General features: G+C 46.0%; 2 protein-coding genes across 4 annotated transcripts; one reads left to right on the forward strand and one right to left on the reverse strand.

Moving 5' to 3' along the window:
- Window positions 1–9207: 9207 nt before the first annotated feature.
- On the forward strand, window positions 9208–20141 carry PRKAG3 (protein kinase AMP-activated non-catalytic subunit gamma 3). Of its 3 annotated transcripts, none has more exons than XM_029933790.1 (14): window positions 9208–9267; window positions 9636–9675; window positions 10171–10326; window positions 10679–11082; window positions 12193–12274; window positions 12759–12817; window positions 12937–12982; window positions 13200–13254; window positions 13444–13570; window positions 13704–13869; window positions 15556–15593; window positions 15767–15913; window positions 16245–16477; window positions 17050–20141. In XM_029933790.1, exons 1-13 carry the CDS (start codon window positions 9247–9249, stop codon window positions 16359–16361), a joined length of 1458 nt encoding a protein of 485 aa, XP_029789650.1. In that variant the 5' UTR covers window positions 9208–9246; the 3' UTR covers window positions 16362–16477; window positions 17050–20141. The 3 variants fall into 3 exon arrangements, with proteins under 3 accessions (XP_029789650.1, XP_029789651.1, XP_029789652.1); XM_029933791.1 differs by having other exon boundaries at window positions 17097–20141; XM_029933792.1 differs by having other exon boundaries at window positions 9237–9267; window positions 10152–10326.
- A 1998-nt stretch (window positions 20142–22139) lies between these two features.
- On the reverse strand, window positions 22140–55511 carry LOC115287411 (sterol 26-hydroxylase, mitochondrial). The gene is made up of 9 exons (XM_029933793.1): window positions 54789–55511; window positions 28655–28845; window positions 24926–25125; window positions 24602–24799; window positions 24262–24434; window positions 23258–23424; window positions 23013–23094; window positions 22720–22932; window positions 22140–22566 (listed from the first exon to the last, which is right to left on the reverse strand). Exons 1-9 carry the CDS (start codon window positions 55050–55052, stop codon window positions 22450–22452), a joined length of 1605 nt encoding a protein of 534 aa, XP_029789653.1. The 5' UTR covers window positions 55053–55511; the 3' UTR covers window positions 22140–22449.
- Window positions 55512–70904: the final 15393 nt, after the last annotated feature.

The following is a 70904-nucleotide window of genomic DNA, read 5'->3' on the forward strand; positions in this document are numbered from 1 at the left end:
CAATTCCGGACTCTATCTCCTCTTGGGGGCAGGGAAGCTCTTATTTACATTTATTCTCCTAAATGTTCTGTGCTTTCTGTTTTGCTTTCTGTTTGTCCTGCTTGTTCTGTTGTTCCCCCCTCAATCTCTCAGTTTCTACTTCTTTTATTTATTAACATGGTTTGTATTTTTTTCCTAGACATTACAGCATTCATGATTAATATATCAAAATCTAAAGCTAATCAAAACCCAGACTTTTCTTCTTCCCAGATAATATAAGGATTTTCAAATGCTTTGAGTACCCCATTTTTCACAACCTTTGATTTATATGTTATGGTTGCCAGTATTTTAATTCTAACCCCACAAGACATTAAAATCCTTATCTCTCTCTCTCCTTTTTCTTTTGCAGTTATGATTAATTTACATTTATCTACATTTTTATCACTTTCCTTGATGTTTATACCTTCTTAAGTCTGAGATCTACTATGTAGGGTCATTTTCTTTCTGAGACATATTCTCTAGAAATTTCCTTTACTGAGTTGATGAGCCCCCTGTTTTTGTTTGTCATACAATTCGTTTTTCATTTTCTTTGTGAAATTTCTGCATGTGTTAATATTGTAAGTTGGAAGTTACTTTCTTTCAGCACACTGAAGATATTCTGCCTTCCTCTGAGTTTCCATTTTCTACTGAGAAGTTAGCTATTAGATTTTCATTTCTTTGAAAGTATAGTTGACCCTTGAAAAACATAGGTTTGACTGTGTGGGTTTGATTATTTGTGAATTTTTTTCAATAGATATATTGGAAAAATATGTGGAGATTTATGACAATTAAAAAATTGACAAACCATGTAGGCTAGAAATATTGAAAAACTTAAGAACATTTGGATATTATTGGGACACCTGAGTGGCTCAGTTGGTTGAGCATCTGACTTCGGCTCAATTGGTAGAGCATCTCGTGGTTCATGGGTTCGAGCCTCATGTCGGGTTCTGCACTGACAGCTCAGAGCCTGAAGCCTGCTTCCAATTCTGTGTCTCCCTCTCTCTCTGCCCCTCCCTCATTCATGCTCTTTCTTTCTCAAAAATAAATAAATAACATTAAAAAAACCTGTATAATAAAAATGGCATACAAAACATGTGTTGACTGTTTATGTTATTGGTAAGGCCTCCAGTCGACAGGAGGGTATTAGTAAAGTTTTGGAAGAATCAAAAGTCACACTAGGATTTTCAACTGCACAGGAAGTCAGTGCCCCTAACGCCATGTGTTAAGGCTCAACTGTAATCTTTATTTTTCCTCAGTTGCTTTCATTTCTTTTTCTCTTTGTCTTTGGTTTTCTGTGATTCTCACTATGATGTTTCTATGTGTGAGTTTCTTTCATGTATTTTCCTGGGGATACATAGGCTTCTTGAATCTGGGGATTGTTATGATTTATCAGTTCCAGAACATATCAAGTGATCTCTTCAATGGCCCTTGTACCTCATTCTCTCTCTGCCCTCCTTCTGAGACTCTATTTAAATGTGCCTTAGACTTCTCTGCTTTAATCTCTATGTTTCTTACTCTCTTTCAGGTGTATTTTACAGATTTTTTTTAACTTTCTGTATTATACTCCTGGTAACATTTTCTGATCTTACATTCATTTTTCTCTTTAGCTGCACTTAGTCTGTTGTTAAGTCCATTTATTTTTTACTTTCACTTGTGTTTTTTTTTTCATCTCCAGAAGTTCTGTTTGCTTTAAAAAAAAAAAAAAATCTGGGGGCACCTGGCTGGCTCAGATGACAGAGCATGTGACTCTTGATCTCAGGGTTGTGAGTTCAAGCCCCAGGTTGGGTACAGAGATTACTTAAAAATAAAATCTTTTAAAAAAATGAGGGATGCCTGGGTGGCTTGGTGGGTTGGTCGTCTGGCTCTTGATTTCAGCTCAGGTCATGATCTCACAGTTCTCATGAGTTTGAGCCCCTCATGGGGCTCTGTGCTAATGGTGTTGAACATTCTGGGGATTCTCTCTCTCCCTCTTTCTCTAACTCTCTCTGTGTGTCTCTCTCTCTCTCCCACACACACACAAACAAAATAAATAACTACATATTTTTAAAATGCAAAAATAAATGAAAGAATCCATTACGCTGTTTTTCTTAGTTTTATATTTGCTCTGCACCTTTTCAAACTGCCTCATATTTCATTAAGCATAATAAGCATATTGTTATATGCAAAGTGTCTGATAATTCCAGTTTCTGAAGCTTTTATGGGTTTATTCCTGCTCTCTGTCTTTTCTACTGGTTCTTTCTCACAATTCTTAGAGTATCTCGTTATTTTCAACTATGTGCTGGATATTGTTGGGGTAATTTGTCATTTTGAAAAAGTTTTGTCCAGAGAGCATTTGTGTTTGCCTCTGCCAGGCACCTGGGGTTATGACTCATTTAGTACCACCTTAAACCAAGTTCAAGGTTTGACACTCTCTGTACCACTCAGATGAGGAAACCCTTGTCTGTAAATCTATGTAAGAGCTAGTTTGCTTCTGGATTGCACTTACTCTGAGGTGTGGTCCTTTGAGATCCCAGTGTTTTATAGATTGGACCTGCTCTCATTCTCCCAGCTTGTGTGGGTTCCGGGCCTCCATCATCTTACTTGGCTCTTGCTAGAATTGTCAGATGCCTTAGAGCAGAGCCCCGTCTCTTTCCTCTAAGGTCATCAGTGCCCATTTTCCTTTCAGTTGGGCCTTGGAAGTTCTTTACTATCTTGTCTTTTCAGGGCTTTTAGGACGATGCCCTTTATATTTTATCCAGCATTTTAAGTTGCTTTTAGTGGGATATAGTTTCTAAATAACCTAGCCTGCCAAAATTCCCAAATCTTTTGTTTAACCCAAAGATATTCCCTTTCCTCCCAGGAGACTTCATTTTTGAAACTTAAAAGCCAGAAGATGCTTTTCTTTACACTGTATCATTTACTCGCTGAAGCAATAAACAAATAAACAAGGAAGCTCCAAGGTTGAGGGAGAAAAGGGCTATAAAGTAGAAGAAAGTACCCCTCAATTGGGTTACTATTAAATATATTATTCTGCCACATATGTAAACTGCTTAGCCTGGTGTCAAGCACATAGTTAAGGCTCAGTAAGTAGTTGCTGTTGTCATCATTATTATTTCTGTATCCAAACTCACCTTCTTTAGGAAATCTTCTTTCATTAACCTTGTCCCATTCCAATTCTTCCTTTACTGTATTTTCTCCAAGTACCTTTTCACCCTATTGATTTACTCTAATAGCTTTTTCAAATGTACACTTTTTCTTGGGAAAGTGCAGTGACTGAACATCATACCCAGAAGCCTTTGAAAGTATGGAGACCTTGTTTCTTTGTTAGCTCTGCTATCAGAAATCTTTCAGCTATGGGTAACAGAAGACTCAATTTAAACAACCTTAAAAAAAGATTCTATTGGTAAATGTAACTGAAAAATCCGGTGGTAGGTCTTCAGGTACAGTTTGATCCAGGGGTTCAGTAATTATCAGGAGGACTTGGTCTTTCTCATCGTGTCATGGTTCTTTTGCCCTTGATTTTTCCTTCATTCTCAGGCAGTTCTACTCTGCACGGCAGCAAAATCTTCACACATTTGCACAGCTCCAAATCCAGTGGGAAAGTGCTCCTGTTCACTCTAACAAAAGTCCCAAGATTCATCCCTATTGGACTAGTTCGGTCAATGCCTCTTTCGCTGCAGCTAGGGGAAAATAATGTGCTGATTAGCTAAGTTGAATCAGAGGTGTACTTCCTGGAGCTCACAGTTAAGCTCCTCAGAAAACCGTGTGTTTTGAGATTGGAGAAACTGTGGTTCCCTGAAGGAAAACTTGAGGGGTTGCCAAAAGAGGGGTAGGTGGACAAAAGCACCATCTGTCCACTTCAGTCTCCAACAGCTCACAGAAAGAAAGCTCAGTAATGAGGCCTTTGAGGCAGAATAAATTGCATTAACAAGGTGCTGGTTCTTATCGGGTCTCTGCGACGTTGATAGAGATTTCAGCCACATACAGACAGGACGAGAGCTGGAATGTTCGGGTGACTGACGTGAGGGCTGCTCTCACAGCCTCCCAGCCTCTCTGGCACAGCAGACCCCATTTGCAATTTATCAGGCTACTTCCCTTGGCCTCCTCAAGCTGTTTTTCTCTGTCTGATATAAAAATAACACTTACACAGGATCTTGACTCCATGTCCGAGGCAAATCAACTATCCAGATACAGCAGCCAAATTCACCCTGGGTCAGGGTGCAAGTCCTTATTACATCCAGTTTTGAGAGCGAGCCAAGAAATAGGGTTTCAAGAAATATGATACCAGGATCAGAGACTAAAAGCAAACGCCCAAGGAGTATTTATTTCCCAGCCAAAGCCAGTATCTTCTGCTGATTCGTCCTGCCAGTGATAATGAGTAGGGCTCGCCTGGCCACAGGAGCAGGTGTGGGAGCTCTGAGAGGCAAAGGGCAGGGCAGAGCTCGCTCTCTCTCTCTCTCTCTCTCTCTCTCTCTCTCTCTCTCTCTCTGTTTTCTACAACTGGAAGATCACTATGATTGTAGTGTTGAGCAGTGGGGGGGTCTGCCCCAGCTGAAGCCCTCCTCCATGCCATCTTTGATGGTACCATCTCATGGTGACGTCATAGCGTCCTGTGCCTGCCTGCCTTCAGAGCTTTGTAGCCAGAGGTCTAGGGAAACTGAACGCAGGTGGCGAGGCGATAATGATAGTAACCACTTACTGAGCATCTATTACGTGACAGGCCTATGTTTTATTTACAGTAAGCTTGGTGCTTAGGAGCGTGGCACCAGAGTCCAGAAGCACTGATTTGGACTCTCACCTCCATCTCACTTGAACTTGATCAAGTTCATCTCTTCATGTCTCAATTTTCCCATCTGTAAAAATTTTTTAACTTTTCTTTCTTTTAATGTTTATTTATTTTTGAAATAGAGAGAGTGCGAGAGAGAGACAGAGCATAGGCAGGGGAGGAACGGACAGAGAAAGAGACAGAAGATCTGAATCAGGCTCCGTGTTGACAGTGGAGAGCCTGACACGGGGCTCGAACCCACGAACCATGAGATCACGACCTGAGCCAAATTCGGATACTCAACCCACTGAGCCACCCCGGTGCCCCTCTCATCTGTAAAAATGTAATAATAAGTATATAATAAAATTAATAGATATTACATATTTAATGATAAAGTAAAAATACATAATAATATTTACCACACAGGGTGGTGAGCAATTATAAGAGATACTGTGCACAACGTGGTTTGCAGTGTCTGGTGGATATTATGGGTTGTGTAACTGTGAAGGATCATTATATACACTAGTAATTTCTATCCCTACCCCGATCCTGCAGTGTAATGCATTAGCTAGAGAGAGGTTTGGCTGCTGTAGCCTTTGCTATGTCGGTGGTTTAAGCAAGATGGAAATTACTTTCTCTTTATCACATAACAGTCCAGAGGAAGGTAGCATGGGAGTAGAAGTTCTATCATTTCCAACCTGCATCTCCCACCACTGGGTTCAAATGTCTGCTCCAGCTCTCACCATCTTATCAGAATTCCAGTGAATAAGAAGGAGAGTCTGTCCCTTCCTTCTAAGGTCATTCTGAAAGTTTGCATATAACGCTGATGTTCAGATCTCACAGCCAAGCGTAGTAACATGGCTGTTCTATCTGCAAAGGAAGCTGGGAAATATAATCTCCCCCTTACCTAATGTTGTGGGGATTTCTTATAGAGGAAAAAGGAAAGAGTAGATACTGCTCCGCCAAAGCCCACCATCTGGCCACCCTAAGCAAAGAACACATTCAGCAGCCTTCGAAGGGAGGCATCCGGGCACCGCACGGAAAAATGAGGTGTGGACGGGATCCTATGGTCCAGTGACTTGGAAACTGAAAGGCAAGTAATCCGCCCCTCCCACTCCCCATAGACAACAGTGGAGGAGGAACAGGATAAACTCAATCAAAACATCCCCCCAGAGCAGGAAAGAAAAGCAAACATCCAGCAGAATCACTGGATCTCATCAATGACCAAATCTAGTTGGGCAGGAATTGCAAAGCAGCTTCCTCACAGAGGAGGAAGTTCTTGGGCAATGCACCTGGCTGCCACTGGGTCTGCTCTCTGACAGGACCTCCCTTGTCTCTTGTCCTGTGGCCTCTGGTGTTGCATCCTGGGACATTCTCCCTTGCACGGTACCCTCTTTGGCTGCATTGGACATGTCCCTGCAGACCTCCTCCTGCTGGCACAGGTGTGGGGGTGGCAGGGGTCACTGGGGGGAGTCAAACCAGCTTTTGGTGACTGAGTTGATAGTTTCTTGGCCAATGCAAAACCTTCAAAATCTTAAAAGTCTTCTGATTGGCTCCATATTTGAGTAGCTACAGCCAATGGTCTCATAGAGGCACAATTTCTGTGCTTGATACTCTGGATGTGGTATACTTGGTATTCCCTCTCAAACTGCTGGGGGCTATCATGAGGCCAGCTGAAAAACGAGGCTTGGCTATAAAGACAGCCCCCCTTGTTCTGCCCACGGGGCCAGCTCTCACCGTTTGCTGAACAGAGTGCTGGAGAAAGGTTTGGAATTACCAGCACAACCTTTGCTAAGTCTGCCTTCTGAACCACCTCTTACAACTCATCTCTCTTGTAGGCCTTTGCTAGCAACAGCCAGCAGCCGCCAACACTCCCCAACTGTCGGTTTCCATCCAGGTTCTGTGATGTTTAGGCTCCATTAGCACACGGTTTACTTCTCAAAGCATTATAAATGACTGCCACACCACAGTTTTTGCTGTCACATAACAACTGTCACCACCTTACCAGAGGACAACACTATCTTCTTCCCAATCTTTGAACCAATGTCAGTCCTTTTAGACTTTTAGAGCAGTGCCACTTACAGATAGCAAATTCCGCATTCCTTAGGATGCACGTTTGGTTGCTGTACCAAAGACGCAATTTAAGAATGACTCATAGAAAAATGTATTTCTCTCTCATATAATAGTCTTTAGACTGTCTAAAGCTGGTAGGGTAACTTTGAAACTCTTAACAAGCATCTTCCATCTTGGGTACAAGATAGCTGCTCTAGCTCCTGCCATCACATGAGCATTCCAGCTAGCAGAAGGAGAAAAGGAAAGGAGAACCCGTGCCTCTTTCATTTAAAGCCTGACCTGGAAGTTGTCCACATCCCACTCACATCCCTGTGGTCAGATTTAATCACAAGGCCTTATTTGGCTTCGAGAAAGATTGGGAATCTGAGTATTTAATATAGGCGGCCAATCCCACTGAAATTCAAGTGATTCTACTACTTAAATAAGAAGAGAAAAACAGATATTGGGAGGCGACTGGCATTTTGCCACAGAATGTTTTCATCTTCATTTTACATCAGGAAAATCAGGCTCAGAGAAAAAAACAAAGCTTTTTAAGGTCATGTAGCAATCTAACAGCAGAGTGTGAATTTTAATCAGGTCCATCTGGCCATAAAACTTGCCTTCCATCACATCCAGCCAACGTATTTTGGTCATTAAAGTGCCACTGTTTACTTGCAGATAAAGGATATTCACACGTGGATAGTTATGTAAATGTCCGCTCTGTGTACACTGAGGTACGTACACAGATCCTGAGCTATAAGGATACCAGTGCGGGGACAAAGACACCATCAGGGAAAACTTTTTTTTTTTTTAACCATTTTTAAGCTTATTTATTTATTTTGAGGCAGGGGCAGGGAGGGGAAGGAGAAAGGGAGAATTCCAAGCAGGCTCCTCACTGTCAGCCAGGAGCCCAATGCAGGGCTTGAACTCACGAACCATGAGATCACGACCTGATCGGAAATCAAGAGTCAGGTACTTAATCAACTGAGCTGCCCAGGCGCCCCAGGGAAGACTTTCTTAAAGAAGAGGCCCTTCTACTGGCCCTGTAGGGTGGAACAGGCCTGACAGAGGGGAGAATGGAGCGTGGCAAGAGAAGGCAATGGTGTGCGCTGCACCTGTTCTGTATCTGGCCTGGTTGTGAAGGTGGCCCAGAGCTTAAGGGTGGGGAGAGGTAGATGCCTCACGTATCAACAAAGAGGGTCTACCTGATCTTTCTACCACTTGAGGTGTCCCATTAGCTGGGACAAGAACAAGCCCCAGGGATCCTCCAGAAGGAGAGCTGCACTCACCCCGGCACTACCCACACACACACACACACACACACACACACACACGCACACACACACATGGAAAGGCAGAGTCTCTTCCATGCTCTCTCCTCCACCCTCCCTGTAGGCAGTATAGGAGCTTTGAGGGCTGATGAGAAATATGTTCAATACATTCAGCAAAAAAATCCAGTAACCCACTACTGAGTGTCCACTCCAGGGCCAGAGACTGGGTTGGAAGAGACTAGAAGGAGAAGAGGAAGGGGGGCGGGGGCAGAGAGAGGGGAGCTAGAGCAGCTGGGTCAGCATTCCCAATTTGGACACTGACTCAGGCCCCAGGAATGCCAAGGAAGGGGGGTGGGCAGCCACCAGAGCCCGGCTGGGATCCTGTTGGCACCAGGAGATGTAGGGACAGCACACACTGAGGGATTTGGGGATGGGGCTGCGGGGGGGGGGGGGGAAGGGGGGTGGCTCCCACACACTGGGACCCACCTCGAAACCATTGGTAGAAACAGATGTCTCTCACTCTGGGCCCTCCCGCCCACCGCACACCTTGCTGGTGATTCTCCTAACTTTCCACCTGCCGGGCCCATCGCACTCCAACTCCCCCAGTAGAGAGAGGGACAGGCTCCTGGGACGCAAATGAGGACATCTGGACTTACAATGCCCTCTCTCCCACGACCGCCCACAAACCCCTTGTCCCCGTCCCCAGCCTCCCAGCTGTCTCCAGCTTGCCCTTTCTAACTCCAGCACCTCCCATGACTGAGCTTTGTACAAGGAAGACAGTCAAGCGCAATCGGCCTCCATTTTCCCTGACAAGGATGAGAAGGACCCCAGGACTCCGGGAGCCCACCTCCTCCCTCCTGGCGCCCTCATAGTGCTCCAAGCCACTCCCCTCCATAGCAAAGTCCTTCAGGCTTGTCCTTGGAGACCCAGGAGGGGGCCCAGGACCAAGCCTCCGGATGCCAGGTGCGCCCCTTCCCTCCGCACCCTGCGCCAGGCGGCTGGGCTGGAGCCGCTGAGCCCGACGAGCCCTCCCTCCCGCTGCCGGACACCCAATCAGAGAGAAACCGATCCGGGGAGGGCAGGGCGCCAGGGGCCGGGCCCAGAATAGTGCTGCCCAGCCTGTGTTGCGCACTTGCTCTCCGCGGGTCCGGGGTTGGCCGCATGGAGCACGCACTGCGCCGGGTACAGGGGTCCCGGGGGACCGGAGCTGGGGCAGCCGAGGCCAGGGGATTGCGAGCACAGCACACCGTGTGACTGTGTGTGAATGAGCGTGCGCCCGCGCGCGCGTGGGAGCCTGTGGGTCCCTGTGAGGACGTGTGTGTGCGCGCGCGCGTGTTCTTTGTGTAAGTGACTGATGTGGTTCTGTGCACATCTGAGCATGGTCGGATGTGTTTTCCTGAGTGTGTGTAAGTGTGTATGGGTGTGTTTGCGGGGGTGCGCGTGTGCGGGCATGCGTCTGCGTGCGTGTATACACACAAGTGGTGGGAAGGGAAGCTACCTGCGGGATGTAGGGCGATTTCCCACCGCTTCAGGCATCCTTCTCCTCACAGAACCCATCCTGGAGCAGCCTTGGGGCACCTGAGCATCAAGGTAGGTGGGGCTGCCTTCTAATGGGCTAGCCTCTCCTCTTACTTCCTTGTCTCCCACCTCTCTGGGCCCCCAGTCTCCACTCTGCTAGCCTAGCTTCTCCACCCCTCCCCCCGCCCCCCCGTCTATCTCTCTCTCTCCTTTTCCTTCTTTGTTCCTCTGTTTCTTCTCTTTCCCCTGGTCTCCTCGATCCTCTTTCAGAGGAAGTGGTGGGAATCCAGAGTCCGAAGGCTCTGACCATAGTTCTGACCTGAGCATTTCATAGCTGTGTGAGTTGTGGTCAATTGCCTCACCTCTCTGATCTCAGGTCTCACTTTAGTAAAATAAGGAGAATAATAATACGCCCCTTATAAGATTGCTATGAGATTTGAGTGAGAAATATATTGGAGGAGAACCCTTGGGAAGCTTGCAACTGTAAACTATTATGATTAATAATATTTTAATTGATTTTGTTGTGTTACTCCCTATTAACCAAACAGGCCCCATTCCCCCTTCCAGAGATGAGCTTTCTAGAACAAGGAGAGAACACCTCGTGGCCCTCGCCGGCCATGACCACTGGCTCAGAAAGAAGCCAGGAGAAACTGGGGGCCAAGGCCTCGAGATGGACAAGGAAGGAGGCTGTGAAGGAAGGGGAGCTGCCAGATCTGGGGGAAGGTGAGGCCAAGGCCAGTTCTGGGGACATGGGAGTGGGGGCATTGGGGCATCCCGGAGCCTGGGGCTGGGGCTCTGCTCTGGATCCCTCCAGAGCGCAGAGTTGGCTCCAGCCCTCATCTTGTAGTCTTGGTCTCTCCACCTGGGAAAATTCACCTGCACAGCAGAGTCAGGGGCCGGGTGCCGCCAACCCAGGACAGAGCCACCGTCTTGGGTGACTCTGAGACTCAGCTCTCTCCCCTGCAAAATGGGGCCACAGCATTCAGGCTTCCCAAGGCTACTGTGAGGATGCACAGAGCCAGAGGATGAGAGAGTGCTTTAGAAGATGGGCTTACTGTCCTCTCCCCACCTACAGATCCCCAAGCCAAGCCACCTGCTGAGTTCACCGGGCTGGAGGCCACATTCCCCAAGGCCACACACTTGTCCCAAGCTGCTCCCTTGGCCAAAGCGGGCACCCCACCAACAGAGTGGGACATCCTCCCTCCTAACTGCGCAGCCGCAGCCGCTGGCCCGAGCGCAGATGACCTGGAGCTGGACATGGAGTTCCCGGACCCAGCATCCTGGGGGTATGAGCTGGGCCTGGTGGAAGAGAGGCCTGCCCTGTGCCCATCCCCACGGGCCCTGCTACCCAGGCCGGGCTGGGACGATGAACTGCAGAAGCCGGGGGCCCAGGTCTACATGCACTTCATGCAGGAGCACACCTGCTACGATGCCATGGCAACCAGTTCCAAGCTGGTCATCTTTGACACCACACTGGAGGTGAGGCCATGGCCCCGCCCCACCTCCGTTCTCACGGGGCTGCGGCCACTACTCACCTCCCTCCAGGGCCTCCTGCAAGTCCCCTTCCAGAACTCCTCCTTAGCACCATGGAGACCCGTGCTGGGGAGCTGTCATCCCAGCTCTGCCATTTAGTAAGGGTAGGAATCAGAGTCTGTCACTTTACTTCTCTCATCCCTAAATAGGGAATGGAGGCACCTGGCTGGTTCAGTCAGAAGAGCGTACAACTAACTCTTGACCTTGGGGTCATGAGTTTGAGCCCCATGTTGGGTGTAAAGATTGCTAAAAGTAATAACAATGAAATAAAATGGGGACAGGAGTGCCTGCTTTGACCTCTGAGTGTAGGAGGACTCCTGGAATGACCCGGGTTAAGTGGGAGCACTTTGTGAATCCCTAAGTATATGGAAGACCTTGCAGGCTGGCTTAGGACAAAAAGCAGAGAACTCTCAGTAAGAGAAAAATAGGACGAGTTCTAGCCCCTGCTCTTCCCTTAGGCTAAGCTATAGAACGCCCGATTCCATTTTTACCGTCATGTATAGTGGAGCAGTGTTTCCTGAACCACAGGTATGAACCACCCACGGTGCACTGTTACAGACTATTGGATTCCAGTGGTGTAAGAACAATTCTGTTTGTTGCAGTAGCTTTGCATTTATTTTAATTCGCGTTAGAAAAATACAACCAGAACAGATACAACCCGTATTGATAGTATTACTTAGGATCAAGCCAAATGAGTCAACGTCAAACTGATTTAGAGAAATGTATTTTGTAAATGTTATGTAAACAAGTGTACCTCTAGCACTTAGATTAGCAAAGACTACACTGTGTGCGACTGTACACATAGACCTTCCAAGTAGAAACCCGGAGTTAGTTTCTCACACCCTGATGTGCCAGGTGAAGGGACCACCAGCAGCCTTATCTCTACAGGAAGTGTGACTGAAAAAGGTCGTGCCAGCGTGTGCCGTGACCTAGGACGGTGGTCAAGCTGACGCGGGGGATCTCGGGAGAAGGCCCCATGGAAGGAGGCTGGTTGGGACAGGGTACCACTTGGGAGCAGTGAGAGACTGACCCCTCAATGTTCTCTCTGGCCCTCAGATCAAGAAGGCCTTCTTTGCCTTAGTGGCCAACGGCATCCGGGCAGCACCGCTGTGGGACAGCAGGAAGCAGAGCTTCGTGGGTGAGGAGGGGCTGGGAGGCAGAGGGAGCGGAGAGCTCTTCTGAGGATTTTGGGGCTGAGTGCTGACACACCACGGGTTTGGGCAGACCCTTGGTGTGAGCCACACCAGGGGCTGGCGCGAGGGAACATCTGATCCCAGCCTCGTGGAGGCCAGCTAGGGGACCCCATGAGCAGAGCAGGTGTGACTTGACCACTCCAGCTCTACTCACCCATGATCCCATGTCGTAGGTGCTAGATAGGAAAAGAGGAAAGGAAGAGGAAGGAATTAGGAGACTAGTGAAGGGTGGGGGAGGAGAGAAATTACAGGGGAAGCATAAAAGGTGTGGGAGGGGCTGCCCCTTTCCCCTCTGTCCACAGTTCCCCCCACAGTTCCTGTGTCAGACCCAAGACTGCGGCAGAGCAGGGAAGGGGGTCTGACCCCTCAACCTGCCTCCCACCACAAGGCCCCAGGCTGAACCCCTGTCCTTCCCTCCTAACCCCGCAGGGATGCTGACCATCACAGACTTCATCTTGGTGCTACATCGATATTACAGGTCCCCACTGGTGAGGAGTGGGCTGGGGACCCCAGGGGTTCCCATCTGGGCTGGGGTGGAGGATTGCTCAGGGAGCCTAGTGCCCGAGGAGCCTGTGTCTGACTTCTGGGGTCCTGTCAATGTCTCAAGGTCCAGATCTATGAGATTGAAGAACATAAGATTGAGACCTGGAGAGGTGAGTTGGCAGAGGGGACCTGGACGGGGCTGAGGGTGCGTGGGTGAGCGTGGGGCCGAGGACCCGAGGTAGAGGATGGGCAGTGGGGATTTGCTGGAGGGTTCAGGGGAAGGGTGAGAGGGAGCCCAGAGGGCCTTCGGGAGGGAGGAAGACAGTGGGGCTGCCAGGTGAGGCGGGGTGGCCAGCTCTCCAGGCCTGACTTTGGCTTTTCCTACAGAGATCTACCTTCAAGGCTGCTTCAAGCCTCTGGTCTCCATTTCTCCCAACAGCAGGTAAGTGTCCCTAGCCACCCACCTGAGCCTCCTTGCCCGGAGCGGTCCCCTCCCAGGTCAGTCCCTCCGTTCTTAACTCAGGGACTATTCAAAAGGCAGACAAGGCAGCCTGGACACCCTGTCCTCCTTTTTGCAGGGGCTGGGGTGGAGGGTGTCTCTCCCCCAGACCCACTGCTCCCACCTCTGCAGCCTCTTTGAAGCTGTCTACACCCTCATCAAGAACCGGATCCACCGTCTGCCGGTCCTGGACCCAGTCTCCGGCGCCGTGCTCCATATCCTCACGCACAAGCGGCTGCTCAAGTTCCTACACATCTTTGTGAGCCTGGGCCCAGCCTCAGGGTGCCCCGTGGGGCTGAGAAGTCCTTGGCCCCACAGACTGGGGAGGGAGCCACTGGGAGCGCCCTGGGGGCTGCTGCCCCCTGACTCCCACCTGTCCCCAATCCACCCAGGGCTTCCTGCTGCCCCAGCCCTCCTTCCTCTCCCGCACCATCCAAGATCTGGGCATCGGCACATTCCGCGACTTGGCCGTGGTGCTGGACACGGCGCCCATCCTGACGGCACTGGACATCTTTGTGGACCGGCGCGTGTCTGCGCTGCCTGTGGTCAATGAAGCTGGTACCTGGACCAGAAGTGGGGCTGGCTGGGGTGGGGCCATGGCAGGCAGGGGCCTGTGGGCATCAGCTCAGGACCCAGAGTGAGGTTAGAAGTCTACCTGCTTTGAGTCTTGGACCTGTTACTTAGCCTCTCTGTGCCTCGGTTTCCTCCTTTGTGAAATGGGAATCTCAGTAACACCCATCCTCTGACTTCCTGGGATGATTTGAAAGAATCATATGCAAACCAGGATCCAGCCAGACCTCACTTTCTTGCCCTAAAGAGGGATTAGAGGGACTGTGTGATCATTTCTTTGGTTGAACCGTGGCTGTCAACCATTTCAAAGTCAAAATTGCTGTGCTGAAGCTAGATATCAAGAAATGGTTTTTATTTGTTTTTTGCTTTCTGAATTTTTACTCAATTTTTGAGAGAGAGACAGAGCACAAGTGGGGAAGGGGCAGAGAGAGAGACACACACACAGAATCTGAAGCAGGCCCCAGGCTCTGAGCTGTCAGCACAGAACCCAACGCGGGGCTTCAACCCACAAACGGCGAGATCATGACCTGAGCCGAAGTCGGACACTTAGCTGACTGAGCCATCCAGGCACCCCAAGAAATATTTTGATTTATTTTTGATTATGAAAAATTGCAAAGGTATGAAAATGGTAGAACAAACTGTATAATGAAAGCCACTTATCCATTACCTGGATTAACTACTGTTAACACATTGCCATGACCAGGCTTTTTTTTCCTCCTATTTTTTGCTAAAGTAATTTAAATTACAGAGATCATGTTATTTTACCTCTAACCCTTCAGTCTGCATCTCTTAAAATCAGTATATTTCCTATTTCACCTTACAAAACTAGAATAACTTATTAATATCATCTAATATCTGAACCTAATTCTCATTTTCTCACCTTCCCCGAGAATATCTTTTTTTACAGTTGATTTGTACACACCAGGATTCAGTTAAGGCCCTTGCTTTACATTGCTTCTTTGGTCTTTAGTTTCTTTTAATCTAGAACAGTTCCTTTCTCACTTAATTTTCGTGGCACTATAATGACAAGCCTGGGTTGGTTGTCTTAGAGAATGTCTCCCCCTCCAGATTTGTCTCTTTGCTTTCTACAGACGGCCTCCGTGTTCCTCTATTCCTGGGTTTCCTGTAAACTGGAAATTAGATCTAAAGGCTTGACCAGATTCAGGCTATCCATTTGAGCCCAGGATATTTCAGAGGTGACACCCTGTACTCGAATTGGGTCACGTCAGGAGGCATGATTTCAGGGCATCTCCTCTCTAGCTGTGATTCTTTGTGATCTGTGGGTCCAGGTAGTGGCAGCCTGATGCCTCATTTTAAGCCAGTAGCCTGGGGGTGCCTGGGGAGCACCTGGGGAGCGCCAGGGGGTCTCATTTGGTTAAGTTTCTGACTTCGGTTCAAGGTCATGATCTTGCAGTTCCTGGGTTTGAGCCCTGCATCGGGCTCTCTGCTGTCAGTGCAGCGCTTGCTTCAGTTCCTCTGTCCCCCCTTCTCTCTCTATCCCTCCCCTGCTTGACTCTCTCTCTGTCTCTCTCAAAAGAAATAAACTTAAAAAAAAAAAAAGCCAGTAGCCTGGGGAGGCATGGAACCCTGCCTCCAGCCCTTGCACAGCATGCTGGTTCTGATGTGAACCTCTTCCTTTTCTCCCCCCATCGGGCCCTCCCCCCACCCCTGCAGGAGAAGTCGTGGGCCTCTACTCGAGATTTGATGTGATTGTAAGTGTCTACGGGAATAGGGACCTGGGGGCACCGCCGGGAGGCTGTGGGTGTGAGAATTGATGGAGGGGTATCTGTAGACCGGAGGGACCTTAACAGGTGTCTAGGGAGCAAGTGGATGGGTCTGGAGCTCAGCTAACGGGACTGACATGGCCCTCGCCTCCCTGCCGCAGCACCTGGCCGCCCAGCAAACCTACAACCATCTAGACATGAGTGTGGGCGAAGCCCTGAAGCAGAGGACACTGTGTCTGGAAGGAGTCCTTTCCTGCCAGCCCCATGAGAGCTTGGGGACAGTCATCGACCGGATTGCCCGGGAGCAGGTACCTCATGCCCCTTCACAGGCGCCCCCAGCATGTATGGCCCAGTCCTTACGAGCAGCCCCAGCTGTCCCTAGACACGGGATACCTGCCCTGTCCTCCCATTTTATGGCTATTTCAGGTTCTCAGTGTCCACACTGGTCTGCAACTGGTCCTGTCCATGGGGCCCTCCTGCAAAGGGCCACAGACAGCTGATCATCCCTAACTGGTTTCTAGGAGATACTTTCTTGCTCCCCCAGTTATGTTAACGTGTTGCCCTTGATTCTTGGTGAGTAACATTGGTTACCATAGCCGTAGGGCTCTGATCCCTCACTGACCCTCTGTGGCCCCACAGGTACACCGGCTGGTGCTGGTGGACGAGACTCAGCACCTCCTGGGCGTGGTGTCACTCTCCGACATCCTTCAGGCACTGGTGCTCAGCCCTGCTGGCATCGACGCCCTTGGTGCCTGAGAAAATCTGAGTCCTCACTCCCAGGCCAACTTCCACACGCAGAAGCCAAGGAGTGAGCCAGGGAATGCAGCCTTCATCTTTCCCCACCCCCATCTGCTGGTTTGGCTCTGGCTCAGGTAGGCTCTGCTCTGGGCCATTGGCCTCAGCACCAGCCCATCGGTCTTCCTAGGCTCTCAGATCTCAGTCTGAGGCCCTCTGAGGATGGGGGTGCCCAGTTCATTGCTGAGCAGCCCCATGAAAACTACTAGTTTCAGGACTCACCATGGGGCCCCCACTTTGTCCCATTCTCCCCTGAGTTCATGGAGGTCGTTACAAGAGGGGTGGAGAAGGGCTGGGGTAAAGGCAAGGACAGTCATGTGATTTCAGATGCTCTAGGGAGATTGACCTGCCTTCTCTCAACTCAATTCCCACCTGCTTGGAGTTCCAATGGAAGGAAGCAAGTTAATAAACCTTTGTTGAATGGAATTTCCATGCGCAGTAAGAGCTACGGCTGCAAGGAGGGAGTTTCTATAAGTACTTTTCTCAGTAAATCTGACATGATCTCAGACTCTTCCCTGGCAGCGCGTTTGCTCAGGGCTTGCTGACATTCCACCTGCCTGGCAGTGGATGGCAAGACGAGGTTCCCCTACGGGAACGGCAACCTCTCCTGCCCACGTAGTCACTGTCTTGTCTTGTCTTTTCCTCACAGGCTTCTCCAGCCCTCTCTAATTGCCCTTGCCCTGCCTGTGCTTCCAGAAGCCCTCAGGAATGCCCGTCTTCCATGGGATGATGAAATTAAGAACAGCCGAGTTGAGCCTGGAGATCTATGAACCAGAGGCGCTGGGATTACCCCAGGGCTGCCTGCTCCATGCCCACGTGCATCACTCCCCCCAACGGGCCCCAGTGGAGCAGCGAGCCCTCAGCCAGCTGGGTTTAGTCAGGGGCTCTGGAGTCCTCAGCCTCTGGACCACCTGGGAGGCCCCGCTACTCTTCCACACTACTAAGGGTGGTTCCCCGTGACTTGGCCACTGCCCGCCTTCCCTCCCAGCACTGCAACAGCAGCCATGTGGAGGGCCTGTTGAGTGGGGTCCTTGCTCCATTCTCGTCCCGAGCACCAGCAAACAGTGTTCTCAGTTCCCAGTGACGGCCTGTGTTTGGATCACTGAGGATGAACCATTGAAGAAACAAAAAGAACAACCAACCCATGAACTTAAATTGAATAAGTTTCACTCCAAAAATGCTAGTCATTTGACCTGAACTTGCAGCAAGACCCCTGTGCTTTCTGAATTCAAAGATGCGAGGGAGAATGTGTAATTGACAGATGCTACCACAGGATTGCTTTTGTGCATAGTGTTAGTCCACTGACATTTCTTTTCTCATTTTTTATTTATAACAAAACCATAAAGATGATATTCATTAGTTAATGACATAGTGAGTACAACGCAGCCCACAAACTCTAATCGGCATGGAACATAACTTTCTTTTTAACACTGAATGTAATTCCTATTATGAACTCCATTTCACCAGGTGGTAGAAATTAATCTCCATTTGGGGTTCACCACCACCTTTTCCTGGAATTAAGTTCGTGAGAAGGGGAGCCTCACTCATTATCACCCATACTTGCCAGCACCTGCTAAAATATTCCCATTCCCATCTCTTTGTCACTTTGGTTGGTCACTGGTGGGCATGGCCCCTGCTAGGTGCTCCCTCAGTTCCTACCACGAGGCCTCCGTCAGCCTGCCTGCTCTTGGGGCAGGAAGACATTCTAGCTCCTGGACCTGCACCTCTGGCCTCAGGGCGCCGTGTGGGGCAGTCCCAAGCACATCTGCTTCGATGGACAGCGAGTGGTCTGTTCTACTCTGCAATATGCTGTTGTTGGGTTTTTTCCCAGTCTCTGCCCTGGAAACGGCACAGGGCTCTTATTACCTCTTTATCATCTCCAAACCTCTCTGGGGGTACTTAGCATATTCCCCTCCTCCCTTCAGACACAGCTTCCTTCTCAGGGATTCCAGAAATGTCTACAATCTCTTTGCCTCCCCAACCCCCACCAACCTATGGAATTGTTACCAGTGGGGCCTTTTCCTCTAACCCATCGTACATTCTTCCAAGTCCTCTGTCTGTGTCTTGAGTTCTTGTCACCTACCTTCAGGAGCAGGCTTTGGAAATTCCAAAGCCAAGGCCAGGCTTCTGCTATGTCATCCCTCCCCTGTGGCAACGGACACTGCAGGTCTGCTGTCCAGTGGGAAGAGGAGAGGCTAATATTTCTAAAATCTGATCCCCCTACATTTACCTTGCAGAGCAACAGAGTGGAGAGGTTGGTGCTGGATGAGTCAGGTAGTAAATGAAGGCATTTTCTCATAGACACTCAGCTTCTGTTTCCAATTTTGCCATGACCCACGGGTCAGTGTTGGCTGTGCTCTGAGCCTGCCTGGGAAGGTCCCAGTCTTGGGCTCAAGTGGGAAGATGGGATGGGGGTGCTTCTCTGGGCCTGTCTCAAGTGATCATGTCCTTGGGGAGCCTGGGGCAGGCAGCCTCCTGCAGTTGACCGTAGGGAATGTGTAACACGGTCAGTCTTTTGAGGTGGCCCCAGGTTGCTCTGCTCGAGCAGACCTTCAAAAGTCAGTGCTGGTGTTACAGGGAAAGGGCAGCCTGAGGAAATGGTCCTTTCCCCCTTCTGCTCCCCTTCCCCCCACACACCAAGAGTAGGTAGGTCTCCAACCTCCTGGACCCACCACCCTGAGCACCCACCAGTTCCCCCTTGGGCCCTTCTCCGAGGGACCATACCCATCCCCTGCCTCAGTCCCCCTGCTCTGATCACAGCCCAGCCCTCAGCTCCTGACAGCCCACCAGCGTAATGGCTTCTAGAAAAGAGGTAAAGGGTCACCATGGGGTCTACTCTGGCCCCAACTCTGAATGAAAGTGTGAAGGCCAGCCAATCTGCTGGCTTCTCAGTTCATACCCATGAACCTGGAGCTGGCCAAATTTTCCAGACATCATTGACTCCATGCTCCCAACTCCTGCCCTGCCCTTTGAGGCCTCTCTGGGGTTGTGACCTCCAGGCTGGACTCTCATCCATCTCTCACATGATCTCACATCACATCTCTCACATCGTCTCTGCAGTTATCAGCCCTGGCTGTGCACCAGGATCCCCAGGGGAGCTTTATAGGGTGGAGATTCTGGGGCCCCATTCCTAGAGAGATGCTAATCTCCTGACCTGGGGGTGGGACCTGGGCAACTGTAGTTATTTTCTGTGGAAACTAGAGACTTGTGTTGCATCACTTGTGATGAGCATGATGGCTTGCTGAGATAAAAGGGTGTCTCTTTTCCATAATTAGGAAAATCATTTGTCACATTATTGCATCTATATTATTTGTTATGACCAAGATCTACAAGGAAAGCTGGCTAAGAGCAAGGACACAAGATAGAAGAGGCAACTTGCTGGCATTCTCACTGTCCTTCCAAACATGTGCAAATACAGAAGAATTCGGCACAAGGTCACGTTTGTCCATCCCCTGATGACAACTGTCATAATTTTTACTGGATGTGCATCTTAAAACTGGAATCATAAATAATGAGCTGAAACTGAGCTAATATTAATGAGCCAAAATACACTGAGAGCTAAAACGCTTGTGGAACATGAGCATGTAAACAGCCAGAAAATATTGGGTACTTGATCTATTTTTACTCCTGGGACTGCTGGGGAAATGCTGTTTAAGAAGACAAGCTGATTTCAAGGGGCACCTGCCCAGCTCAGCCAGTTAAGCATCTGACTCTGATTTCAGCTCAGGTTATGATCTCACAGTTCATGAGTTCTGTGCTGACAGCATGGAGCCTGCTTGGGTTTCTCTCTCTCTCTCTCTCTCTCTCTCTCTCTCTCTCTCTCTCTCTCTCTGTCTCAAAAATGAATAAACATTAAAAAAAAAACCAAGCTGATTTTTAAAGTCTTACCCCAAAATATGGATCCTAATTTGCCAACAAGTTCAAATTAGCTGGAAAGGGAGTGATGAGATATGCACATTCTTTTCAGTCAAAAGTGGATCTCCAGTGGTGAATTAACGTCCACTCGTCTGCAATTATCCTAAATCCTATTGTTCTTCTTCCCTTACAGAGTCAGGTCAGGATGGATAATCCAGGAGCCTCACTGTGACATTGCTTCCCTGTGACTTATGTGAACAGCCCAGGGTCCTTGAGACCCCAGAGCCCCGGTGGTCTGAAGGAGCAGACACTGGAAAAGGCAGAAGTTGCTCTGGGTGACTTGGTGGCAGTCACCCCCCCCCCCCCCGCACCCACCATGAGCCCGGCCCCCATTCTCTGCATTTATAAGGAGCGCTCACAAGTGACCTCTGGACAGGTGGGGTGGATAGCTCTGCCCTCATAATCAGGAACTCCTGCCAGTCCTCTCCAGATTTCTGTACTCAATACAGAAAGCTCTGAGTCCTCCCCTCTCCATCCTTCCCCCATCTCCTATCCCAGCCTCTTCTCATTTAACAAACATTTTTGAATCACCTCCGACGTGCTAGACACAGAGTTGCTCACTGGGACCCAAACTGAAAGGAGCTTGGTTTGTGCCCTCCGGTGGGTGCACCTCGGGTTGGAGAGACAGTCGGGTCTCCAACAAGGTGAACAGGTTGAGCACTCGGTTCTCTCCTGTTGGCGGGGAGGTGGGGAGAGCACAGAGGAGGTGCTTGTGCTCCCCCCAGAGAGGTCAGGGGAGGCTTTTCAAAGGCAGTGACATTTGAGCTGAGCCCTAAGGAAGGGCAAGTTCTCTGAGATGACATGGCAGTTGGTGAAGACAGCATTCCAAGGAGAGGGGCCATTAAGAACCAAGTATTGAGGCTGAAAGAACAGAACGTGCTCGGGGAAATACAAGGAATGGGGTTCGGCTGTGGAAAGGGTGTCCGGGCAGGGAGGAGGGTGGCGGGCAGGCTGCCAGAGCCTTCTAAGCCATGAGAAGGACTTTGGACTTTGCTTCATGCCTGAGGGAAACCTCCGGAGGATTTTGATAAGGGCAATGACATGATTTTCTTTATCCTCACAAACATAAGAAATCTGATTTGAGTTTTCTATGACCTGGCAGGAATATACAATTGGGGCTGGGCCTCACTGCCTTCTCAAGCCTGTGGGACACAGAATTTCCGTGCCAACCTGCTTTCCTTCTAGTTCCCTCCTGTACGGAGGAGGCTACCGTCCCCACATTCTCCTGCAGCTCGACTTCCAGGCAAGACCTGGGGTCCGCCTCTTAGTTGTAGGTGAGGCACACGGAAGGCGCAGTCACAGGGGCCAGAAGTGGGGGCGGGGAGGATAGTGCCCCTCTTCCCCCTTCCACCGCCAGCCCTGACCCAGGAGACGGAGACACAGACCAGCATAGGGCCAGCGGACCTAGCGATGGCTTCCCAGCACTAGTCCTCCCCAGGGGCGGCTGGCGTGACGCAGCCCAGGCTGATCAGCGCCCCAGTGGTGTCCCGGGGGTCATTCCTGGAGATCCAGCCCAGAGCACCTTCATCCACTCTTGTAGCCCCTCACTACCTATATCAAAGCACTTGCTGTTCAAAAGAGGGGGCCCCTCTTGGCGCCCGGAGGATTGCTCTGCAGATCCTGCTCCAGCAGGGCCTCAGCCAACGGGCGTGTGAGGTCAAGGCCTCTGCGTGAGGTCCAGGAAAGCACAGGTGTTCTCACTTTCCATGGAGGCAGATGGCTCTACCTCCCAAAAGATCCCTAAGTGGGGAGACGTTGCTCCCCAAACACAGAAAGGGGGGGGTCAGATACTGGGTCCTCAAAAAGAATGACAAGGGTCTCCAGTTATCAATAAAAGTCCCTTTATTCTACACTTTTCCCAAGGATAGCAATGTGACATGGGGGTGGGGGTGGGAATGGCCTTTTATCTGAGAAGGAGACATTCAAGACGATAAGAGTGGCAAAAGCTCAGGGTTCCACAGAAAGGACGCTGTGTCTTGGACCCCTGGCATCTGGGAGTCCCCTTCTCTCCCCTCTCTGAGACACAACAATGGCCTGGAATTATGGTGCCAGAGAGAGAGAGAGAGAGAGAGAGAGGGAGAGAGAGAGAGAGAGAGAAAAGGGGGCTGTTCCGGGGACGCCTGGGCCCAGCTCATCACTGTCGCTGCAGGAAACGCAGGCCCACCTTCTTATTGGGAACCAGGACAATGCGGGCCACGCTCCTCACCTCCCCTGTCTCAGGGGCCAGGGCCACCTCATACTGCTGGATCAGCTGGGGGGTAACACGCATGGGCGTTAGTATCTGTGATCTCCATCCTCTGCTCTCCTCTACACGCCCCCTGCCTGTGTCGCCCTTCCTCTCCTCCCCGTGGCCTCCATCAGCCCTCCCTGGCCCACACAGCCCTCCAGCCTCTCCCCTCCTCACCCTTGACAGCAGCAGCTGCATCTCCAGTTCCGCAATCCTGCGGCCCAGGCAAGCGCGGACCCCATAGCCAAAGGGCACAGAGCCGAATGGATGTTGGACCCCAGGGGTAGCAGGCTGGCTCTTCCTCAGCCAGCGGTAGGGCTGGAAGCTGTCTGGCTCAGGGAAGATGTCAGGGTCACGGGACACCACGTAGTGACAGAACACAAACTGGGTCTGCAGAGCCAGAATGGGCAGCACATCAGCTTAGGGCTGCTGGGCACTCCTGGGAGCCCTGGCTCTTCAGCCCCACTCACGTTCTTTGGGAAGAGGAAGCCATTGACTTCAATTTCCTTTTCTGTGATGACCCGGGAGTTGGTGGGGACCACAGGGTAAAGGCTGCAGGGAAAAGAAAGCACAGGTTCGCCTCTGGATCCCCAGCTCTTCTTCGCACCTCACTCCTGGCCCGAGCACCAGCACCAGCCCAGCAGCCCCCACTCCCCACTCCTGTCTCTGACTCCTCCTCTGGAAGGACCCCATGCTCCTGGGAACCGCGACCTACCGCAGGGTCTCCTTAAGCACAGCTTTGAGCAGGGGCATGTGCGCCAAGTCCTTGTACTTGGGCACCTGCCCGGGTGGTACCACGGCCACCACTTCCTTATGCAAGGCAGCCTGGATCTCTGGGTTCTTTGAAAGATGGTACAGGGCCCATGTCATTGTGTTGGATGTCTGGGGAGCAGAGGGAGAGATAAAATGAGGAGGGATTTCTAGGGAAAAGGCTCGTTAGGTAGTGGAAGAGTGTGTGAGTAGGCATGCATGGAAAAATGAATTTGCTGTGAGCGTGGCAGAAACAGACACAGGGGTTCATGGGGACCCTCTACGTGACACCACAGCAGGACGAGGACCCATACGATGGAGAATCATGTTCTAACAACAAGGAAACTAGAACAGAGGGAAACCCCACGTGACAAAAGGAGCGCAGAGTCTGACAAAGAAGATGTTTGTGGTCAAGCTCTCTACTTAAATTACATCTTAAATATATGTGAGATGTGACTGCCTCGCTGGCCAAGAGAGGCTCCAGGAGGCGATGGGATCCCTCTTACAAAAGAACCAATCCCAGAGCTCCAGGATCGCTCAGTTGTTTGGGCACCTGACTCGATTTCGGTTCAGATTGTGATCCCAAAGTTGTGGGATCAAGCCCCATGTCAGGCTCTGCACTGTGTGTGGAGCTTACTTAAGATCCTCTCTCTCTCTCTCTCTCTCTCTCTCTCTCTCTCTCTCTCTCTCTTTCTCCCTGCCCTCCCCTCTCCCTGATCACATGCAGGCTCTCTCTTTAAAATAAAAAAATAAATAAATAAAATACAAATAAATGAAAAAGAATCATCCCCTGCCCACCTCTGCCAGGTTGAAAACCTCCCTGTTTTCCTTCTAGCTCTATATCTGTGATACAGAAAGAGAAGCAGGTACCTGGAGAAACGAAGGTCAGGCTCAGGTGAGGGTAATGGGGAATTGGTTCAGGATAGGAGCTGGGAGCCCCTGGTCTCCTCGCTGGCCCCCCTCACGCACCGTGTCTACACCAGCCAAGAGCAGCTCAGGCAGGCTGCCCATGACCTCATGAACACTGAGCTGTCCTCTGGTCAGCAGGAAGTGCAGGTAGCCAGATATCTGCACTTCGTCTGGCCCACTTTTCTGCAGCTGGGTCTCTATCTCCTTGAGCTTCTGATCAATCAGCTTCTTCCCTACAGAGACAACAGAGAACAGAGGAGGACGAAGTCAAAAGCCATGATCTCCAAGGACCAAGAGCCATTCTGACAGCTGGGAGCATGAGGTGGAAAGTCCCAGGAATAGACTGCTGATGCACAGACCCTGGAACCCTCCCCCTAACCTCCCTCCCTGGTGTCCTCACCGAAAGAGAAGATGGTGTTCCAGCCGTCCAGATACCGCTTCCAAAAAGGCAGCAGGGAACGGGTCCACTTGGGGAGGAAGGTGACATAGAGTGAGTTCTGGAACATGAGCCCGACAGATCTGACGAAGGCCACGGTGTCCTGGGGGATGGGGTGCTCCAGGCAGCCAATACGCTTCTCAAACAGGATGTAGCAGATGGCTGGCATGCACAAAGGCAATCACAGGAGGCAGTGTCACGGCACCCAGAATCCAGGGGGGCTCGAGGAGGGACACACAACCTGCCTCTGACCCCTGCCCACCCTGGCCCCTGTCCCCACAAGGTTACCTTCCAAGGCAAGGTAGTAGAAATGGTGAGCCATGTCAGGCACGTGGTCCCCTGAGGCGCTCTCTGCCAAAAGCTGGTTCAGGTGGGCCAGAAAGTCGCCAATCACCTCATTGAGAGCATCCGTGTAGAGCGCAGCCTCAGTCGGCTTCAGCATCCGCTGGTTCAGAGCCTGGCGCAGCTGGTACCAGTGCTGTCCTTCCCTGCAAAGAACGGAGGAACCGCACACTTGTAAGTGGCGGATGGAGGTTAGATTAGATGGTGTCTTCCCCCTGCCCCGAGGCCTCGACAAGGTCTAGGAAAATCTCAGACTCCTAGATTTAGAATTACAGAATCACCGGATTTCCAATGACAGAATCTTCGAATCACAAAACTTCAGAATCTCACGACAGCATCGTGGAAGTAGTCAAGATGGGCATCTGGAACCAGACTGCCTAGGGTCAATTCACAGGTCTGATGATTACTGGCTGAGTGACCTTAGGCAGGTGGCTTAACGCCTCTGTGTCTCCGTTTCTCCTTCCATAAAATGGGAATAATAAGCGTTCCTATCTTAGTTGGGTTCTTCAGACAACTGCAGTGCTTAGATAAGAGCCTGGCAGGTGGCAAATGCTTAAGGAATGTTGTCTCTGATTATCTTAGGATGCTACAACTCCAGAATCTTCTGCATATGAAATGAGGAGGAACTATGATGGTTCCAGTCCTCTGTGCGGAGGATGAGGAATAAAGGAGGAACAAATGAGGGTTCCTGGGATGCTCAGATTCTGGACCTTCATGCTCTGCTTGACTCAGTGGGTGTAAGGGACAGGGAGACCCACCAGGCAGATGGCCCAGCCCCTCTTGCTACAGGCATCCAGTAGGGGGTTGGGTCCCCAACCTGGTTAGACAGGGATGCTCACAAAGGTGGGAACATGCTTCCCACATTGGGGCTTCATGTTCAGGAACTGTCCCCACCCACAGCTGTCCCCCACAAACTGTTACCTTCCCTGAGTATGGGTCAATTTTTTAAATGCTAGTTGCAGAGTAATAAGTACAATATGGTCCAATTTTAGGAGGAAGAAAGGAAATCCTAAATATCCATATGTGTATCCACATCTTTCCACGTAGAACAGAGAAGAATACTCACCAAACTGTCAGGACCACTTGGAAGAATGGGATGGGAGTGGGCGGTAGGCAGACAATATTTCATTATTGTAATTTTTACAATAAACATTACTTTTCCACTTTAAAACCAGTAAGGTATTTTATTTTTTATTTTTATTTTTTTAAATTTTTTTAAATGTTTTATTTATTTTTGATACAGAGAGAGACAGAGTATGAGAGGGGGAGGGTCAGAGAGAGAGGGAGACACAGAACCGGAAGCAGGCTCCAGGCTCTGAGCTAGCGGTCAGCACAGAGCCTGACGCGGGGTTCGAACCCACGAACGTGAGATCTGACCTGAGCCGAAGCCAGAGGCTTAACCGACTGAGCCACCCAGGCGCCCCACCAGTAAACTATTTTAAAATGATACATATTAAAAAGGCTTATGGCAAGAATTGTGTTTTTTTTTAATTTTAGAAAATTATTTATTTAAATGAATCTCAAACCCCAGGAGTTCTCTTCATTATGTTGGGAAACTCTGTAAAAAAGATCAACTAAAAGTGTTGCTTAAAAAGAAATTAAGGGGCGCCTGGGTGGCTCAGTTGGTTAAGCCTCTGGCTTCGGCTCAGATCATGATCTCATGGTTCATGGGTTCGAGCCCCGTGTCGGGCTCTGTGCTGACAGCTAGCTCAGAGCCTGGAGCCTGCTTCAGATTTTGTGTGTGTCTCTCTCTCTGACCTTCCCCTGCTCACGCTATTTCTCTGTCTCTCAAAAATAAATTTAAAAACATTAAAAAAAAGAAAAAAAGAAATGAAAACCAGAATAGACTCTTGTATTGAAACTTGAGGTTGTAGGTGTTTCTCTGAGAGTAAAAAGTTCTCCCAATAGTAGCGATCAGATTTGCATAAGTTAAATGAGAACATTTCTGCGGTTGTTAAAATATTTTTTTTGAAAACAATGCTCCATAAAATGAGATTTTAAGAAAATATATTTATGTATTTATGCATATATGTAGGTTAAAACAAAAAAGAACTTATTATCGGTTAGTAAAATAGCTTTAAAATGCATGTATATGGTACAATATAATTAGGGAACTGACTTTAGAGTAAAAAATTAAAAACAGATGACAAAGGGGGTGTACATAACGTTCAGCTCCAATTCTAGATCCTGAGCCATCAATTCCAGTGGTGGCCTGAGCTGGCCAAAACCTAAGACCCAAATCTTCCCCTCAGGGTCAACATCAAGGTAAAGAGCTCTTGAAACACAGACATTCTCTATTCTCTTCCCATAACTTTGAACGAAGGGCTCAGTGGCTCAGTAATTGTTGAAGTTCTAAAACTGCCCACCTGTGAAGGAACTGGGAAAAAGAGGGACAAAAAAAGGATGCATTGGCGAATGAACATATAGGCATCAGAGGCAGATGAAGTGTACCCTCTAACCAGTTTGCTTCCTTTCCAAAAGTATCAAAGCATTAATTTCTTGAATTCCAGAATCAGAAAGCTCTACTCCACCACTCACTAGTGGCAAGTGATGGAAAAACCTCTCTAGGCTTCAGTTTCTTCATCTGTAAAATGCGGATTATAATCCTATCGACTTCATGGGCTTGTTGTGAGGATAAAATGCAATAATAAATGTAAAGAGCCTCACCTGACACCTGGCATGTCATAAACACATGGTTAGCTATTGTCCTTGGTGCTCTTCCTACAACCACCACCAGGATCAACTCTAATCCCTTAAGAAATGTCGAAATCATGAGATGTCAAGCAACGAGGGAAAATAAAAGTCATTCGTTACTTTTGGAGCTCTGTTAATGTAACGTAGCAAGAAGAAACCTGTCATAGGGTGAAATAAGTGATGAGGATTAAACACTACATTTATCATGATGAGCACTGAGTAATGTATAGAATTGTAGAAGCACTATTTGTACACCTGAAACTAATATAACACTGTATGTTAACTATACTGGAATTAACATTAAAAAACTTTTAAACCTTACAATATAACCAGTTACAACCTGCAGCATTGAGAATGGTTCATTACCAATGATTCTTGATTGTGTTATTGGCATAAGCACATATAACATATTCAGCCCATCCCTGAATTTGTCATTTCCAAAATAACCTTAACTTTTCTGGGTATAATTTCAAGGCTGAAACTCACATCTATTTCTGTGTATGGAGAGCATCTGTGAAAGTTATATGCAACAGCAAACCTATAACACATAATTTAGGAAATATTTTTAAAGTTAAATTCAGCCTTCCTAATTAATATAGTGAAAATGTTTTCTCAACTATAAACAGATATGTCCTATTATGATTCACATTGATATATTTTCAACCATAGTGTAGAATAATGGAGCTGGAGAGGTCCTAGAAATAGTGTGGAGATATTCTACCCCAAACTTCCCATTTTACATCTGAGAAACATAAGGCCAAGGAAGGGGAAATTATTCATTTTTCCAAAATCATAAAATATATTAATGGAAAAGACAATGAATGCTCCCTGGGCTTCAGCCCATCCCAACCACTGCTTTCTAGACTGAGTATCAGGCTCAAAGGATGCAGGGAGAGCCCACCCTGCCCATTATCCCAATGCCATTGTCCTCAGGACTGGCCCTCCCAGGCCTTGTACCGGTCCCTTGAGGCCCCAGCTCACGTGGTGAAGGGCCCATAGGCCAGGCCCTGCTGGTCCCGGTGCTCCTTCCATAGTTTCATGTCGTTCCGTACTGGGTACTTGCTCTCTTGCCGCATCACTTGCTCCAGGAGTGGGGCACTGGCCAGGTTCACGTACATCTGACTCCCTAGTCGGGTTACCCACATTGGACCATACTTGACTTTGTACAGCATCTGTGGGGGTCAACGAAAACTGAATAACCATGGCCCATCCAGGTAGGCATTTACTAGAGAGGAGATGGGATGAGGGAGTGTCTGATAGTCACCCCAGAGCAAGTAGGATGGGCAAACGCACATTTTATAGGAGGTAGGCATTAGGAAAGCCTGTGGTGCTGAAAGAACACTGAAAAAAAAAATGTGTGCACAGGAGTTAGAATATTCAGAGCAATGAGTATGGGGAGAACTGAAGTCCTTGGAGAAGTAAGGTTTTGGAAAAATGGGATGTGGCAAACTGGGGTATGTTTTAAGGTATAGATATTTGGGGTCCAAGGTTTTAGAGAAACTGAACCCTTTAATGAGGTATAATAGAATACCTATGGCTCCTTCATAGAAGCTTTTAAGTCTACTGCAGCTTGCTCTCAATGAGATAAAGATAAATATCTCATGTATTTAATGAGAAAAAAGAAACACAGTAGAAACTCCAGGAAAAACAAGAAGCTGAAGAAGAAAGTCAAGATTCAAATATGAAGTAAGATATGTGGTATGAATTTATTTTTAACAAAAAAGTTATTAGCTATTCAGTAAAATAGGATCAAATATTTTATCTTAGAATTTCTAAAGCACTCGACAATCGATATCCATTGCATCTGTGAAATTGGCATTGATGTAATGTTTTTATAGTTCCTGGAAATGAGGGGGGAAATAAATATATTTTGAGTTTCAGAGGTAAAACATAAAAGGAATCCACAAATACTGAAACTAAATTTACTGGCTAAGTTACACCCACAAACTTAAAGAATATGAAACATAGTGGCTTCCCAGGTACTTAATCTTTCATAATTTGTTACTGAAGAGATTTCAAGAAGATGAGAATTTGCTCCAGTCTGGAAATTAGACCAAAGGGTTTCTGGAAAAGATGCATTAAAATTATAAAGAGATCTTGCATTCCAATTATAGAAGGACACTTCACCTAACTCCTGGTCCAGCAAAACAGTAATCTTACTGTGTTTTACTACTGGCATTAAAAACTAGATTCTCCCAGGACCAATGCGACCTAATTGCCCTCAATATATTCCCCAATTGCCCAGAATCCACCCTGAACTAACAGCCGATTCTTTTTTTTTTTAATTTTTTTTAACATTTATTTATTTTTGAGAGAGAGAGAGACACAGAGTATGAGTGGGGGAGGGTCAGAGAGAGAGGGAGACTCAGAATGAGAAGCAGACTCTGGGCTCTGAGCTGTCAGCACAGAGCCCGACGTGGGGTTCGAACCCATGAACTGAGATCATGACCTGAGCTGAAGTTGGACGCTCAGCCAACTGAGCCACCCAGGCGCCCCTAACAGCTGATTCTATCAGTTCCTAGGAAAATAGCCTTGACAACCCCCCGAAATCTATTTAGTTTTGTTTTCCACTTCTACTTCCCAGTAAGGCCTGCCAGTGTGGTATGATTTTGAACAGATGATTGTCTGTAAACTGCAGTGATTCCCGGAAAGAAACAGGCATATTCGTACATTGCTGGTGGGAGTCTAAATTACACAAACCCACATAGAGGACAACTTGCTAATATTTATAAAAATTACAAATACATTTATAAACAAAGTATGGGAAGCCTACATAGTGGAATACTATGTCACCTTAAAAGAGAATGAAGCAGCTTCTTGTGTAGTAATATGGAAAGATGGACTGTAATACAGAAAGATAGAAAACCAAGGTAGATTGTTAAATGGAAAAGTATGATATCTTCTGTCTAAGAAAGGGGGGCTAAATTAGAACATACAGCAATTGCACTTGCTTTTATAAAGAAATACCGGGTCACATCAGAAATTAATTAAAGTGACTACCGATGGGATTGCACAATGTATATCTTGTATATCTTGTTATATTGTTTTGAGTTTTGAACCATGAGAATGAACCCATTTTTTTAAATCTTTTTATTTTAGAGAGAGAAAGAGAGTGAGGCTGAGTGGGGGAGAGGGGCAGAAGGAGAGAGAAAATCTTAAGCAGGCTCCACAGTGCGGAGCCTGACTCGGAACTCAGACCCATGACTCTGGGATCATGACCTGAGCCGAAATCAAGAGTTGGATGCTCAACCAACTGAGCCACCATCCAGGTGCCCTGTGAATTCAAATTTTTTTTAATCGAAAGGGAAAAAAAGAAAATGTTGTACAAAACAGTGAGTCACCTGCCATTGATCAGGTAATTCCAGAAAGCAGGAAAGTCTTGCCAAGCCTCTCAATTCATGTGTATACTCCTTAAATTTATAAGGTTCCATTTTGTAAAAATACTTACATGTCTCCTTTTCTCTACTGAATTCTTTAGGAGAATTATCTTAAACATAAGTTTTAATTTGTGTTTCCAATTGGCTTACTTAAGATATTAATGACAGGGGTGCCTGGATGGCTCAGTTGGTTAAGCATCTGACTCTTGAACTTGGCTCAGGTCATGATCTCATGGTTTGAGGGTTTGAGACCCATGTCGTGCTCTGTGCTAACAGCTCAGAGCCTGGAAGCTGCTTTGGATTCTCCATCTCCCTCTCTCTCTGCTGCTCCCCCATTTGTGCTTGGTCTCCTTCTCACTCTCTCTCTCTCAAAAATAAATAAATAAATAAATAAATAAATAAACAAACAAACATTAAAAAGATTTTTTAATAGACAATAAAAAACACATAAAAACATATACTATTTAAAACCAACATAGCTTTGCATTAAACCAAGGTTCCTCATGGCACTCTTAGTTTTGGCTCAGGTCATGATCTCATGGTTTGTGAGTTCAAGCCCCACATGGGGCTCTGCACTGACAGTGTGGAGCCTGCCTGGGATTTTCTTTTTCTCCCTCTTTCTTTGCCCCTCCCCTGCTCACATTTTCTCCCTCTCTCTCCCTCTCTCTCTCTCTCTCTCTCTCTCTCTCTCTCTCACACACACACACACACACACACACACACACAAACAAACAAATAAACAAACATTTTTTAAAAATGCAAATAGTGGTTATCTCTGAGTGATTGTTTATAGATAAGTTACTTTCTTCTTTATACTGTGATTTGTTTTTCAGATTTTCTACCTTAATCTTAGAATTTTTTTAAAAAGTCATGTTTTAAGAGACTAGATCAACAACTATTCACTTGGGGACCAACTTCTCTGGAATCCAAAGCCTCTGGCACCTCTTCCTGGCTGTCAGTTTGGAGGTTTCTGAGACATTTCCCCCTTTGCATAGGCCATGCTTTCTTTCCTCTTCCTTCATATTCCTCTTCTCAGTTTACTTGGTGGAACTTAACAAGGATCTATTTATGTAAGAACTTATTTTAGAAAGACACCAGAATACTTGCTGAAAGAGTGTGCCATGTCTGTGAACCTACCATTAGGCCGTAATCTGAGCCAGTTAGAGAGCCCCAATGTTCTCAGATAGATCCTGTCCAAGTGCCACTTTGCAGAACAGAGTCCCCTAGGGATCATCTTCCATGATGAATGGGAGGGGTAGCTTCCACCAAGTGAGACTCCAAAGGGGGAGAGTGATGAATTCACTCAACATTTATTTTTTGAACTCATATCCTCTTCCTCCTTTACTGATCTAGGGCCTGAGGATACAGCTGTGTGCACAGCAGGAACAGCTATCCTTAGAGAGTTTACATCTTAGTGCATGAGCCACACAGTTGAGAATTTGATTACATATGCTTATAAGTTGCTCCCTAGTTGTGTCTTGTCTCTTCAATTAGATTGGAAATCTTCTAGGGCAGGAATGATGTCATACTTCTTAACTACCTCCCATATTGTTTGACATACCACTACACACGTTTTAGACAATATTTAGCAGATGTCAATGAATCAGGTGAAGAAAAAAGTTGCAGACATCACGAAGAATATGAGAGACAAACAGTGACAGACGGAAAGGAGGTGGGGAAGGAGCTTCACAGGAAACCGGTAAAAGTGGCTCCAAGGGAGTGGTAATTAGCTATAAAAGCCTGGAAAAAATAATCCAAAAAGGAAATAATTCCATTTAGAATTGGATCTGTTTTTGACTGAATGTTTGTGTATCCCCCAAATTCATATGAAGCCCTAGTCCTCCAGTGTGGCTGTATTTAGAGATGGGGCCTTTAAAGATATAAGTAGGACTGACTGAGTAATTAAGATTAAATAAGAGTGAGTCCCTGATCCAATAGGATTAGTGTCCTCATAAAAAGAGACATCAGAGAGCATTCTCTCTCTCCTCTCTCTCTCTCTCTCTCTCTCTCTCTCTCTCTCTCTCTCTCTCTCTCTCTTTCTCTCTCTGCAAGTACACACCAAGAAAAGGCCATGTGAGGACACAGGGAAAAGGTGGCTGCCTACGAGCCAGGAAGAAAGCTGTCACCAGAAACCAACCTACTACCACCCTGATCTCAGACTTCCAGCCTCCAAACTAAGAGAAAATAATTTATATTGTTTAAGACACCCATTCTGTCATATTCTATTACAGCAGCCAAAGAAAACTGATACATAGCATCCAAAAGAATAGAATACTCAGGAATAAATTTAGCCATGGAAGTGAAACACTTGTACATTGAAAACTACAAAACATTGCTGAAAGAAATCAAAGAACTAAATAAATGGAAAGATATCCCATGTTCATGGATAGTGAGACTTAATATTGTTAAGATGGCAGTAATTCCCAAACTGGTCTACAGATGCAATCCCATTTTCATCAAAATTCCAATGACCTTTTCTGCAGAAATGAAAAAAATCCATCCTCAAATTCGTATGGAACTGCAAAAAGCCCTGAGCAACCAAAAACATTGAAAAAGAAAAACAAAGTTGGGAGAATTATACTTCCTAATTTTGAAACTTACTACAAAGCCATAATAATCAAAACACTGTGGCAGTAGCATAAGGATACATATATAAACCAATGGACAAGAGAATTGATTTTTTGTAAAGAGTGCCAAGACCATTCAATGTGGGGAAAGAATAGTCACATCAACAAATGATGTTGGAACAACTAGATAACCAAGTGCAAAAGAATGAAGTTAGATTCCTACCTCACTCCATATACAAAAATTAGCTCAAAACTGGTCAACAACCTAAATATAAGAGCTAAAACCATAAAACTCTTAGAACAAAACATAGAAGCAAATCTTCATGACCTTGGATTTGGCAATGGATTTTTTAGATTTGGCACTAAAAGCATGAGCAATAAAAGAAAAAATAGATAAATAAGACTTCATAAAATATTTAAAATCTTGCACATTATATGATATTACTAAGAATGTGAAAAGATAATCTAGAGAATGGGAGAAAATATTTGCAAATCATATATCTGATGAGAGTTTAATATCCAGAATATATAAAAGGTCTTTAAAAACTCAACAATGAAAAGACAGCTCAATTTCAAAATGGCCAAAGGACTTAATATTTCTCCAAAGGAGAATACAAGTGGCCAATAAGCACATGAAAAGACGTTCAACATCATTGGTCATCAAGTAAATGCAAATCAACACCACAATAAGATACCATTTCATACCCAGTAGGATGGCTTTCATCCAAAAAACAGAAAATAGCAAGTTGTTGGTGAGCATGTGGAGAAATTTAAACCCTTGTAAATTGCTGATGGAATTATAAAAATAGTACAGATGCTACAGAAAACCATTTGGCAGGCCCTCCAAAAATTAAACACTGAATTACGCTATGATTCAGCAATTACATGCTAAGTATATGCTCAAGAGAAATGAAAACATATGCCACACAGAGACTTTTAAACAAATATTTATAGCAGCATTATTCATAATAACCAAAAGGTGCAGACAACCCAAATGTCATCAATTGATGAACAGATAGGCAAATTGTGGTCTACACATGAAATGGAATATTATTCAGCCATGAAAAGGAACAAAGTATGGTACATGCCACAACTTGGATGAACCTTAAAAACTTGTGCTGAGTCAAAGAAGCCAGACACAAAAGGTCATATACTTATGATTCTTTTTACATGATTTATCTGGATAGGCAAATCCATAGAGACAGAAAGCAGATTAACAATTATTGAGGAGCAGTAGGACAAAGGAAAGAAGAGAGATTAATTGGTGACAGGGTGTTTTTCTAGGGTATTGAAAAAGGTTTGAAATTAGAATTAGTGATTTCATATATTCAAAATACACTAAATGCCACTGAATTGTACACTTTTAAATGATGAATTGTATCATATGAATCCCCCCCCCGCCTAGAAGTTTGTGGTATTTAAAACCTCCAGAGCTTCAGTGAGAACCTGGTGTGAACAAAAAATAGACCCTCAGAAAAGAAAGAACAGAAAGAGACTGAGGAATGTTCACTTGAGTTAGTTTTTTGGTTCCAAGATTTTTCTCACTTCTAGATCAAGGAGGAAAGAGAACCAGACAATCTTTCCTTTCCACTGTTAGCTCCTAGCCCAGGACTAAGAATCAAGCTTTGAGGGCTATTTGTTGGCCTCTATAACCTTTCTGGAAGAACACAGACGGAGTCTCTGAGAAAGCCCTCTTTTATGCAAAACTACTGTGTTTACAACTTCTTAGAGGGTCATTTGGCAGGAGATACATGTCAAATCCCTGAACAAAATCTTCTACCCAGTAATTCCACTTTAGGGGTTTATTCTAAAAACGGGCATGATATTTAGTGATAGATTTATTTATCAAAGCTTTAAACATAAAAAATCTAAATATATAACAGTAAAGTTCAGCAAATTCTGGTGAAGCCATACAATAGAACACTACTCAGCTATAATAAATTGCTATAGTTTTGTTGATATAGAAAGGTATGCATATTAATGAATTTATTTTCAAATACTTGAGTGGTTTTTTTGTGTGTTTTTGTTTGTTTAATGTTTATTTATTTTTGAGAGAGAGACAGAGCTCAAGCAAAGGAGGGGCAGAGAAAGAAGGAGTCACAGAATCCAAAGCAGGCTCCAGGCTCTGAGCTGTCAGCACTGAGCCCTACTTGGGCTCGAACTCACGAAACGAGAGATCATGACCTGAGCAGAACTTGAATACTTAACCGACTGAACCACCTAGGTGCCCCCGTTTGTTTGTTTTTTAAGGTTTATTTATTTATTTTTGAGAGAAAGAGTGAGAGAGAGAGGGAATGACCAATGGAGGGACAGAGAGAGGGGAAGATAGAATCCTGACACAGGGCTCAATTTCACAAACTGTGAGATTATGACCTCAGCCAAAATCAAAAGGTGGACACTTAACTGACTGAGCCACCCAGGTACACCAAAGGTATGCATATTTATTTTTAATAAATGGCAGCTTACAACAGAGAGTAAATGGTATATTTTCATTAAAAAATATGCATATATGTTGGTGACACATGGAGGAAAATGTAAAAACCTATTCACCAAGGATTAGCAAACAGGGATAATGCTTACTTATCACTAAGATTATGTGTGTATTTATATACTTGTTTCACAAATGTTTATCAAGCACCTATGTGTACAAGGCACTGGGACATGTGCAGGGTTTGGGAATTATGAAAGATTTGGATTTTCTTCTCTTTGTATCTTTATATCTTCTGATCTCTCTACAATAAACACATATTTATATATGCAGAATAGTATTTAATCTGCAAATTATTTCAGCCACATTGAAATGACATTCTCTTTTACAGGTGGTATGCAGTCATAAATAATTAGCACATAGCTCTTATTTATGTGATTTTTCCAAAAACCAAGAGATTTTTGCAGGAAAAAAGTGCCTGTCCATTGTCATGTGTTTTTCTCTCATCCACAGCTGGCAGCATCAGTTGAAGGGTCAGAGACTGCTTGGCAGGAGATTTTGTTCTAGTTCTAGCCCCAACACTAATGGGCTTTGTCACTTTGTTGGGTGATAGCTCCACCATGGCACCCTCCCGACTTTGTGACTCTGCGTGTGTTCATAATACACAGAGGCTTGAACTCAGCTTTCCCTGAGTCTTCAGGGCTGAATGCCCTGGGACTCCTCCCCCACCCCAGAACGCTAGAGGACAGGAATCCTGCAAGGAGCCACCACGAGGCCACCCAGCACTTGCCTCCCTGTGTCCCCTGAGAGGCTGTTGGAAGACCAACAGACTCTCCTCTGGGTTCAGATGAGGCATGTGCTTTCTGCCCTGTCCCCTTCAGAAGAGAGCTGCAGAATAGAAAACCACCTAGCTGCGGTCTAGAAAGAGCACCTCGATATACCCAACGACTCACACTGCAATCATCTGGCCCCTTTTGTTTTGGGGTTGTCCTTTTGTGTGTGGGACAAGGATTTTGGCAAGCTGGCACCTGTGGCTTACTCTTTTTTTCACTCACTCTCTTTTTTTTAATGTTTGTTTTTTTGAGAGAGAGAGAGCACAAGTCGGGGAGAGGCAAGAGAGACTGAGACATAGAATCCAAAGCAGGCTCCAGGCTCTGAGCTGTGAGCACAGAGCCCGACATGGGGCTCTAACTCATGAACTGTGAGATCATGACCAGAGTCGAAGTCCAACGTTTATCTGACTGAGCCACCCAGGCGCCCCATCCCTCTCTATGTAAGTAGTAAACTCTAAATCTAAATGTGGCCCACTGTTTCTTTTCCAGAAAAATCGGCTAGGTATTGGCCTTGCCTGGTCTAACATGTGAACTTGATACTTTTGGTGCCCAACATGGGGCTAGTAAAGTTATATTGCCCTTTTAGAGAACTGGGACCACGTGGTCATGTTCAGAGATAAAGTAGAACCCATGATCCAGTAGCACATGCTCTGGCCTAAGTGTGTGTTGAGGGGCAGGGAAGGGTCCTCACACGGGCAGATGGCATGGACCAAGCAGGGTAGGAGAAGTAAGGCAGGCAGTGCAGAGGAGCAGGAGTCTTCCCACAGTCCATTCATTCTGTCCGTAAATGGTCTCTGAAGATTGAAAGTAAATGCAAAGCTGTCTTTCCAGAGGAGCTGCCTCCTCCGCCCCTGTGCCACCCCTTGTCCCCTGTCCCAGGACTCCCTGACCTTCCAGCCACTACCCACCTCCTGAAGTGCCTGTGGTAAACCCTTTGGTCTGTGTTTCTGTAAAAAGTGTGGGACAAGAATGGCAGCAAAAACAGAACAAAAGGGGAAGTGATTCTGAGCGAGAGGCCCATGAGCCAATTCCTCCTACATACAAGATGCATGATAAGCTTCAAAATGTTTCACTGACAGTGTTCCTAGACTGGAAGGAAAATTCCTCTGAGGTCCAAACTTTTCGTTGTATAATGATGTCTTGTTGGCTGGCAAGTTGAAGGTCCCAGTAGGAATGATGGGTAAGATTCAGAGTCAGCTTGCCAAGTAGTTTTGGAAACAGTGTTGGGAGAGTGACAGCATGCAGTTCCTCTGGAAGTCAAAGAAAAAACTGTAGTCTTTTACCAACTAAAAAGCAGTATATTCCTGATATGAAAGTTGCACCTGCAGAAGGAACCACACTCACTACCAAGGGTTTCACCACACTGCTCCTGACAGATTGACTACGTTTTTAAACTCTCCTCACCAAAGCTGATGAGATCATGGCATTCTTTTAGGAAAAAGACAGTAAGACACCACAGGCCAACTAGTAAAGTGTGCAATAGGATCTTGGTGGACAGTAATAGGCCTGGTTGATATGTTTAGTGACAAGGGGACAGGAGTCCTTGACCATGGTCCCTGAGACCCCTGATGAGTTGTGTTGGTATTTTATTTTATTTTAATTTTACTTATTTTAAAATGTTTATTTTTGAGAGAGAGAGAGCTCACAAGCAAAGGAGGGGCAGAGAGAGAGGGAGACACAGAATCTGAAGCAGGCTGTAGGCTCTGAGCTGTCAACACAGAGCCCGGTGTGGGGCTTGAGCCCACGAACCATGAGATCATAACCTGAGCTAAAGTCAGATGCTTAGCCAACTGAGTCACCCAGGTGCCCCAAGCTGTGTTCATGTTTAGAGAAAAAAGGGAAAAGGTCCCCTGAAATTTTAAAAGAGCATTCCATGGTTGTTCCTTACCCTTCTGTATTACCAAGGAAAGCAAAACTGCTGCCATCAGACAGATGGCTGTGGCTACAGATAAAATACTCCCTGGTCATCAGAGCAGTCAGTTCATCAAAGATATACTGAATGTATTGTGGGAATAGACGTGTTAAATACATGTAATATTTCTCTAAACTGTAGGGGATGTTGTCAGTGGGGAAACTCCATGATTAGAGCAGTGGTAGTGGGTTGAGTGGACCACCAGGAGTCTACCTTCTTCTCTCAGCTCGGTCATGCGGTATCAGTAAAGTAGTACAGGATTCTAAGGCAAGGGAAGGGGTGGAAAAGAAGGTCACTGTCTTGATGAAAGAACTAGTACAGACAAACATGTTTACGAAAACAATCCAGGGGCGTCTGGCTGGTTCACTTGGAAGAGCACGCAACTTTGGGCATAGAGATTACTAAGATAGAAAGATAGATAGATAGATAGATAGATAGATAGATAGATAGATAGATAGATAATAACAACCCAACAGTACAATTTCGATAGGGTTTTGGATACGGCACTTGCCTGACCTCACCACCCAGAATACCCTAAGTGAGAGACAATTACTGTCTTGATACAGAGTGCCAATGAACACTGAGACAGACACAGCAAAGTGCTGTTCTACCTGATGTCCTGTCAGAAATGACAACATCAGCAAAGTGGGCACTGCCTAACAAGCATCCCTGGTTCCGTGGCTACAGTACGTCCAAGAAAATAGTCCCCCGGCCATTAAGTGGTTAGTCGCCCTCCAGATGTGTTTATTCAGAGGCAGAGTCTATGCCAACACCTCAGATTTCTTGGGGGCTTAGCTTCACTGAGGTTCTTGACAATGCCTGGGCCTGGTTTGTGGACAGACCAGCTCAGTTGAGGGCCATGGGGTGTACTGGGCTGGTGCTGCCATGTAGCCCCAAAGAAAATTGTTTAAAACAATGCATGGAAAAGAGAACGCTCGCTGTCGGGAGCTGTGCTACTTGCTTTGGAAAAGACCTCCCCAAACACACCTTGTTACGTTTTCACTGACTCATGACAGTGCAGGCTGCTGCCTGGCAGTGGAATGCCTGGATGAACAAGTCTCGGCCTCTTTGGCAATGAACATGATGACAGCAGATCACACAAGACCCATACACTCTGATAGTGACCCGGGTGGATGCCCGTGGCAAAGGTTTCCCTGGATGAACATGGCTGGAGTTGGCAAGCTGAGGAGAACTGCGATGCAGATGTAAGGACCATAGCCACCCAGATACCCTGCTGCACAGGGCATGGTGATTCATCCACAGGGGCCCCAAAACAAGGCATAGTGACTCCAGTATGCGAAGCCAAAGAAGCTGGCAAATATGTCCAGTAGTAAAAGAAATTGGGGGGCTCATAATGAGGACTGTCCCAGCAAACAGACTGTACAGGTCCCCTACCATCCTCTCCAGGGTACCATTGGACACTGATTGCAGCAGACACCTCTTCAAGGGATGGCACTGCCGTCCCCATCTGCACAGCACATGAGGGGCACACTATTTAAAGACCCTAAGATAGACTGTGCTATACGTTTGGTTCCCCAAGAGCATCCATTCAGACAGTGGTTCCTATTTGAAGTAAAAAGTACCAGCAGTGGGCAGCCGTTTGGACCATTTGCTGAACCTTCCATGCCTCGCATCATCCCCAGGAAGCCAGTGCCATTGAAACATGGAGTGGACTCTTAAAGGAGAAACTGGAAAAGATGACTGGATAACCCAGCCTCAGCTCCCATCAGTTTGGATATCTACATGACAGTTCACCAGGAGGGTATCTGCCATTTCAAGAGAATTCTTCATTGGGAGATGGGAGAGCTAGGAAGAGGCCCAGGATAAGCTGTAAGAGACCCAAGCCACCTAATTAACTCTTCTCATTCTATCATTTTTCTTCCCACACCTACCCCTTGGAAAACTAACAGCTCCTTTGTAAGTAGCAAGAGGAGTCATGGAGTAAACTATCCTAACTTGGTGCTTCTTTTGCCATCAGCTATGCTTGCCGCACTTGGGCAGTAATAGATAGGGACGGTAATGGCCATGAATCTGAGGTTTCAGCTCCCAACATGGTCCTGAAGTGGGGATGGGAGATGTTCTAGAGCAGCTGGAGGTATACAAGGAAGAAATGACTGCAGCACCTCAGGAGAGGTGTGAGGGCTCGTGTGAGGGTTAGAAACACACAGGAGGATTGGGACAACAAAGTGAAGGGATTGCTAGAAGGACTGTCACACTATATACTTGGCTGTGGGAAAAGGAACACCTCTGGCTTGTGGGAGATCAGGGGTCATCCCCGGGAAGTTGGAGGTGCAGGGAGGGACTCTCCCTCTCTCCCTCTCTCCCTCTCTCTCTCTCTCTCTCTCTCTCTCTCTCTCTCTCTCTCTCTCCTCCTATCTACAAACAAGATGGCATCTAATTGACATGTGGCCAAGTTAACGCTGACCACCACCGCCCTCAACCTGACCACCAGCCAAAGAGAATCTCAATCTAAAAACTCTTAGAAACTTCCCAAGAACCAGTGATTTCAGAAATGGTCAGCCTCCAGTAAAGGTAACAGAACAAGGCTAACCTTCTGGACACTGATCTGGTCTCTTTAGCTTCATCTTGTTAACTGTTGGCCTCTTGATCATTTGTCACAGGCTGCCCCAAACTCTTCAGCATGGGTGATAACAGGCGATCATAGTGCCCAGCACTTCCACCAGCTGGCTGAGGCGGGGTGTGTGGTTGCTGACATCTCTGATTGCCCGTGGATGGGGGCACCTGGCTGCAGTATGTACTCCAAAGAGGCCTAATCAACCTACAGGGGGTCACAGTTGTGGTGACTCTCAACTGATGTTGCCAAAGACAAACAACAGATGTGGTATGAGCTCTTATCCGTAGAACTGGAATATTTATCTGATGGGATATTTACATTCTTGAGAATTTTGGGACATGTGGAGGGTAGGGGTTGAACTGTGGAGCAGCCCAGTACATATCTGTGCTCACAAAGACTTGAGCTTACGAGTTTTGGCAGAACACTTGGCCAACTTCCAGGAACATGAAAGAATGTTCTGGAAGGAGCTGTTATAAGGCCTGCTCCCACTCACCTCCCGATCTCACTTGGGAGGCTGTCATGAAACAGTTTCTCATCACCTCCCAGGTTCTGATGAAGTGTGGGTTTCTGCCCACCCCCACTCAGAATATAAAAAACCCTTTGGCTGCAGTCTAGAAGGAACTCCTCAGCAACAGGGTACCCCAAAACTCACACTGCACTCAGCTGTGGGAAAAGTTTCAGTGTCGTCTTTCTGAATGTGTGGGATGAGGTCCCTGGGGAGCCCGCACCTTTGCCTTACTCTCCCTGTCACTATGTAAGCAATAAAATGTCTAAATCTAACCATGGCTTGTTGTATCTTTGCTGATCGAATCAGTCTGGCCTTGGTTTTGCCTTTTCTTGCTTGACATTTCCTCATCAGGTGAATAAGAGAATTCTCTTATTAGTTGATCTCAAAGAGGTGCCCTGTGGCTAGACATATGTTAAGGTCAATAACCCAAGGCAGGCCATAATGGCAATTACCCATTTACAGGTATAATGCCTAAAATGTCGTAATCCACCTCAAGGCAAAGGGTGGTAACCCGGGGTGTGCAGACAGGCTTGGGGGAGGAGGGTGGAAAACTAAAATGCTATGTAATATGTTGTAAACAGACCCATTTTGCTGTTGCTGCAAAGTGCCCTAGCTTTCAGAGTTTTAGAAAGTTGTGACAGATTCTCTCCTTCCCAGATTCTGGTCAGGCTCTTCCCCGCCCCCTTCTCAAGTAGGCCTTGGCTGGGGCCTAGAAAGACTTGAACTCATGGCCATAGTTTCTAACAGCTCAGAGTAGCCTCCAGAGGGTGACCTTCATTCCGAGGATAAAGTGCCCATAAAGTGCCTCCCTGAGGGGCCCCTGGGTGGCTCAGTGGGTTAAGCCTCTGACTTTGGTTCAGGTCATGATCTCACGGTTTGTGAATTCCAGCCTCCTGTCGGGCTCTGGGCTGACAGCCCAGAGCCTGGAGCCTGCTTCAGATTGTGTCCCTCTCTCTCTCTGTCCCTCCAATGCTCACACCCTGTCTTGCTCTCTCTCAAAAGTAAATAAAAACATTAAAAAAAATTTTTTTAAGTGCCTGCCTGAGAAAACTCATGGCTGCCGAAAGAATTTCCTATTTGTTCCAGCCGACACCTAAAGATAAGGCCCCGTCCAGTCTCTGAGGAAGTAAAGGAGTCCAGTTGATAAGCACCAGTTAACCAACCAGATGAGTTCCCCGTGGGCCAGCTGCCCCCCCCCTGCCTTTTGCAATTTTTCAATTCCCTGACTCTGTGCCCGCCATCCCGCTCCCACCCCCTCCTTTTAAAAGGCATCGGCACCCCTGCCCACACCAGAGTGGAGTTTATCTCTTTCCTCACACCCGGCAGTCACTTGGAATAAAACCTGTCTAACTAATGTCCGCTCTGCTTATCTTTGACAGCCATGTGCACCTTGAAAAAGGGAAAAGTAATACTGAGCCCCAAAGCGGAAACTACACAAACATCCCACAATCGAGCATGGGAGGAACAAACTGTGGCATCTCCCCACAGGGGACTATTAGTCTGTCATAGAAAAGGAACAAAGTACTGATCTGAGCTATGACATGGATGAACCTTGAAGACGGCATGCTAACCGAAAGAAGCTTTCCACCGCAGACCGCATATTCAGTGAGTCCATATATATGAAGTTTCCAGTAGAGGCAAACCCAGAGAGGCAGAGAATAGACTAGGGGTTGCCAGGGGCTGATGAGGGAAGGAGGCCCAGGTGGTGTGAAGGGGCATGAGGTTCCCTGCCGGGGTAATAAAAATATCTGAAGATTGGTGTGGTACTGCTTGCACAAGTCTGTGAATCTACTAAATGCCGTTTAATTGTCCATTGGGGTGGATGATATGGCATGTGATTATACCTCAATAAAGCTGTTACGAGAAAAAAAAATAAAAAGAACAGTAAAATCTCCCCTGGAAAAAAGTGATACTGCATCGCAATGTTCTATTTTCCTACTTGGTGGCCTGTTTAGTTGAGTGATTGGTAGATGCCTTAGGGAGGCCCTCAGCACAGCAAAACAAAAAACAAAAGCAAAAGCGAAAAAAAAAAAAAAACCACACAAAACACTCAAATGGCAAGTAAATAGCCCCAAGGACAAAAGTAAACTCAGAAACACCACCTTCTGTTTTGCCAGTGTCACTAAACCTGCCCCTAAAAGTTGGCAGCCATCAGTTGGATAAACAGGGAGAGAGGTGACTCCAGGCCCAGGCCACTCCTTTGCCTACACTGACAGATGTATCAGAGAGAAGGCCCACTCAGGGTCAGAAGTGAAGAGGAGCCCTGCTGGGACTGTCACTTCTCAGTTGTGTCAAAGTATCATCAAGAATTTAGCCCCAACCCCCTCACACAAGTGGAATTCACATTTCCACGAGACAGAAGGTGCTAAATAATTAACAGCATTCCCAGGTTCTCCTAGCTCTCAGCCTTGCCTCGAATGATCTCCTCCACCATCAGACCTGGCCAGGAGCACCATTTGGACTTAGGATGAGCAGGACTACTTGTATTTGTTGTTATGAATATTTTAATGTGGAGAGTTTAAGAAAATAACATTATAAACGCATACCCACACACCCAAATTAAGAGAACTGTTCGTATTTGTCATAATTGCTTCAAATCTGTTTCCAAAATGAAAACATTTCCAGGTTCCTTTCTTGTCCTTCCCTTTGTCCCTCCTCCTCAGAACAACCACTATCCTGAACTGGAAATGTATCTGTCAATGTTTATATAATTTTATTACATATATGTGTGTCCAATGATAGCCTATAGTATTTTTGTGTGTTTTTTTTAATTTATAGAAATAGCGTTCTACTGTACCTGCCATTCTATACTCAACCTCGTTGTTCAGGGAGTTTTGGTTTTTTGTTTGTTTTTTAAGTAGGCTTCATGCCCAGAGCGGAGCCCAAGGTGGGACTCGAACTCACGATTCTGAGATCAAGACCTGAGCTGAGATCAAGAATCGGATGCTTAACTGACTGAGCCAACCAGGAGTCCCTCAACCTCGTATTTAAGTTCTTTCTTGATACATTGAAAGCTGGTGCATTTATTAAGATTGCTGTATGCTGTCCTATTGTATGAACATATCACAACTTATTTATCCTGTTTACGGGCATTTAACAGGTTTCTGAATTTTTGATTTTACAAACAAAGCTTCCAAAACCAATGTTGTCCATGAGTGTAGCCATTACTTCAATAATCATAAAAATGTCTGGTTTTATGCAATAAGACAGAACCGTCATAAGGTACGAAGACATGTACCAGACCATAGGACAGTAAGAATTTCCTTCTGATTGTGCACTCAGAGAAACAATGGGCTGAGGATAGAGGGTGATCCAAGAAAAAGCATTTCCTGGGACGCCCTCAGAGAGGCTGTCAGGGAAACAGAAACACTGCCCACCCCCCACTTTCACCCCCTCACACACCCAGAGGCAAACCGCAGTATGCTCAGGGCATTGCCCACAAACTGGACCGGTCTCAGGTGAAACAGTGAGAGCGTTCCAAGAACAAGGAATGCACGATCAGCAGTTGATGCAGAACTAGAAAGAAGATGCAGACACACAGGTGGAAATCAAAAGTAAGGACCCAGAGCCAAACAAGGGTACAAGAGGGAGGGCCATCGGAGGACCTCAAAATATCATGCTAGACCAGGAAGAACTTGGTCAGCCTTGCGTTTATCTCCTGCTTTCCATTCTTTCGCTGTTGTTGTGGTTTTTTTTTTAAATTTTTAATAGGTAATACATACATGAACACTGTTAAACTTCAAACAGTAAAAAGGTAAACAAAAGGATCCTAAAGATGGCAAACTGTGCCTGGGCAGGGTCAAGCCAGAGAAAACCTGGTGGAGGTCCAGAGCAGTCCTGCAATAAAAGAGAAGACTTCCTCCTAACTCTCATCTTCAGACTCCAGGACAACCAGCACACAGAGGCAATCATCATCTCCAATTTCTCATGTGTTTGCCCAGAGATGTTTTATGCAGCTACTAAACATATATATGCATGTATACCTCACATTCCCCCTTCATCCACAGATGATGGCATATAATATCGTTTTATGTGTCACTTTCTTCCCATCTCTTAGCGAGCAATTCATATGAATACACATAGAGCTGCCCCTGTTCTTTTTAGTGGTTGCATAAAATTCCACCATATGAAAACACTATAATCAATTAGTCCCTTAATGGGACGTGTAAGTCATTCTAATCTTTCCCAACCAGAAATACTGCTACTTCAAATATTCAGTATTCCCTTTTATCTGTAAGATAAAAATTCTAACAGTGCAGTTGCCAAGTTGGTATGATTCACACTTTTGTCCTTAATACCTGGTTTCAGATGTCCCAATCCTGAGGCTCAAAGGCAGTATACCCAATTTTGCCATAGTCTCAAAGACTACCTATAATGTTTGCCAGATGAGACTGAACGCCAAAAAAAAAAAGGTAACTAGAGGACAAACTCTGAAAGGCTGGATGGTAACCTGAGTACTGGGGCAGAAAATCCATCTCTTCAATGGTATTAGCCAAACTGAAGAAAGAATGTGTTAACGGAATGGACTGGTCATTACAAAACCAGAAGAGGGGAGCCAAACAGAGAGAATTTGGCAGCATTTATGTCTCAAGAGAGAGATACTTAGTCTAATGGACAGCCACCAGAGAAGCACATTCAACCAGGTTTTTCCAAGGTCTAGATGAAATTTCCTTCCATACAATTCTACTCCTTTAGTTCTGGGGTCTTTGCACACCAAGAAGTCAACTAATGTAGGTACTACTTTCTTTCCCTAAGTACCTGGATCCTAGGAAGAGCAGGTGGTGGACTAAAGATGGCCACAGATTCTGACATCCTTCCTATTAAGAGGTGAGGTCTACATCTTCTCCTCTAGAATCTGGATGGGGTCTGTAACCGCTCTGATGGGTAGCATACAGTAGAAATGATGCTATGTCCGTTTTCAGGCCCAACCTTAAGAAACTGGCAACTTTAACTTTCTTTCCCTTGGAACATTCACTCTGGGGAAAGCCAGTACCCCATAAGTAGTCTGAGCATCCAGAGACCACCGTGGAGGCCCAAACTAGCCACATGGAAAGAGAGAGATACTCAGCTGCTCTGGTCAAACCAGGCCAGGCACCAAATATGCAATTGAAGAAACCATCTTGGAAATTCCAGCCCCGGGAGATGTGACACGGGGAAACACTGAGGAAGCCATGGAAACAAATTTCCTCTCTGAACAGAAGCACAGCCCTCCTCGAGCCATTCCAGGCATCGCCACCGATTCAGACTGAAGCCCTGCTCCCTTGTGAAGCTGAGATAAGTCAGTTCTGATGTGCACTGCCCAAGTTCCTGACCCACAAAACCATGAGTGTAACAAAATGTTGTTTTAAGCCGTTATGTTTGGGGATAGCTTGTTATGCAGCGATAGATAAGTAAAATGGGGGGTTTCTGTGTGAGTATTATGATTCCCGAGAGGGCTGACTTCTTCAGTAAATAAGTACGTGGCACTCCAGTCCACAATTTGTTTCTGTGGGTTTGGCCAATGTCAGTCAGTCCCTAATAGTCTGCCCATGTTGAATTGGCTGCTAAAATATAGTTTCTGAACTCAAAAAGCTGAGACCCGAAGGGCGAGGCTTACTCGGTCAGCCCACTGCCCTCACTGTCTCTTCTTCACTCCATCTTCTGTCAAACAACCCAGACCAAAGAGCTAAGGAGCGTCTCACAAAGTTTACCAAGTGTAACCACTGCTTGGTACCACTCACAGCCCTTCGGCTGGTCCATGAAATTTATTATTTGTTTAATCAAACAGTACTAAGAACCTTCCCCTGTACCAAGGACTGTATCTGGCACTGGGGGCACAGAGGTGGGAAGAGACAGAGCCCCAGCCCTCAGAACTTACCAGCCCAGCCTCTAAGTCATAGAAACAGGTGGTGTCATTAAACATGTGCAACTAAACGTATAAAGCAAGTATTAACAGATCTAAAGGGAGAAACAGACAGCAATACAATAATAGTAGTGGAATTTGATACCCCACTCTCATCAATGGACAGACCATTGATACAGAAAATCAATAAGGAAATATTGGCCTTAAATGACACAATAGACCAGATGGACTTAAGAGACATATACACAACATTCCATCCAAATGCAACCGGATACACATTCTTCTCAAGTGGCCATGGAACATTCTCCAGGATAGATCACATGATAGGCCACCAAACAAGTTTTAACACGTTTAAGAAGATTAAAATCACATCAAGGATCTTTTTTCATCCCAATGGTATGAAACTAGAGATCAGCTGCAAAAAAAAAAAAAAAAAAAAAAAAAAAAAAAAAAAAAAAAAAAAAAAAAAAAAAAAAAAAAAAATCCTGGAAAATTCACAAATATGTGGAGATTAAATAATATGCTATTGAGTAATCATGAGGTCAAAGAAGAAGTCAAAAGAGAAAATCAGAAAATAGCTAAAGACAAATGAAAATGGAAATACAGCATACCAAAATGAAAAGGCAGAGGGGGTGCCTGGGAAAAGGAGGCAGGGGCCTTGCACAGCCCTGTGAGGAGTTAAATGATGATTCCCCAGGCCCCGCGGAGATTGCTGAGCAGGAGAACCAAACATGCTTTAGGGACACAGACATAGCAGTGGTGCATGCATGAGACGGAGCTGAAAAAAGACCAAGCAGGAGGGGGCGCCCAGACATCACTCCTTGCCACGGCCCCCAGGGGGCTGTCCATGCTGCCAGGCAAGCTGTAGCCCCGCAGGGAAGCTGACCTGGTGCTGGAGCTGCCGGAGCTGGAAGTGATATGTCTTCTGCACCGGGCAGAACAAAGCCTGCCACGTTCAGGTCTCAGGTCATGTGGCCTTTGACGCCAATGTCCAGTGGGGAGTGGAAATGCAGGCTTCAGGGAGAGGCGAGGAAAGAGCAGTAAAAGCCAGAATTTATGGAGTGCAGCAAAAGCAATTCTAAGAGAGCTCATTGTGATAAATGCCTCCATTGTGAAACAAGAAAGATTCCAAATAAGCAACCTAACTTTACACCTCAAGGAACTAGAAAAAGAATAACAGACTAACCCCAAAGTTAGTAGCAGGAAGAAAATTACAAAGATCAGAGTGGAAATAAATGAAACAGAGACTAAAAAGACGATAGAAAATATCCATGAAAACAATCTGACTAAAAAAACGGGCAGAAGGTCCAAACAGACATTTTTCCAAAGGAGACATACAGGTGGCCAACAGGTACATGCAAAGATGCCCAACATTAGTAATCATCGGGGAAATGCAAATCAAAACCACAAGGAGATACCTATCACCTCATATCTGTTAGGATGAACATCAAAAGATGGGGGAAAAGGGAACGTTTGTGCACTCTCAGTGAGAATGCAAATTGTGGAGGTTCCTCAAAATGTTACAATAAAATTACCCTATGATCCAGCAATTCCACTGTGGGTATTTAAGATAACAAAACACTAATTCAAAAAAGATGTAAGCACCCCTAAGTTCATTGAAGCATTATTTACAATAGCCAAGACCTGGGAGCAACCTAAGTATCCACTGATGGATGAATTGATAAAAAATTGTGGTAAAGGGGCACCTAGGTGGTTCAGTCAGTAGGTGTCCGACTTTGACTCTGGTCATGATCTCATGGTTCAAGCTCTGCATCAGGCTCTGTGCTGACAGCTCAGAGCCTGGAGCCTGGAGCATGCTTTGGATTCTGTGTCTCCCTCTCTCTCTGCCCCTTCCCTGTTCAGGCTCTGTCTGTCTGTCAGTCTCTCCCTCCAAAATAAACATTAAAAAATTTTATATAAAAAAGTAAATTGTGGTATATATATATGTAGTAGAATATTACTCAGCCACACAAAAGAAGGAAATCTTGCCATTTATGGCAACATGGATGGACCTTGTGGACATTATGGTAAGTGAAATAAATCAGAGAGAGACAAATTTTGACTGATCCTTCTCTTCCACGTGGAATCTAAAAACAAAACAAAACAGAACTCATAGATACAGAGAACAGATTGGTGGTCGCCAGAGGGGACGGGTGGGAGTAGGCGAAATGGGTGAAGGGGGTCAAAAGATACAAACATGCAGACAGAAAATAAGTAAGTCCCGGGGATGCCGCATTCAGCATGGTGACTATAATTATTAGTACAGTATTGTATGTTTAAAAGTTTCTAAAAGAGTAGATCTTTCTTTTTAATGTTTTTTAACTTATTTTTGAGGGGGGGGGGATCGGAGAGACAGGGAGATAGAGGATCCAAAGGCGGCTCTGCACTGAAAGCAGCAAGATCATGACCTGAGCTGAAGATGGCTGCTCAACCAACCAAGTCACCCAGAAGCCCCTCTTTCTGTTTTTATTTGCATTCCCCTGATGGCTAATGATATAGATCATCTTTTCATGTGCTTTTAAGCCCTTTATATACCTTCTCTGGAGAAATGCCTATTCCGATACTTCTCCCACTTTAAAAATTGAGTTAGTTATTTTATAATTGAACCGTATGAGTTCTTATATATTCTGGACCCAAGTCTTTTATCAGATATATGATTTGCACATATTTCCTCCCATTCTATGGATTGTCTTTTCGCTTTTCTTATTAATTTATTTTCAATTTAGTTAACAGACAGTGTAGTCTTGGCTTCAGGAGTAGAACTTACATATGACACCCAATACTCATCCTGAAAAGTGCCCTCTTTAATTCCCATCTCCCATTTAATCCACCCCCACCTCCTCCTCCAACAACCCTCAGTTTGTCCTCTGTATTTAAGAGTCTCTAAGAGAAATCTTAAGAGTTATCACAAGAGGGGTACCTGGGTGGCTCAGTTGGTTAAGTGTCTAACTCCTGATTTCAGCTCAGGTCATGATCTCACAGTTCATGAGGTAGAGCCCACAATGGACTCTTGAGTGTCGATGGAGCCTGCTTGGGATTCCCTCCCTCTGCCCCTCCCCCGCTCAGGCTCTCTACATAAATATATAAACTTTTCTTAAAAAGACTTATCACAAGAAAAAAAAATCATAACTATAAAAAAAGAGAGCAGCACCTGAATGGCTCAGTCGGTAAAGCATCTGAGTCTTGATTTCGGCTCAGGTCATTGTTGGGAGCCGCCGAGCTTTTGGCTGCCTCAGGCGAGGATATATCGCTCTCCAGGGAGCAACCAAAAAACAAGATGTACATCTGGAGGCTGGAGAGTGCCATTTCCTGGCCCAAGATTTTGGCGTCGGTCATGCTGGGCCAGACGTAGAATGGCCAAGGTGCACAAAAGATCAATCCGCATTCGGGAATGCAGCGCTAAGCTTCCCCACCCCAGCATTTGCAGACGCTAGTCTGCGCGCTTCCCTTTGATGCTGTGTCCGGAGTTTGGGTTTCGTTTTCGGTTTTTTCCCTTTCTCTAATATTCATTTAACTCTGTTACCTGGCAACCGACCTGGGGCAGTTCCCCGCCCCAAAACAATATATAAAATAGAGTGTTTTCTGGAAGAGAGAGAGGGAGAAAAAGAAGAATAAAGGAAGAGGCTTGATCAAAAACCGTGTGCTGTCTTCACTCTCTGCGTCTCCCACCCTGCTTTCTCTCCCTCCCTCAGGATCAAGAACCCACAAGGATTTTCCACCCTGCTGGCCGGGGCAGGACACGACAGGTCATTATCTCACACTTCGTGAGTTTGAGCCCCACATTGGGCTCTAGGCTGATAGTGTGGAGCCTGCTTGAGATTCTCTCTCTCCTTTTCTCTCTGTCCCTACCCCGCTCACTCTCTCTGTCTCAAAAATAAATAAACATTAAAAAGAGAAAGAGAGAGAGAGATGACACATGAAATGACAATTGTGGGCACAAGGCATTGTGGGGGCACATGGCAGTAGTCCCGTAATAAGAGCTACAGAAGACTGACCTCACCGTTCTCTGGGTCCCCATCTTTGAAAGATGTCAATTTAATATGTTTACATATAAATTTAATGTGTGTTCACATTTCACTTTTCTAGCACTCCTGATAATATTTTCTTTAAGAAAGAGAAGGGAACTGCATTTATGGACTAACATGGTTTTCCCATGTCCCGGTCCTTAATCCACCCTCTTAAGTCCTACAATGCTCTCCTGAGCTGACTTCATTATTTTTCTGTGTGATACGCAGTTTCTGACAGTCGAGGGTGCCGAGGGGATATTATGATCAGCTGCCTTTCTATCAACTTTGCTCTGCATCGTGCAGTGCTCACCTGGTTTAGGTGAGAGGGACCCCAACTCCAGCCGTAGGGGGGAGCCTGCATGTGTCTAAGCTGACTAGAGTATGCCTACGGCACTGTGATGGGTTCAGAGACAGGCAGTTAACCCAGGCCAGTCAACTACCTTCTGCAAGACTCAGAGCCAAGAGAATTGCCGAAAACCAAAACTATAGCCTTGATGATCTCATGAATCTCTAGACCAGGCTATGTAGCGGAGGCCACCAACTATTAGACTTTTTTGTTCTATGAGCCAATAAAGTTACTTTATCATTTAAGCCACTATGAGGGCAACCAAACAAATTTGAACTGATACAAAGTGAGTCACTGAAATGTATCCTCCTCCTCAATAGGGGTATGAACGGGGTTCTATAGATGTATAGCACTTCTTTATTAATTCACACCCATCACGTGTAGTGGGAAGGACTAATGTCATTTCCGTCGGTGCCCTGGGAAGGTTCATGTGACCCCAGATCTCTGGGATACAAGGGCTGGAGCCAGGGGGCTCTCCAAAATCCTAGCCCTGGCTGCTCCTTTAAAAGGCTACACACTCCTGGGGCATCCCGATGACGCAGTCAGTAAAGAGTCCTACTTCCGGCTCAGGTCATGATCTCCCATTGTGTGAGTTAGAGCCCTGGGTAGGGCTCTGTGCTCACAACTTAGATCCTGAAGCCTGCTTCAGATTCTGTGTTTCCCTCTCTCTGTCCCTCCCCCCGACCCCGTCAAAAATAAATAAACATGCTACTACTACTACTGCTACTACTACTACTACTACTACTACTACTAATAATAATGAAAGGCTACACATTCCTGGCTTTCTCCTCTTTCTCCTCCACTGCCTAGGGTGGTCTAGAATTTCTTTAGTAGTTACTGCTCTAGAGATAATCCTCAGCAAAACCTTCCAGTAAACTCTCCCTATGAAGTGATGAGAAATCCTTGGTGGCCACCCTTGGGGCATTCACTGGGCCTCTCGTATTTCTAGAGGCTAAATCAAGCAGGAAAAGTTGACAGGATTCTGGTTTCTGGGCTTACTTGGTTTCTTAAAGCTGAGGCCAGAGGAATGATTTTTTAACCAGTTCTATGTCCCTTGCAGCCTGCCCACCAAATCTAGGGAACAAGAGCTAACGGGGAGGGCCCCAGGAGAGAGCAGTGGCCCGCCGGTGCCCAGGGGACAGGTGCAGGGAAACTGGTCAGTTCAGGACTTCAAACCCTCAGAGCCATTTTCACCCTGCTCCTCAACTCCCTGTCCAGCTTTGTCTGGGGGGTGTCTCAGATACCGCCACACCCAGTCCTTTGTCCCCTGAGGCCCTCTCTCCCACTCCTGCCCAATCCATCCGACTGCACACACCATAACCTGGACCGTGTCTCTTAAAGGCCATCTTCACCCCACGCCTGCTCAAGAGCCCACCATGGCCCCTGAGAGGAACTAGGGCCCTTAGTCTGGCCTTCATGCCCTCCTCAAAGACCTGTCCCATCCCCAGTGCCCAGGGCTCTTCTGAGTCTCTCAGTATGGCCAGCACAGTCACATGGTAACCAGCCTGCCCACTCTCCCTGCCAATCCCCGATGACCACACATGTGCCTGGAGGGCAAATAAGTGAATCAAAGGTCCCACCATCCCCAACCCTGGACAAGCTTCTTTCAGGGCACTCAAGTTCTCTTTCTGAAATTAACTGTTTATTGATCTGTACACTCTCCTCTCTCCCTCTTCCCCCAAAGGAGCGCATAAACCTCCAGCTGAACGCATAAGCCATGAGGGCACTGGTCACCTCTCAGTGAGTCCCAGCACTTGGGAAAATACCTGGCACAAAGTGGAATGTGTTTATATATTTTAATAGTCAATAGGAAGACAGATTCTGGGTGAATCTCTGCAGTTCATTTCCTAAAACCACTCCAACTGAACCAACATTGGGTTTTCCCATCTCTGTCCATACACTGCAGGTTATCTGCGTCAATGTGCATTCCACTGAATAAACTCTACTTACTGGACATTGATTCCTTAATTTAAACAAACGCACCTTTTCCTTAATATCTATGATTTTACTTTCACTCCTTGAGAAGTGACATTTTTCTCCCTGTGGAAAAATCCCTATCTTGCAAACTGCTTGATGTCCGGAATCCACTTCCTCTGGAAGAAGTCTGTGGTCGCCAACATCATCACACACCAAACAGTGGTTCTGCCACAGCTGGCAGCTTATACACTTACACAGTATCATTCTGTTACCAAGATTGACCTCTCTCAACCCCCGTTCATTTTATTTAAAATTTTTTTCTTTTAATTTTTGAAAGAGAGAGAGAGAGAGAGAGGTAGAGTGCAAACTGGGGAGGGTCAGACACAGAATCCAAAGCAAGCTCCAGGCTCCCAGCTATCAGCACAGAGCCCAATCTGGGACTCGAACCCACGAACCACAAGATCATAGCCTGAGCTGAAGGTGCTTAACCCACTGAGCCACCCAAGCACCCCTACCCTTGTTCATTTCAAACCTGGCCTCCCAAGTCCCCTCCTCCCTGGTGCCCTCCTGACTCAGACCACTCCTGGACCTATTCATTTCGGTTCACAGGGTTCTTTCTATCTACCCTTTGCATAATCCCTACAGATTTCCAGTCTATGACCATAGCTCCAGTCGGACCTGAGCTAAGCTAAATTCTCCTGTCTCTCACTTTTGGTCCAACGTGTCCCCAACTCCAGCTTCTTTATCCTGGTGCTCACCCCGCCCCCAGTCGTGAGCCTCCCCACCCACCCACCCTCGGTTACCTGGAGCTCGTGTAAGCGCAGAACGTAGCCTTGCACCAACAGCTGGAAGAGATTGCGCAGCCCCCCTGGCTGTGGAATCTCGTCCAGGGTCCGCAGCCTCCGGTCGCCAGGCCCGTTTCCAGGAGTCTCGGCGGTGGCCGAGACGGCGGCGGGGATCGCGGCCTTGGCTCTGGCCCCGCGTGGGCAAAGGCCAGGGAGGGCCACCCGCGTCCCCAGCAGCGCCCACCGCAGCCTCGCGCCCCGCAACGCAGCCACGCGATCCATGGCCCCGCGCCGCCGCGCCTTTGGACCGCGAGTGAAGAGCGTCTGGAACCCGCTCAGCGATCAATCCCGAGGGGCGGGGTCAAGGTGGCAGCGGCCGCGTAGGCCGAGCGCAGCCGGCCAGGCCCCTAACTGCTCACTTTTGCTTGAGTTCCTCAGTCTCTCCAACGGGACCTAACTCACACGCAGAAGCCACCTCCTCCGGCCGTGAGCCCGCGGCCCAGGGGAGGGGCCGGCCACCGCCGCCGCGGGGGCTGTCCAGGGGGATTCACGGAGTCCCCGGAGCCCCGACCGTGGCCGCCTCTGCGGCGACTCGCCACCTTGCTCTTTCGCGGACTCTCAGCGAGAATTTTTAAGTTTCTGGTCTGTACTTTGGTTCGCAGTAGAGCACAGTCCTAGGAAGCCCCACCCAGTGAGTGAGACTGGCCGTCGTCCGACCTGTGAGTTCGCCACCCCAGGGCGCCAGCGCCCCAGCTGCCCTCCCTTCCCAGGGAGCTGCTGAGATTGAACCGGCCGCTGGCGTTTCCTAACGCCCCCCTCCCCTCCCCCGGGGTTGTCCGAGTGCCGCGGAGCCACTAGAGAAAAGAGAAGAAAAGAAAGAGAAAGAAAAGAACCGGTCCCATATCCAAGGTCATCTGATTCCTGGAGGGTGAAACGCAAAACGACAAACAAATATTAAGGGGTTGTTAATGCAATTCTACCCACCCCCACCCCCAACACATGCAAGCTCCCAAATCTGCCAAGGCAGGGTTTTTCAAACTGCGGATTGAGCCCAGATTTAGCGACTGTGACCAGAATTATTTTGTAATAAGATTAAAAAAAAAGAATAAAGCAGTACAGAAAATACTACCAATAAGAAAGATTATTGTTTCACAAAGCCTTGGTTTCGCATATATTCAAAGTATATTGAAAAGTTATTTCTATCTCAAAACGTTAAAAACATGACTCATACAAATATAAAATAGACACGGGTCAAAGATTATACAACACATCAGCAAATCAGCAGGATGATAAAGCTTGTTCTAAGAACACTGGAATAATTGTTTGTTTTTTAATATAGAGCCAGAAGGAGAAAGGACACAGTAGGCTCAAAGGGGTGACAAACACTTAGAGGGTCTGCTAAGGTGGCTACATGTGGATTTATTTTTATCTAACCCTTTAGGGGGCATGGAGTTTTTAGAATCTGTGACTGAAAGCCTTTCATCAGTTTGGGAGGTTTTCTGACATTGTCAGTTCAAACATTTCTTCTACCCTAATCTTTTTTTCCATCTCTCTCCTAGGACTTCAGATTATACATATGTTAGACCTTCTGACTGGTCCTGTCTCTTACCCACATTTCTGCATTTTTAAAATCCTTCTGTCTCTTCTAGCTCATTAATTCTCTATTCAGCTGTGTCTAACCTACTGTTAAATCTGCCCATTGAATTCTTTTTAATATTTGTTTATTTGTCAGAGAGAGAGAAAGAGACATAGCCCAAGCCAGGGAAGGCAGAGAGAGAGGGAGACACAGAATCCAAAGCAGGGTCCAGGCTCTGAGCTGTCAGCACAGAGCCTGATGCAGGTCTCAAACTCACAAACCATGAGATCATGACCTGGGCTGAAATCAGTCACTTCACCAACTGGCGATGCTCAGGAGTGAGATTCTTTGAGGGCGAGCTGCAGTCCTGTAAAAGGCTGGTCTACGTCCAGTCCTTCATCCTTTAGGGTCCCAACCCCAAGGTATTTCTTCACCCAACCCTGTGAAGCTAAACCACTCAGCTCACTCATCTGAAAATGGGAAATACCACTGATGCTGATGCCTTCAAGTAGATGCTTGACTTATTGTAGTCATACAGCTTCTCTAGTTATCCTTAGAAAGTTGAGTACACTATTAACAGAAGTAGAAATCCAATGTATGCTTTATCTTTATTAATTCTTCCCCCACCAGATTCATTTTCTTGATATTTTGTATTTTTACCTTAAAAAAAATTTTGTCGTCTTAATTTTTGAGAGACAGCGCAAGCAGGGGAGGGTCACAGAGAGAGGGAGGTACAGAATCTGAAGCAGGCTCCAGGCTCTGAGCTAGCTGTCAGCACAGAGCCCCACATGGGGCTCGAACCCGTGAACTGTGAGATCATGACCTGAGCCGAAGTTGGATGCCTAACCGACTGAGCCACCCAAGAGCCCCTTTTAACTTTTTTTAAAACTGACTGCATAATAAAAATTTTCTGATTTCCCAATAAATGCACTTAATGCTACATATTTTCACATGGTATCGATTTGGGTCATTCCAATATGATTCAGCACACATTCTTTCTCATTGTCATTCATGTCCCAATAGTTTGCAATTTCCATTTTAATTTTCTTTTTAATCTGAGAGTCGTACAGAAAGATGATTTTATTTTCTTGAAGATAGTTGCTGTTTTAGTTTTTGTTTTGAAGGGGTCCATTCTTTTGTTACTAATTTATAATGTTATTACACTGTGGTCAGTGTATATACGTTCTGCTTTTTGTAATTATCAAAATATTTTTATAGTCTCATAATTATTTCTCTGTATGTTTCATGTATTTTTAATATGTATTTTCTATTTATTAATGTAATTTTATTATTTAGAACTCTAAAAAAATCTTTAATGTTTATTTATTTTTGAGAGAGAGAGAAGCACAGAGTGTGAGCTGCGAAGGGGCAGAAAGAAGAGGGAGACACAGAATCTGTAGCAGGCTCCAGGCCCAGTAACCGTGAGATCATGACCTGAGCCAAAGTGAGACACTTAACCGACTGAGCCACCCAGGCGCCCCACCTTACTTATTCTTATCTACTTGATTTGTTAACTTCTGTGAGAGGTAGGTTTAAGTATCCCCCAAATATTATGTATTTGTGTATTTATTAAATTTTCTTGTATTTAAAACATTTTTGTTTTATATTTTGAAGATGTATTGTTAGATCCATAAAGGTTCATGATTATTATATATTCTTGATGGATAGCACCTTTCATAAATCTGAAATAGCTTTGGATTTAGTTTATCTGGTTTTAATATTAATACTCCTACTTTATTTTTTATTCATTTGTTTGATATATCTTTATTCATCCCTGTAGGTTCAGTTATTCTAAGTTATTTTGGTTTAGAAGTATGTCTCATAAATACCATGTAGCTGGATTCTTTTCTTACCCAGCAAGAGAATCCTTAAATAACAAAAATAATTTTTATACTTTAAATGAAAGTTTAAAACTGCATAAATGAAATTAAGTAAAGCTAAGACATAATAAATGGATAATTTCATTTATTCCAGAACAGAGGAGTTATAAATGGCCTTAAACATATAGAAGAATGTTCAACTTTACTCAAAATAAAGGAAAGATCAAAACTACACAAGAAACCATTTTTCACCTCTACAATTGACAAAGATCAAAAGTTTGATGTCACTATGTAGTTGAAAGTATAGGGAGACAGATTCTTAATCATGGCGCAAGGGAATACAAATTGCTACAAGAGCATTCTAAATTTAAAGTTCATTGGGGCACCTGGGTGGCTCAGTCAGTTAAGTGTCCGGCTTTGGCTCAGGTCATGATCTCACGGTTACTGGGTTTGAGCCCCACATCAGGCTCTGTGCTGACAGCTAGCTCAGAGCCTGGAGCCTGCTTCAGATTCTGTGTCTCCCTCTCTCTCTGACCCTCCACTGCTCTCGCTGTCTCTGTCTCTCAAAAGTAAATTTAAAAAACATGAAAAAAAGTGCACTTATGGGGGCGCCTGCATAGCTCAATCCATTAAGCTACTGACTTTGTGTGTGTGTGTGTGTGTGTGTGTGTGTGTGTGTGTATGCGTGTGTGTATGTTTAAGTTTATTTATTTTCGGGGGGGGGGAGAGGGAGAAGAGAGAGTAAAGGAGGGGCAGAGAGAGAGGGAAAGAGAGAATCCCAATCCCAAGAAATGAGAGCTCATGACCTGAGCTAACATCAAGAGCTGGCTACTCAACTGCCGGAGCCACCCAGACACACACCCCCAGTTCTTAATTTCAGCTCAGGTCATGATCTCGAGGTGTGTGAGATTAAGCCCCACACAGGGCTCCATGATGAGGGTGGAGCTGCTTGGGATTCTCTCTCTCTGTCTCCCTTTTTGCCCCTCCCCCTTAAATAAATAAATACATTAAAAAATTTTTTTACTTTTTATTTTTTTAGTGGTTTTATTTATTTTGAGAGAGAGCAAGAGAGCGAGTAGAGATGTCAGCACAGCTTTTTCCATATTTTGGCTGTTGTTGATAGTGCTGGTATAAACATTGAGGTGCGTGTGCCCCTTTGAAACAGCACATCTGTATCCCTTGGATAAATACCAAGAGTACAATTGCTGGGGTTTAGGGCAGTTCTATTTGTAATATTTTGAGGAACTTCCGTACTGTTTCCAGAGCGGCTGCACCACTTTGCATCCCACCAGCATGCAAATGGGTTCCTCTTTCTCTGCATCTTCGTCAACATCTGTGGTTGCCTGAGTTGTTAATGTTAGCCATTCTGATGGGTGTGAGGTGGTATCTCATTGTGGTGTTGATTTGTATTTCCCTGATGATGAGTGATGGTGAGCATTTTTTTAATGTGTTGCTTGACCATCTGGATGTCTTCTTTGGAGAAGGGTCTATTCGTGTCTTTTGTCCATTTCTTCACTGGATTATTTGTTTTTTGGGTGTTGAGTTTGATAAATTCCTTATAGATTTTGGATACTAATCCTTTATCTGATATGTTATTTGCAAATATCTTCTCCCATTCCATTGGTTGCCTTTTAGTTTTGCTGATTGTTTCCTTCACTGTGCAGGAGTTTTATATTTTGGTGAGGTCCTGATAGTTCATTTTTGTTTTTGTTCCCCTTGCCTCCGGAGACATGTTGAGTAAGAAGTTTCTGTGACCGAGGTCAAAGAGGTTTTGGCCTACTTCCTCCTCTAAGAATTTGATGGCTTTTTTATTTTTAAATGTTTATTTTTGAAAGAGACAGAGACAGTGTGAGCAGGGGTGGGACAGAGAGACAGGGAGACACAGAATCCGAAGCAGGCTCCAGGCTCTGAGCTGTCAGCACAGAGCCCAATGTGGGGCTCAAACTCACAAACTGAGACAATGACCTGAGCTAAAGTCAGACGCTGAACCGACTGAGCCACTCATGCACCCCTATACTGCTTCTTTTTAAAAAGACTTCCTACACAGGGCACCTGGGTGGCTCAGTTGGTTAAGCGTCCAACTCTTGGTTTTGACCCAAGTCATGATATCACAGTTCGTGGGTTTGAGCCTCACATTGGGCTCTCTGCTGATAGCATGAGGCCTACTTGGGATTCTCTCTCTCTCTCTCTCTCTCTCTCTCTCTCTCTCAAAATAAATAAACTTAAAAAAAAAGATTTCCTACTCACAACAATGTATTTGAATACCACAGCCTCCTTGAATAGTTAGAGGTCATTATTCTTCTCTTTCAGATACGAAAACGAAAGTTCAGGGGCATCTGGGTGGCTCAGTCCACTGAGAGTCTGACTTGGCCTCAGGTCATGATCTCATGGTTCATGAGTTCGAGCCCCATGTCTGGCTCTGTGCTGACAGCTCGAAGTCTGGAGCCTGCTTCTGATTCTGTGTCTCCCTCTTGCTCTGCCCCTCCCCTGCTCTTTATCTGTTTTTCTCTCTCTCAAAATAAATAAACATTTAAAAATTAAAATAAAAAAAGGAAAACTAAAGCTCAGAGAGGTAAAGAATGATCAGTAGCAGAGCCAGACTTTTAACTCAGGAATTCAGGCACTGAGTTCAATGCTCTTTCCACTAGAGATGAGGGGAGAGAGGAAGGATGAACAGTATGAACTGTATGTTCACTAGATGTGAGGGGAGAGTATGAAAGGCACGAAGTATGAACATTACTGCTGCAGAAATGGGAGGTGGAGAGGAGCCCACTCTTACCCTCATAACCAGAGGCTGAGTGATGGCCCATAAGAAGGTGGGACCCCTTGCCTGGCCCCACATAAAGATATTTGCCCAAAGCAAACAGTGCCCTCCAGTCCTTGTGACTCAAGCCTCTGTGGGGGTGGCAGCTCACCATTATCCCAACCAGCGCTGCCACGCTGAGGGCTTTAGAAATTACCCCAAGGGTAAGTGCTGGCCTTCTGAGTCTGACATACTCTTATATGGGATTCCATTTTGTATGAAAAAGTTCTGCAAATTTAGGGATGCTTGCTGCCATGTGATAAAGAATTTGGTCTTTTTCCCTGGGTCCTGAGATGGAGCCTCTAAGCTGTTGGAATTCCATGAGTGATGGGAATGTGGCAGCAGATCACGAGATAGTTTCAGGATGAGGGGTAGTCATGCCAAAGGGCTTGCCCATATGTTAGATCCCGCCTAGGTAAAGAAACACCAATAAAAATCCCAGATGTTGGGGTGCCTGGGTGGCTCAGTAGGTTAAGCGGCCGACTTTGGCTCAGGTCTTGATCTCACGGTTCGTGGGTTTGGGCCCTGCATCAGGCTCTGTGCTGACAGGTCAGAGCCTGGAGCCTGCTTCTATTCTGTGTCTTCCTCGCTCTCTGCCCCTCCCCCACTCACTCTCTGTTTCTCTCTGTCTCAATAATAAAGACATTTAAAAAATTAAGAAAAAACTCCAGATGCCAAAGCCCAGTTGTGTTTCCTGGTTGTCAAATGCAGGAATATTCTAAAAGGGTGACACCACCTGATTCCAAGGAGAGAGGACATAATAGCTCTGTTTCTCAAGATCCTCCTAGACTCCATCCCATTGGTCTCTTCTTTTGTCTGGCCTTGTTTCACATGCTTCTTAATAAAACTGTAATTTTAAGGATAGAACTTTCCCAAGGTCTGTGAGTCATCCTAGTGAATTGTCAAGCCTCACAGGGCTGTGGGAACCCTTGAAATTGCAGCCAGTTGGTCAAAAGCACAGGTGGCTTGGGGACCCCTTGACTCGCAGGTTGCATCCGAAGTGAGGGCAGTCTTGTTGGGGAGTGTACCCTTAACCTGTAAAGTCTGCACTAACTCCAGGTAGTTCGTGTCAGAACTGCAGGTGCAAAACTGTGGTTGGGTCTGATTTTAGGGAATTACATTGTGCCCAACACACGTGAGGGTCCCAAGCTAGTGTTCAGTTGCTATTGGCTTGTGCTGCCATTAATGGAAGTGTCTTCATTTCTGCCTGGCTGCACACTCCAACCCTATTCCTGACCAAAGGGTCTCACCTACTCCCCACCACCGCACACACACAACTCTCTCCTGCCTCCACACCCTTCATGGGCTCTTGGGAGCATCCGGCCCTTCCTGAACTCAGGGCATGAGCTTTGAGGTCATCTCAGGCCCGTCTCCCTACATATCTTAGATGTCCTCATATTGGGCATGAGAGAATCTCTGGGACTTCTCTTCTGGAAGCTGGTACAGGTCTTTTCTGATCTCTGATTCTCAAAGTCATTGGCAGAGGAGAAGTACAGGACACAGACCCCTGTCTCAGAGAAACACATTGGCCTAGAAGGAGCAAGAAGAGAGGAAGAAAGGAAAGGGAGAAGGAGAAGGAGGGAGAATGAACATTTGAGGGCTTACTCTGTGCCAGGCACTCTTCTGAGACTTTCCTAATATTGATTGATTTGATTCCTGCATCAACACTGAGGTTTATAGTATTCTCCTAATATTTGAGAAAGCAGAGGGGTTGAGATTAAACATAATTTGCCCAAGTTACACAGCTAGTAAAGTCAGAGTCCAGAATTCCAAAGCTGGGAGCCGCAGTGATTGTGGATGCTTGTCGCAAGCTCGCTGTGAGGTTGTGTCTTTCCACAAGGCCCCTTTCACTCAGTCATGAAGCACGGTTGGTGTCCATATAAAGCAGATTCGGGGTTCCAAATGCCGTGACATTTTTTAAAATTTGTTTTCTAATGTTTTATTTATTTTTTGAGAGAGAGAGAGAGAGACAGCGTGAGCAGGGGAGGGTCAGAGAGAGAGGGAGACACAGAATCTGAAGTAGGCTCCAGGCTCTGTCAGCACAGAGCCCGATGTGGGGCTCAAACCCATAAACTGTGAGATCATGACCTGAGCTGAAGTCAGATGCTTAACTGACTGAGCCACACAGGCGCCCCAAACTCTGTGATGTTTCACGTGTTTAACACGTGGCTTCCTAGAAGCCACACCAAGTAAGGCATCTCTTAGAAACCATACAACAAACAAGATAGAACACGGGTAGGAAGTTAATGAACCAAAAGTGAAGTCAGTCTGAGCCCCAGCTGGGATAAGGCCTTGATCCACTCCTGGTCAGCTCTTGGCACTTACTGCTTATGAAGGATCTCTGTTCTGTTTGGTGAAACTGACCAGAGCCTTTGGTAGCAGCTGCCTTTTTGAAGTGGTCAGACACAGAGGGGTCAGTGTCCAGATTCTGACAGTTTGCTGCAAACATCCTCCTTTTCTAAGGGATTTCCTCAGTCTCAGGCCTTTGCAGACCTCCTGTTTCTGCTGCTTATCAGTTCTGAGTGTGTCATCCGCCGGGGCTGGTCTTAGCTGGGACACTCTTTAATACTTGCGTCATTGCTGGGCACAGGCCACTGCTTGACATGAGTGACTCCATCTTGCTCTCTGCAATGCTCTCGATTGACTTGCTTTCGCTAAACCTCCTCCTCATTGTCTCCGTATCTGCCATCTAAGGGAAATCTTAGGCTCTTCAGGAAATTCTGGCTCTTGGGAACAAAATACATTTTTTTCTAAATATTTCATCGTATGTCTGACCTTGAAATTTTGCCAACAAATAAATGACTGTTTTCTTCTCTGCTGTGTGGATCTTTTCCTAAAAGGAACGAGATGATTCTTGATGGGGGAGGGCCCCTGGATGAAAAGGGAGTGGCCAGGAATGTTGTTATTTCTCTGACACATGAATGTGCTCCCTATCCTGACACAAAAGAACTTATTGAAACAAGAGGCAGCGGAATATAGTGAAAAGAGCAAGGATTGTATTAAAATGCTCACAATGTTTCATTAAGAGGAAACAACAAGGCACAAAACCATTTCAATTCATCTCTCTCTCTCACACACACACACACACACAATTGGAAAGATGCATACCAAAATTAATAACGGTGGCAAATTACATGTGACTTTCATTCTTTATACTTTTCTTGTATGTTATCTTAACTTTTTAAATCAATTTCTTTATAAGTATAATTATAATAAATATCATTATAATACAATCCAGAAATTAAATATAATTTATAATTATGTTACTTAGTAGCTATGAGCTAGTTATATTTGAGCAAGTTACATAACCCCTTGAGTAACCCTCAGTTCTCTACAATTGAATAAGAATAAAACATACCTGGGGCTCCTGGGTGGCTCTGTCAGTTAGGGGTATGACTCTTGATCCCAGCTCAGGCCATAATCTCACGGTTTGTGAGTTCGAGCCCCACATCGTGCTCCTCACTGACGGTGCAGAGCCTGCTTAGGATTCTCTCTCTCTCTCTCTCTCTCTCTCACACTCTCTCTGCCCCTCCCTTGCTCGCCTTCTCTCTCTCTCAAAATAGAACTTTCCAAAATTCTTTAATAAAAAGAATAAAACATACCTAATTTACAGGGCTGTTGTAAGAATGGAAGATAATATGTCAAGTTCATCACTCAATTAATTATTATCATTATTATAATATACCAGAGTGTCCTGTTTAATCTCTAACCAGGTCCTTGTTTACTTTTTTTAACAAATGGCTAGAACGTACTCATTCAGGAGGCCTGGCGTAGGCCTGAATTTGCCATTTCTAACCAGCTCCTGGCCCACAGACCACATTCTGAGTAGCAGGTTGAGAAGGATGAAGACAGTGAGGAAGAAGAATGCGTAGCTGATCATTCAGGCATTTCATGCTGGGAGCATTTGGAAGTCCTGGAAATAGGCAGAAGATTGAAAGTCCAGGCTTTCATTACAAGGAGATCCACTCATGCAGAGCAAGAAACTAGGGGGAAATGTTGGCAGAACTCATGGGGGATTTCACACACACAGCCAGTTACTCCCTGAGGACACTTGTCAAAGTCTAGGGTTGTAAAGTGAGAGACTGAAAATCTAAGAAGGAAAGCCTCCAGAAAGCCAAGTGTTGCTCGCAGGACTCTTGCAATATATGTAGAATTAAAACATCATTTCAAATGAGGGGTTCTGCTCACCCAACTCCATTGTGTCTGTGAGGGTGGAAGGGGGGCACACCACCTAGTGATGCTTGGACACCGGCTGGGTGTCCTACAATTCAACTCAGTTCTGACACTGCTCACATCCACATCAGATTCCACAGGTTATGGGCCCAGTCCCACAAGAGCGCCCCCCACCCCTACAGATGCCAATTGCAAGTCCAGGTTGTTACCTGTGCTTCTGACCCAGGTACATACTGGAGGTTCCCGTGTCCAGCCTTCAGACGCAATCACAACAAGTACAGGTTGATATCTGTACTTCGGACAAACTAGCCATAATTCAGATGGTCCTAGGTTTGGGGCTTTAATTTGCTAGAGCAGTTCACAGAAGGAAACCCAATTACTCATTGAATTATTAGTTTATTACAAAGAATTTAAAAGAAGGTAAGTCTGAAGGTTGAAGGGGAAGGGGGAGGGGAGAAAAGAGGTGGTGGTGATGGAGGAGGGCATTTGTGGGGAAGAGCACTGGGTGCTGTATGGAAACCAATTTGACAATAAACTATTAAAAAAGTAAAAATAAAATAAAATAAAAGAAGGTAAGTCAACAGCCAGATGAAGAGTAACAGGGCAATATCCAGAACAAATGAACTTGTGTCCTCATGGAATGTGGGCCCAGCACAGTGATATGGGGAGCATTCTGGCTTCCCAAACCATATCCTTTGGGTTTTTTATTGGAGGCTTCAGTACAGAGGCACGTTGATTATATCATTAGCTGTTGGTGATTGACCCAGCCTCCAGCTCCTTTCCCCTCCCTGGAAATAGGGGGTGGGACTGAAAGTTACATCCCTCTGGTCTTGGTTGGTTCCCCTGGTAACCAGACCACATTCTTTGGTGCTTTCCAGAAGTCACCTTATGGGGGCACCTAAGTGGCTCAGTCGCTTAAACGTCCAACTTTGGCTCTGGTCATGATCTCACGTTTCACGAGTTCCAGCCCTGCATGTGGCTCTGTGCTGACAGCTAGCTCAGAGCCTGGAGCCTGCTTCGGATTCTGTGTCTCCCTCTCTCTCTGACCCTCCCCTGCTCGCACTGCCTCTGTCTCTCAAAAATAAATTAAAAAAACATTAAAATTTTTTTAAGTAAATAAACATTAAAAAAATTCTTAACCCAATAATTTGTATTAGACCTCTGCTATGACTGCATAACAAACTGTCCAAAGAATTAGTGACTCAAAATGACCATCACTGCATTATGCATACAGATTCTGTGAGCCAAGAATCTGGAGCAGGCACAGTGGGAATGACTTGTTTCTGTTCTATGATGTCTGAGACCTCAGTCTGAACGATTCAAAAGGAGGGCTGGAAGAATCTGGAAGTGTCCGATGGCTCAGAAACAAGAACTGCTGTCCTGAGTGTCCTCACATGGCTCTTCTGTGTGGCGGGGCTTCTGTATAGCACAGCAGCTTCAGGGGAGTAGGATTTACTACATGACAGCGCAGAGCTGCAAGCATGGATGTTCCAAAGAAGAAGGCAGAAGCGGTGTGATTTTTCATTACCCAGCATCCCCTCTGCCATCCTCTTTAGCCAAAGCAGTTACATGCTCTCCCAGGTTCCAGAGGAGGGAAATCAGACCCCAATTCCTCACAGAAGCATGGTGAGACGAATTGTAGAATTACGTGCGCTTTCAAAGAAATTGTTGCAGTCACTTTGGAAAAAACAACCTCCCACGTGAGCCGTCTGTTTGGGGTGATGAAATATTTGGAAGTAGGTAGTGAGAATGGTTGTGTAACAATGTGCATGTAATGAACACTACTGGGTTGTACATTTAAAATGGCTAAAATGGCAAATTTTATGTTATAAAAAAATGATAGAGGGAGAGAAAGAAGGAAAGGAAAGAGGGATAAGCAAGAGACCCTGACCAGCCCAGGGCTGACGAAGATAGGAGTTAGGTGGGAAATCAGGCATGGCATTCCAGAGAGGAAAGTGGGATTCTGTGTCCATGCCCGAAGCTGTGCATGTAATTTGTACCCCCAAGATTTCTCAATCTAGAAGCTTGTTAGAGGGTCTGTAGATAGTCTGAAGGATAGTAGAGGGTTTGACTGGACCCATGATAAAGTGTACTCACTAGAGTAAACCAGAGGTTCAGAATAAAACCAAAGGGGAAGCCTGGGTGGCTCAGTCAGTTAAGCATCTGACTCTTGATGTTGGCTCAGGTCATGATCTCATGGTTCATGAGTTTGAGCCCTGCCTTGGGCTCAGCGCTGACCAGGTGGGGCCTGCTTGGGATTCACTTTCCCTCTCTCTCTGCCCCTTCTCTCTCTCTCTGAATAAATAAAAGTTTAAAAAGAATTAAGTTTTTAAAAAAGACTAAAATCAAAGGACCAACTGCTTGTTCCAAATCCACAATTTCAACAAAAGTCATATGGGACCAGCCTTGAAAGGCTAACTTACAATTCTAACAACATTTACTGAGTTTCTCAGATCCAAGCTTCAGAGAACAGTGCCACTGAGTTGGAGAGCAAATGTCCTTGGGGTACGAATCACCAGCATAGTCGCTGGGAGGTGCAGTGCCTGAATGATACTGTGCGGATGATTGTATAACAGGATGCAGTAATGCTACTAAACAATGAGTATACTGTCTGTTAAAAACGAGGAGCTGAACGGATCGCAGCATTGCTATCACATGTTCTTCTTTTTTAGTTGTTTAACGTTTATTTATTTTGAGAGAGAGACAGAGGACTAGCAGGGGAGGGGCAAAGAGAGAGGGAGACACAGAATCTGAAGCAGGCTCCAGGCTCTGAGCTGTCAGCACAGAGCCTAATGCAGGGCTTGAATCTGTGAGCGAGATCATGACCTGAGCCAAAGTCGGACACTCAACCGGGCGCCCTACATGTTTGTTTTGTTATTATGAGATGTGATGTGTCATCTTATTTATTACTCTTAGAAATTTTCATTTTTTACATTTATTTTTTATACTTTTAGAAAAAGAGAGAGAAGGGGAGAGGGGGAGAGGGAGAGAAAGAATCCCAAGCAGACTCCGCACTTAGCATGGAGCCCAAAGTGGGCTTAGATCCCACGACTCTGGGATCATGATCTGAGCTGAAATCAAGAGTCAGATGCTCAACTGACCAAGCCACTCAGGAGCCCCAGAAAATCTCATTTTTGACTCAGACTTAGAGGTAGAAGCTCTGAGAAAGGGCAGCCTGTGTCTTTTGACAACCTGCCTCTGGCGCTTTTCATCGACCTCCTTCATTCTCTTGGCCAAAAGTGTAGCGTATTCTGCAGCCTTTCTTGTTTTTCTTTGAACTCCATGTCTTCTGAGCAACATGCGACATTTGCATTTGAGGACACGTGGAGTAACAAGATGCTGTATGCACCTTGGGCACTTTGGTTCTAGGTTTCTTACCTTCTTTGTTTAAGGGCCTTATCACAACATACTGGCAGACGTCATCTTCTTTAGAGAGAGATTGGAAAGTTTGCGGATTCTCCTAGCTCTTTTGGGCCCCAGGCGATAAGGCACAGTTGTGAGTCCAGGAATACCCTTCTCCCCATTTTTCACGATGACCAAGTTGAAAACACTGAGGTTGGCGTCCACAACATAATCTTGAACTGATCTGCACTTTCTTTCTCCAGGCCTGCTTGGTCTGTAACAGGAATGTCCCTTACTTAGTGGACACGGGCACAAGTCAAGACACCCTGTTTCATGGGGAAGTCTTGTCCTTGCCACCTCTGATTTGGGCCATCCTCACCTGGAGCATCAGCTGCAACTTCTGTGGCCGTACATGTCTCATAAGAGGTACAAAGTTTGCGGTCATCATTCACTTCAGTGAGTCTCTGACCGCCAGCAGCTACGAAGGAGACGTTCAGCTTCATCCTAAAGCTGCCTCCCACCTCCGAGGCGCTGCAGAAAAGAGTTTTGTCATCACATGTTCTAAACATGTATGGGGACATTAGATTTTATAGTTGGCTTCATCTACTAACTAGATCACGAGCAAGAAAGAGGAGAAAATATAGAAATGGAATGTATAGGGGCCCAGGGCAGGCCACCCCAAGATGGGCCACTTTGGCATGAAGATGATTGCAAGCTAAAGGCAATTAAAACCCCGTGGGCTCAATAGAAACTTCTGTCCCTCCCTTAACTACTTAGAAGAATTTAAATTGGGGATCTTTCCCCAAATAATGGTTTCACCAGAGATAAATTTTATCTGAGTGACCCATCTGTATGGCAGGGAAAACACCAGTTACCAAACACCTGTTCCTCTTATCAGCCTGTGATGTGCATTCCTTCCCTCCGAAGTCCCAGACCCCTCCCCCTTCTCCGTAGTTTAAGATGCCATATAGCACTCATTTTGCCTGACTTTGGAATCTCCATGTCTGTTTGGATTCCCTGTACATATACTGTTCAAGTTTACTTTCTGTTAATTTGTCTCATGTCAATTTTTTTTTAGTCCAGCTAGAAGGACCTTGAGGGGGACAGGATATTCTGATAACTGATACAACCCGTTCCACTTCTGTGGCATTCTCACACAGGTCTTCTCTGCACTTGTGTAACGAGGGAGTTGGATGCCAAAATCTGGACAAAGTAAAAATCTCTATTCAGCTCTACAGAATATTCATTGAGGGACCATATGGAAAGGCAACCATCTCCAAAGATGGGAAATAAATGATTTCAACCATTCTGTTAGGTGCACCTGGGTGGCTCAGTCAGTTAAGTGTCCAACTTTGGCTCAGGTCACGATCTCACGGTTTGTGGGTTCGAGCCCCATGTCAGGCTCTGTGCTGAAAACTCAGAGCCTGGAGCCCGTTTTGGATTCTGTCTTTCTCTCTGTCCCTCCTCTGCTCACACTCTGTCACTCTCTCTCTCAAAATAAATAAACATTAAAAAAATTTTTTTTAAGATTCGTTAGGAGGGATTAGAACAGACTGAGTCTAGGACTAACTTTTCCTCACGATTGAGGTGATCTCCCTCTGAATGTTGAATCTGATGTCCCATGAATTATACCTTTTTTCCACTTTGGGGGGGACTATAATCTATTCCTGTCCCTATATGAATTCTGAGGACTGTTCTCTCAGACGGGTTTTCCTTCAGGCATGGGTGGTGTTTTCTCAAGCATGCGGTGGCCAGAATTCAACTGAAGACATAAAAGGGCCTCTACAAACCTCCTGAGCCCTCTCCCTGTCCCCCTCTATGTCTGTAGCTTTCTTCTTTGCAAATCTGGCTATGAATTCCTGGTCTCCCCAACTCCTAGTTCCCCTTCTTCACCTCAGGGGCTCTAAGAAGCTCCACCTGAGCTCCAGCTCCCTGAGCTTTGGCCTAGAAACTCCAGGTAGTAAGCTAGGGCAACCACAAGGTCACATTTTTTGTTTCCCATCTCTCAGGTCTTATGCCACCTGTTGTCTAGTGTCCAAAAATCATTGTTTCATATATAAGCTAATTATCTTGATTAAATCATTGGGTTTGATATCCACGGGTAGAATCAAAGTATATTTGTAAGAGAGACACACTATTGTAATAGTATTGCAAAACTATTGAAATAGTAACATTCTAGGTTACCATTACTTTATGGAAGAAATGTTTTTTGGTGGTGTTATTTTATTTTAGAATCCATTTTTTTAAAATGTTTAGTTTTGAGAGAGAGCACGCAAGCAGGGGAGGGACAGAGGATCTGGCCTCTCGCTGAGAGCAGCAAGCCTGATGCGGGGCCCGAACTTACAGATAGTGAGATCATGACCCAAGCCAAAGTCAGACACTCAACCAAGTTACCCAGAGGCCTCGAAAATCCATTTTAA

The sequence above is a fragment of the Suricata suricatta genome, chromosome 3, assembly GCF_006229205.1.
Source record: "Suricata suricatta isolate VVHF042 chromosome 3, meerkat_22Aug2017_6uvM2_HiC, whole genome shotgun sequence".
Classification (NCBI taxonomy): domain Eukaryota; kingdom Metazoa; phylum Chordata; class Mammalia; order Carnivora; family Herpestidae; genus Suricata; species Suricata suricatta.

What these genes read in the sequence shown, in the direction of transcription:
- LOC115287411 (XM_029933793.1), bottom strand. Translation starts at nt 55,052, where the DNA reads ATGGATCGCGTGGCTGCGTTGCGGGGCGCGAGGCTGCGGTGGGCGCTG. An exon ending in GAACACCATCTTCTCTTTCG is followed by an intron (nt 24,435 to 24,601) that starts GTGAGGACACCA and finishes TTGTCTCTGTAG; the next exon opens with GGAAGAAGCTGATTGATCAG. An exon ending in GTGCTTAAGGAGACCCTGCG is followed by an intron (nt 23,095 to 23,257) that starts GTAGGTCGCGGT and finishes TTTTCCCTGCAG; the next exon opens with CCTTTACCCTGTGGTCCCCA.
- PRKAG3 (XM_029933790.1), top strand. Translation starts at nt 9,247, where the DNA reads ATGGAGCACGCACTGCGCCGG. An exon ending in GCTGCCAGATCTGGGGGAAG is followed by an intron (nt 10,327 to 10,678) that starts GTGAGGCCAAGG and finishes CCCCACCTACAG; the next exon opens with ATCCCCAAGCCAAGCCACCT. An exon ending in TCCATTTCTCCCAACAGCAG is followed by an intron (nt 13,255 to 13,443) that starts GTAAGTGTCCCT and finishes CCACCTCTGCAG; the next exon opens with CCTCTTTGAAGCTGTCTACA.